The following is a 60,948-nucleotide window of genomic DNA, read 5'->3' as shown; positions in this document are numbered from 1 at the left end:
AAGTAAAAATAGTACAGTCAAGTATTAAGTAAGATACCTAGTAGTACTTTTAAGTCAGTGAAACACTCCTGGACTGACCTGGGGATTGAATATTATTTTGAAAGCAGGCTCAAATTATATAATAAGTAGAAACAGAGTAAAAGTAAGTCTACCTTCTCCTCCATTTAAGTTCCATGTTCACATGCTTGTGAAGTTGTGCTTCCCTAAACTTACAATAACAAGAGAAAGTATAAATTAATCAACAAGTGCTACTAGCCTACTACCCATGCTATATCTCCATACTACATTTAGTATGACTTTAATTGTATGTGTGTCGGCCGTCACCCAACAGGGATTCTTTTCATATGATTTTTAAATATTCAACATCCACGATTGAGTTCGTCTACATCACTATCCTTTGTAGTTTCCTATACACCAAAATAAAATAGATTAAATATACTGAAATAAATATAGTAGTTGGTTTTACATTAATTTTAACTTTCAAAACTAACAATAAATAGATTGATAACTAAACAAAGATCAGTTTTTGCACTTCTTGCTGGTAACATTCATTTCAAAAAGGTTAGGCAAGAGTAATTTATAGAAAAAGCACATTAATGAATAGGCTAAAACTAACGAACGTCCTGAGGGCGTTGGATAAGTTACCTAAAAATAGAAAGATCAAATTAAAATGAACATTAATTACACCGATTGACGCGTGATTTTGTCATGCTTTTCCAAATTAATACCACTTTGGGTATTATTTTAAATGCTTATCCAACGTCCTGCGGGCGTTTGTTAGCAAGATCCTAATGTATATTGAAACCTTGTATTTAAAGCAAAAGTTAGGCAACCTGCCAACCTGTATTGAAGCGTATAACTTCGGTAAGTAAGATTCTAGGCCACATTATTGGAAATCTTTTTAGAGAACTATGAAGAGTATCACAGGGGCAATCACTTGTATGATGATAAGGGAGAATGACTCCAAGAAAAGCATAGCTAGGAATAATTAATCTAACAAAACGATAATAATCAGTATAATATCAGCTTCTAAATTAAATTTAGGATTGTCCCAAAATAATTGTCTCCTCCTAAATATTATTGTAGGAAAAAACATGAATAATTTAGTCAAATCTTTACCTCCTATCAGACCTGACCAAAACATACTACTAGTATAATAAAATCAGTCCAAAACGAACAAGTTGTTAGAATACTTGAAAAATTAAATAGTTTGGCTTCAAGTCCTATTCTAACTCAAGCTCACCTTAAATTAATTATTTAGTTTATCCTATTCACTTCACCTTAAAAAAATAAGGGAAATTCTCACCGGTAACACTTAACTTCTGTTTTTTCTCAATAGTAGAATGCTAAATTTTGGATTATCATTGGTAATCACTAATTAGTAGTACTAATTTACTGGTAACATTAATGAAACTTTTACCTAAGTCCTTAACCATGGTTACCAATTTAAGTGGAAAATTAGCTGCAAAATGACTTAATTGCCCCTATTTATTTCCCTTAACCACTTACGTCTAATCAAAACCTCAAGGCTTCATCTTCTTCTTCATTCCTTATTCGAACTTCACCAGAGATATTCGATCAAATTTCACGGCAAAAACTCTACACAAATTTCTAGGGTTTGCAATCAATAATTTCTGGGATTACATAGGGAGCGATTGTCATCGGTTTTTTTGGGGATTCGCTGGGTTATTGAAGCAAAATTCACATCGGCGAGTTCAAATTCGTGGAAAATTGGTTCGACAATTGTGGCACTATCTTTCAAGTATACTGAATTTGGTGTAATTCTCGACCTTGAATTTCTTAAAGTTACGATCTTTCTGGTGATTCGAAGCCATGTAAGTCTTTATTTGTGTTGATTTTTATTATGCTCTGTTATTTCGAAAATTTGGCTCTGTTTTGTATTAACTAAAATCTTCTACTATGGAACTGATCATATTATGTCTGGCAATGCTAATTAGCTGAATTAATTAATACTGTGAGAAAATTAAAGAATATGATAAGGTGTTAAAATAGTAATTAATATAGTTGGCTGCATTATTTGCTTGATTGATCAGGATTTTGGACTATAATTGATTTTCATATCATCTTGCTCAATGGTTCCTAGAATGAAAAAGGTACATGTCTAATACTGATCTTCATAAATCATTCAAATTTTAGTTTTGAATATATAACCAAGACTTTGAGACGTATAGATTGCCCTCATTTGTAATTGAACTGGTATGACTTATTCTAAATTCGAAATCAATAATTAGCCATATACTATATTATTCACAAATATTGATGGTGAAATTAATAATTAGTCAAACCGAAGTTATTACGTATCACTTCTTTAACATGTTCTTTGTTATGCATACTCTGTAATAAACATAAACTTTTCATCCAATTAATTAATATTAATATCAAAATGGACAGTTTATGTTGAAAAATCTGAATCCCAGTAACTTGAGGATACTTCTGCCGTAGAAAATGGAAAGAAAGACCTTGAAGAAGTCCTGCATAGCAGCATAGCAGTGGAAGGATGCGCAATAATCGTTTATGGTTTAAATAAAGGGGTAATTGATTAAGGAGGGAAGTGATTTTTTAGAAGGATAGGTTTGTAATTTTGTTATTAGTAAACCATGGTTTGTCGATAATTAGGTAAAAATTTCATTAATGTTTCCAGTAAATTAGTACTACTAATTAGTGATTACCAATGATAATCCAAAATTTAGCATTCTACCATTGAGAAAAAACAGAAGTTGAGTGTTACCGGTGAGAATTTCCCAAAAAATAATATTAAGTAAAAATAATTTCATTTCAACAAAAATAATTTCAGTCAGGGGCGGGCTTTGGACAACTTTTTTTGGCCCGGCCTGATTTTTTTAAAATTATGGGTGGGCTTGGGAAATTAATTTTATGCAATTTTAGTTGATTTTTTCGGCCTGTCCTGAAAAGCCCACGTGGCCCGCCTAGTTTGAGCGGGTTTGGGCACTCATTTTCCGACCCAAAGTTTGCCTCAACCCAATCCGATAAATGGGCAAATTTTTTTGACCTTGACCTGGCCCAGCCCGCCCATTGATCACCTCTAAGATTATCATAGAGGCTCAATGGGGCTTGGCCCCTAATAGATTTAGAAAAAAAATACATGTAAATACTTTATACAACAACCCAATAATAAGATAGTAAAGCTTTAAAGGCCCATAAAATACAAAAATCCATTACTTCTTTATTTAACTAGGAAAATCAAATAAATAGGAGTACTATAGCTACCCAATTGGCCAATTCCCAATAATCACTGACAACCCACTACCCGTAAAATATCTCTCTTTCTTTTACTACATAATGTCGTAATGACCATCAATTTGATAAATTAAAGTATGTATAGTTGTACACTTTTTTCCAAGGGAGCACAAATTAAAGGCTAAGGCCTGTTCACTTCATCTTAATTTCAATTCACTTCACTTCAGCTCCTAATTTTCTTATCTCATAAAATATTCATTTCAGCTATATTCGGCTCAGTTCGGTTCATCTCAGCTCAATTCAGTAAATATGAACATGTCCTAACACAAATATTAGTACTTTTCCATTTAATTTTTTTTACTGTTACATTAATGTTTTTTTTCCTCTCTGTATTTTCGCATTATTAAATTTGTAAATAACTTTCATATGTTTATTTTATTATATTCTTATTATAGACGTAAATTAAAATTTTGTAAGAAACTATTGGCCCCTGGAAGAAAAAGTTTCAAGATTCGCCACTGATTTCAATAAAAATAATTTTAGTTCAATAAAAATTAGTACCTTTAAGAAGAAAATATAACAAGAAATTAGTAAAAATAATTTAAGTTCAGCAAAAATAATTTTAGTTTAATAAATTAATTTCAGTTCAGTAAAAATAATTTCAGTTCAGCAAAAATAATTTTAGTTTAATAAATTAATTTCAGTTCAGTAAAAATAATTTCAGTTCAGCAAAAATAAGGTAACGTGGACGGGACTTAATTCTTGTACTGTATTTTTAACTCTTCCACAATTAATTAATTTAATTATTTTTATTTAATTCCGAGTTCAAAAAAAAAAATTAAATAAAATTGACATCTTACCGACAGCTAGACTATATACGAAGTATATAGTATAAAGCATTGACCAGGCGCTAAGCAATACGCACAGAAAATACAGAAGAAAGTTTTCTCTTCACTCTGTTGTTGAATCTAGCATACTCCCATTGAAGCAGCTTTTGAGGTAAGATGTTTTCTTTTTTACAGTATTATTATTAAAATCATCGAATATCAATTTCACAATTAGTGTTAATCCTCAATTTAATTCAATTTAGGGTTCTTCTAAGGTGGATTGATTATTGCCTATATATTGGTTGTAATTTGATTATTTTAAGGATGCATCTACATTGTTACATATTCGATTCCGTACGTTTATTCTAACTCGTAAGTTGTTTTACCTGATTCATCCACTCAATTAGATCAGAATTTAGAGAAGGGAAATTCCCTGGAAACGAAATTTGTTCTTGTTGGGGTATTGTCATGAATAAATCCCAATGATTAAATAAAATTGTTGGTTTATTTACGAAAATATCACGTGAGAGCTATGAGAATTAGGGCATCCTCGAGAAACATTGATGGCAGTCTTAGAGTCTGTTTTGATTTACTGGACTCAGGTGAACTGAATTGAATATTTTATGAGAGGAGGATATTAGGAACTGAACTGAGCTGAAAATAATCCGAAGAGATTAAGCCTTTATTATATATCTGGGTTTTTTCTAATGAAAATTTGTTCAAAAGGACCAAGAAAGGTGACTCTTTTGTTCAAAAAGACCAATTAAGCCAAAAGTTGTTCAAAAGGACCACAAAACACACTTCGGGTTGCTGAGGGGGATCATGTCACATTTTCAGGCAAGTCAACGCCGGACTCCGGCGTTGACCAACATGTACTAGTCACGTGACTCATTAAGTAGGGTAAATTTTTATTTTTTTTCTTTTTTCCCATTAATCCTCACTAATTCCCCCCAAAAATCACCTTTTCACCCAAATTTTCTATTTCTTCTTCTATCTCTCTCCTTGAAGTGATTGAACATGGCATTTAGTTTGCTCTGCCATTGTTGGTGAGATTAGAGGAGCAATTTAATAGGGTATTAAAAGGTAAAGTCTTTTTGTTTTCTCTCTCCTGTCATTTTCTCAGCCTTATTTGGGTTGTTTTCTCACCATTTTCTTGATTTTTTTTTGTTTTTCGACCATAACAATGGCGACAGGAAAGGGAAAGCAGAAGGGGAAGCGAAAAAGGCGCACAATTTTTAATGACTTGATATTCAGCTACACTAAAATCCAGAAGTCCTCTTCAGTTTTCCCATATTCATGTTCCTGTAAATCCAATTTTGAAATACAAAAAACGAACAACATCAAGCAAAATTCCCTCAATTCGACAAATTGCAACCAAATTCATAGTACTAACCTTGTTCCGCTTTTCCTCAATTGCAATCTCGATCAATTTGTCAACAAAAAGAGGTGCAATTGCAGATTTGCCATTCTATGGTTCAGTCAATTCAAGGAGAGAGAAAGAAGAAGAAATAGAAAATTTGGGTGAAAAGGTGATTTTTTGGGGGGGGGGGGAATTAGTGAGGATTAATGGGAAAAAAAGAAAAAAAAATAAAAATTTACCCAACTTAATGAGTCACGTGACTAGCACGTGTTGGTCAACACCGGATTCCGGCTTGTCTGAAAATGTGACATGGTCCCCCTCAACAACCCAAAGTGTGTTTTGTGGTCCTTTTGAACAACTTTTGGTTTAATTGGTCCTTCCAAACAAAAGAGCCACCTTTCTTGGTCATTTTGAACAAATTTTCCTTTTTCTAACTGTATTCTCTAATTAATTATTTATTTATCTAGAGCAGCAATTGCTTGGTATAGGAGCTTGAAACCATGCACTGCAATACAACTTATACTAGTGTATGGGATGTTCAAAATCACCACGTTAGTCAAGTGTTGGTAGATAGGCTCACCAGTTTGCCCGATGAATTGTTAATTCGGATCCTTTCTTTGCTTCCCACCAAGGATGCCGCCGCTACTTCCGTCTTGTCTAGGAGATTGATGCGTGTTTTCCCTTTGCTTACGAGCCTTGACTTGGATATTTCACCTATATCTCTTTGTTTGGAACATCCCTATGCAATTGAACGTTTCCCACTTTCGTGAGCTTTGTCGATACTCTACTCCAAGCACATCAATCTCAGTATCTCACCAAGTTTAGACTTCATGTTAACAGTGCGGACTTTCATACAACCTACTTTTATGGTTGCACTGTTATTGGGTGTAAGCAAGGTTGTCGCCCTCACTTGAAATCTCCGGGACTTTATGCGTGGATCTCTTATCCATTGAATCTTTGTGGCCTTAGGGAGCTTGACCTCCGTATTCTGGTGAGGGAACCAGGTGATTCTCAGCTGCCCCCAGCTATTTTCACATGTGAAACGTTGGAGGTGTTGAAGCTCGAGGTCAATCTTGGTCTTGATCAAGTTTTTACCATGCCATCTTATTGTCTTCCAAACTTGAAACTGCTTCTCTTGTCTGCGCCTTTCATTTCTGAGGATGGCTTTCTGCCGAGGCTAGTTTCAAGTTGTCCTGTACTTGAAGACCTTACATTCGAACCCTTTACCAACCATGTCAACATCACAGCTATAACATCGACATCCCTTCGAAGATTGTGTTTAAGAATGCTTAAATGGGCTGATTTTCAAGAAGATAACAGTGACTTTGTGCTTATCAATACTCCCAATTTGGAGTACCTTGAATACCGTGATAATTTAGCTGAATGTTACTCAATCCCGGCAATGCATTGTCTTGTTAAAGCAGTTTTTCGGATAGAAAGGCTCTTAAAATCTGATGAAGTTGTACCAATGATTGAGGTAATGCTTAGCCTCATTAGACCCTTGTCTTATGCTCAACATTTATCGTTGTGCAGCCTTATACTGGAGGTATGTCTCATACTCTAATTTTGTTTTAAGCTGAATTATCCTTTTTTCTGTACATTATGAATTTTGAAATTCACCAATTGGTTAACCTGTGGTTGTAGGAGTTCGACTATGTTGATGAAAAGGTCTTAAAGGATCAACTGCCTGTGTTTCCTAATCTGAAACATCTAGAGCTGGGTGGCGGCGGTACTAATAATTACTGGAATAAACTGTTGGTGCCCCTTCTCAACTGCTCACCTGTCTTAGAAACACTTGTTTTTGCAGAGGTTGGTGTGTGATTTTAGTATCATTATTTTTTTTCAGTGTTCCACCCGGTTCACCCTTTGGGTTAATCCAAATTCGAGGATTAGTTGTGGGTGGTTGGGTTCCAGTCTTATCCCAATTGTTGTTGCGGGGGATAGAACACGGGTCTTTCCTTCGGGAGGTTATATATACCCGGATATACTGTATACCCATGTATTTGTTCTCATTTTGATGATTGTGTTTTCATTTTATTATCAAATAAATAGCAAAAATCAACCTTTAAACTAGTTGGGTGTACGGTACACCTGGGTGTATGTAACAAAATTTTACCTCCTAGCAAGTGTTGTTCCAATCACCACTACACCAACAACCAATTGGTTTTAGTATCATTATATGTTCACAGAATTGATCACATATGGGCAATGTTGTAAATCTAAGTTTTTCTTACAAATTTTAAATTTTGATTATTGTTGTTGCTTACTTTGCAGGGACTCACTATGTATTACATTGCCGAACACGCTACGTATGGTGACAATGTCGGACACTGTTCGTATAGGAGAGAAGAACTGGATTTGGAACAAGAATTTTTTAGTACAGATCATGAAATCCCTTTATGTTGCAGGTATCGCCTCAAAAGAGTAGTGATAAAGCAATACTATGGATTAGGACGGGAAGTAGGAATGATCCAGTTTCTCCTAAGACATGCATTAGTGTTGGAGGAACTGGTCATATGCTTATCACAGTATCGAACTTCAAATCAGATGTCACTCGAGAACACATTGAATAATTTACCAGAAGCCTCAGTCGCCTGTTCGATTAAAGTATTATGATTCACCATGGTCCATGGCAGCCCACAAGTTATCATCTATTTATTCTTACCTACAAGTTGTTCTAATTTGTAGTATTTTTATTTAATAACTATTGCTAAATGCTTTTCGTGAAGGTGCATTGGATGTTTTTTTTTCAAGTATCTTATCTCAGAGGTTTGTGTCATTATAATGATAACTAAACAAAGATCAGTTTTTTTACTTCTTGCTGAACATTCATTTCAAAAAGGTTAGACCATATAAAATATTTAAATATTTAAGATCAAACAATTAAAACATACTTCACCGAAATATAGTTTATAATCATTCAAACATGGTTCAAAATCACTTAACATGTACATCGTGTTGCATATAAAATAAAGTCACTTTATAAAAGATCTAACCACGTGTACGTATCCCGATCTTTGCAAAACAAACACGAAACCGGAAATTCCTCCTACGACAAACCAATAATCTTAATAAAAAATTAATTATTTTAACCCTTTTATAAATTTAATATTTGCTCTTATAGTAGTAGTAGTACGTAGTACTAGTGCGGTGATCATTGAAGAATGAAGAAACAAAGAAGGAAAAGGTTTAATTTCTCATAATTCTTGATTAGTTGTCGAAGGATTTGATTTTTTTTTTTTTTTTCTTTTTTTTTTTTTTGATGGGAGAGGTGATGTTGTAGAAGGATTTGATTGAACAAGCAAAAAAAGTGATAAATTAATTTGACAAACTGCATATGGCATACCATTAAAGTCCCAATTTCTTATTTATTCAAACAAAAAAAATCCCAAATTCTTAATGCAACAAATTTAAGATAATGCAGCAATAACTTTATAAACTATTCTAGCACTTAAAAGGCGATGATTAACCACAAAAAAATCTGTGGAGTGAAATAGTCTAGGGCCATTAATGACTAGGGGTGAGCAAAAAATTAGGGTTTCTGAATCGGAATTGGAACCTGTTAGGAATCATAGGTTCCGGAACCGGAACCTGTACAAAAGGTTGCGATTTCGGGTAGTAAAATGGGGAACCTGTTGCAACAGGTTCAGGTTCTCGATTTTTTGGAACCGAAATTTATAGGGTACCCTGTAACCTATTAAAAGTATTATTTAAACCCAAATCATATATCAAATTAAGTCCAAATTTTTATAAATTAATAAATAAATAATAGTCATAAAGATATGTATTATATTTGGTAAATAACTATTTTTAGTTTGATGTATTTGCAAGTTGTAAGAGCTGTAAATTTATGACCTTTCCATTTATTTTGAAATTTTTTTGCAAAAAAATTACGAAATATATTGAAAAATATGGTACCCTGAATTAGAACCGGAACCTGCAAGTTTCGATTTCGGTTCCCACTTTCCAGGAACCTGTTCAACAAGTTCCGGTTCCGATTCTCAATTTGAGGAACCTGTTGCAACAGATCCGATTCCGGTTCTCATTTTGAGGAACCTGTTGCAACAGGTTCTAGTTCCGGTTCCCGAAATTTCAACAGGGTACCTTGTTATGCTCACCCATATTAATGGCCCATCTTCTTTGGCATATGGCCCTAACCCACATTGGCCTTGACCCGACCCTAACCTGCTTAAAATTCTCCTTGATTCGCGAGAGACCCGCCCTGTTAATAATCCGCACTGACCCACCACAACCCGTCTAATAACCAGGCCTAAAGGTCGTAGTGGGTACTTTAAGAATGTTTTCTCCTCTTTAAATGTAATACCCAAATATTTTATGATTTTATATAATACTAGTGTAAGACCCGTGCCATGCATGGATACAATTGAATTATTATTATTATTATTAACAAAAACCTACTAAGTCAATAAATTTACAAGAAATTAGTGGAGAGCTGAGATACAATCTGGGCCCCTACTCCTCTAGCTATAGCGAACCTGATCCTGCTGAAAATGTGAGCAACAGCAAGAGCACCTATATCTTGAGTCCTTGTGAACGCCTGAACCGCTTCAGCAACGAAACAACATCCTTTTCTAATTCCCCCAAAGAAGGAAAGGAGAAAGGAAGAAAATCGTAACCAATAACCCTGCAACGCGCCTCATACTTGTCCCGTTTCCGGTGTGCAGCAACCGACACAACACGACCAGGAACAAAGTCAGACAACCCTTATTATTATTATTATTATTATTATTATTATTATTATTATTATTATTATTATTATTATTATTATTATTATTATTATTATTATTATTATTATTATTAATCATGGTCATTATATAAGACCTTTTTGTAATGGATTTTGTTTTTTTTTTTTTAATGAAGAATTGTTATAGGGCTATATCCATCTATAAGAGATAGGTTTTTTTATTTTAGTGAAAATTACTGGAATAAACTGTTGTTGCCCCTTCTCAACTGCTCACCTGTCTTAGAAACACTTGTTTTTGCAGAGGTTGGTGTGTGATTTTAGTATCATTATTTTTTTTTTTTTAGTGTTTCACCCGGTTCACCCTTTGGGTTAATCTAAATTCGAGAATTAGTTGTGGGTAGTTAGGTTCCAATCTTATCCCAATTGTTGTTGCGGGGGATAGAACACGGGTCTTTCCTTCGGGAGGTTATATACACCCGGTTATACTGTACACCTATGAGTATTTGTTCTCATTTTGATGATTGTTTTTCATTTTATTATCAAATAAAGAGCAAAAACCAACCCTTAAGCTAGTTGGATGTACGGTACACCTGGGTGTATGTAACAAAATTTTACCTCCTAGCAAGTGTTTTTCCAATCACCACTACACCAACAACCAATTGGTTTTAGTATCATTATACGTTCACGGAATTGATCACATATGGGCAATGTTGTAAATCTAAGTTTTTCTTACAAATTTTAAATTTTGATTATTATTGTTGCTTACTTTGCAGGGAATCACTATGTATTACAGTGCCGAACACGCTACTTATGGTGACAGTGTCGAACACTGTTCATATAGGAGAGAAGAACTGGAGTTGGAACAAGAATTTTTTAGTACAGATCATGAAATCCCTTTATGTTGCAGGTATCGCCTCAAAAGAATAGTGATAAAGCAATACTATGGAGTAGGACGGGAAGTAGGAATGATCCAGTTTTTCCTGAGATATGCATTAGTTTTGGAGGAACTGGTCATATGCTTATCACAGTATCGAACTCCAAATCAGATGTCAGTTGAGAACACATTGAATAATTTACCAAAAGTCTCAGTCACCTATTCGATTAAAGTATTATGATCACCTTGGTCCATGGCAGCTCGCATATTTTTAGGAAATCATCTATTTATCTTTACCTACAAGTTGTTCTAATTTGTTGTATTTTTTTTTTTTTCGAAACATGTTGTATTTTTATTTAATAACTATTGCTAAATGCCTTTCGTGAAGGTGCCTTGGATATTTTTTTTATTTCTTAATTTGTTGTATTTTTTTTTTTCGAAACATGTATTTTTATTTAATAACTATTGCTAAATGCTTTTCGTGAAGGTGCCTTTTTTTTTTGTCTCTTCTTCAAGTATCTTATCTCATAGGTTTGTGTAATTATATTGATAACTAAACAAAGATCAGTTTTTTACTTCTTGTTGAACATTCATTTCAAAAAGGTTAGGCAAAGAGTAAACAAAGATCAGTTTATGCACTTGTTGCATAACATTCATTTCAAAAAGGTTAGGCAAGAGTATTTGTTTTTTTAGGTAAGATACACGAAGAAGTTTAGGTACGTCTTCTCACAAGACCATGACCTAAACTATCAAGGAGAAAAAAAATAAGAAAATGTACTATCTTAAAACGGATCAATATTTTGATAAGTCGGAGTAGAATAACTGAGAGAGGCAACATAGTCTGCAGCACAATTTCCTTTTCGATAGATGTGTCTGGCCTGGAGTTCGAAAAAGAATCCAAGATACCCTTGATATCCGCCATAAGAAGCTGAAGTTTTCATGGACAACTGTAATAACCCTGCAAAATATTAATAATAGTAAGATCATTATCTTTAATAAAAATATCAGAAATATATATATATATATATATATATATATATATATATATATATATATATATATATATATATATATATATATATATATATATATATAACATTAATTCATGTATGGTCGGGATAATCAATAATTCCTCCGTTTTTTTTATAGTTGTAACACTTCCCTAAAATGAAAATGTCACAATAGCTGCAACACATCATAAAAAGAAGGTTTTTATAGTGAAAATTGTAGTATTATCTTTAATTAAAGCACATGACCCACTTGATCATACTCCTAACAACCTTTTAACCCATTTTATGTGTATTATAACATGTGAGGTCCACTTTTCTTAAATACCGTGATAAAGTATGTGTTGCAACTATAAAGAAACAGAGGAAGTATATGCTTTGAGATAGCTACCCACCTATGGAAAAAAAAAAAGTTAGGCAACCTGCCAACCTGTATTGAAGAGTATTACTTCGGAAAGAGTATTACAGATTTACAGGGGCAATCACAGGTAGCACCTTACTGCTATGCATGTATTTTCATCCATTGTAGGTCTCCGTAGAGATTTTGCAGTCAATATGGCCGGAAGATCATCAGAAGATTGAAGGGTTTTCTACTGAAGTATTGCTCTGACAAAACCCGAACTTGTATGATGACAAGGGAGAATGGCTCTCCAGGAAAAGCATAGCTAGGAATAATGAATCTAACCCCGCAGATAGCAATCAGCTCCGGTGACTAAGACGATTCTTGTATATTCTACTCCAATACACAGTAAAAGTCTCCTTCCTTTTATCCCATACTCTCCTTCCTTTCACCTCTAGCACAGAGGTCATTATTGCAAAAGGCTAACAGCATGATAGATATAATCCAGTTAAAAAACTTCGAAATCACACATCATTGGGTTGTACTATTGTTCCCAGAATACTAGATTACTTGGAACTAGAAGAAAGAAAAACAAAAAACGATGTACTATCCTAAGCAATTTGGAGGCATATAGGTAAAAAGCCTTCCAAATTGATGAAGATAGTTTTCAAAGATGCCACAGACCATGTCAGACTTAAAACTCAGGACATTACACATGAGATACAGGCTGTGAAGAGACAATAAATTAACCGGCATTTTAATTGTATGCAAGTTCTCTGTATAACAGCATCATAGGTTATAATAAAGATATATCACGTCCTAGTTTGGAGCTAAATTCCTAATACATTGTACAGAATACAGATACATAGCAACTGAACAAAAGCTAAGAAAAGTTTATCATAATTTTAGTATATGGACTGAAAAGAATTGGAATAATATGAAAATCAGAACCGTGGTTAAAGCATGGCCAGGAGATCGAGGAATAAGTGAAACCAGAGAACTCAGAGATCGAGCCACTTACAACATAGCTGATGTATGAATGTATGATGTGATCTTGAATATTCATATATACTTCGTATATTATATATAGACAAATAAAGTCTCAAATGTTTTCAAAAATGCCTTATCAAGAAGGTCTCCCCTGATCAGAAGTTGATCCTTTTGCTCGTGGAGATGATTGAGCTAGTGCTAAATCAGACACGGATAAAGTTCCTGACTGATCAACATCCAATTCTTCAAATTCTTCCATCATAAGAGATATATCGTCCTGAGTGATTTTTCCCAACTCTTTGAGCTTATATAGAACAAATTCAGCAGCACTGAAAGAATTCAGAATACAGAACAAAGTTAATATAAGCACATAATTTACTTAATGCTGGAAAGACTTTACTTTCTCTTGCATAGTTCGAGCAAGCTTGTGAGGAATCAAAAGTATATAAATCCTCAAAAAAAACAGAAAGATGAGGGAGAAAAAAAAAAAAAAAAAAAAAAAAAAAGGAGAAATTGTACAAAGAAACATGATATTTCATTTTTAATTAAAGCTCCATCATCATCACTAATAATTAAATCATAAAGTTTACTTCAGCAACAGAAAATTATGCAATTCAAGGAGAGAATGTACCAAGGCTTTGTTCTTACCACCTATACATATATAAATTAAGGACACAAAACTCCAAATAAGGCCAAGAGGTTCAGAAAAGGTTCAAGAAGTGGTTATAAGTTCTGATTGGGCCACTAGAGTTCATTCTTAAGATCAAATGAGTCAAGATTAGGCCAAAAAGTTCACATATATTAAGACAAGTAAAAATTTGTTCAGATAAGGGCTAATAAAGAAGATAAGATGCATAACTTTCACTTACTTAACAACTCCATCATCATCGATATCAGCAGCCTCAAGATCCACATTGGTCATATGTCGAGTAAGAACACAGTGCACAAGGTACTTTTGTCTCTTTTCAGTGTTTATCTCAGTAAGATAGAGGAAAAACTGAGCTAAGCATATTGTGCTTGTCAGAATCCACACAACTGCAAATAAACGACCTCCCTCAGTTGAGAAACTGCGATCACCATAACCAAGGGTAGTGATGGTACAGCAAACACAATAAAACGCGTCTACAATATCCAATTTCTCAACAAATGTCAAGAAGAGTGTTCCAGTCATGATGAGTATCAAGAGAAATATTAAGGACAAGATGAATTTGTATCTAGATTTGTTTGTTTCAATTTCCTTCATAATATCGCTTGGACCAAGTTTTTGTCTCATATGCAAAGCTTTAACCATCAATGCTTCCTGCTTCTCAACTAGATAATCTGCTCCTCTACTAAGAACCAATCCAACCAAAGCCATGCCTATGAAGACAAAGGCACAAGCAAGGAGCTTTCCAGAGACACTCTGTGGGACCAGGTCCCCATATCCGACTGTAGTCATGGTGACAATGGTGAGATATAGAGCATCAACTACGTCATTTGTTTTTTGACCACTAATGTGATGTCTGACTAAGTAAAAGCAAATGACCCCAACAACCAGGTAAATGAACAAATATGCAGCTACTCCTATTAAACTAGGATGCAGACTCCCAAATACGGATTCAGATATTCTAGCAGAAGCAGCACTGCCATCTACTTCTCCAGGAATGTGCTCAGCAAGAGGTGCACTCTTTACCCGGCGAAACCTTCGCTTCTTGACTGCATCCTTTTGATTTGAGGGTTTTGATATTAGGGACTCCTTTAAGTCATTATTATTGGCCATCAGACCATGTCACACCATTAACTGTTATTTTTCAGTTATAACCTACAAAACGTACTCCAGAAGTTTAGGAATTCATATTCTCACCCAGACAGAAGAAAATAGTCTCATCATGAAAACACAAACAAGGATATACATAGAGGGTATTAATGATATCTTATCATGACTATGCATCAGCATATTTTTTGGAATTAGTGACAGCATCTTTTACCCCAAGAGTTACCAGAGCAACTGTTTTAGCTCATATCAACTTAGAACATGAATAGTTCAGAAAATGTCAGGTTTTTAAAACCAAAATTCATCCAGTTTACTTTGGCAAATATGATGGGTTCCATGTAAATAGCCTCGTATCTAATTTTTTCACGTGGACGCTTCTCTTAGGCATAATTATGAAAATTGTTGTTGGAATAAGAAAATGGTTATTAAATTCAAAAGAGGAAAGGAAAATCCTTAATCCCAATAAAGGAACTTAATTTCTCCTAGGTATATCACCACACACAGTCACACACACACACACTTGACAAATCGATTACAACAATGAACAACTATCTACCGCAAGTTTGACACATCAGAAAATTCAATAATCTCCTCATGTGAGCTAGCTGCAGTTTAGAATTTGATTTAGCACAGATTAGTCCATCTATTATTTTGTCTGAATCTACCTCCTTCCCATCAATGCCTTGCCTTTGCCATTCAATTCAACAAATTGCTAAGGAACTAAACACATTCTTTGCATACTATTTGCTTGACTTTGGGCCAAAATGTAAGCCATTAGGAGGGTATCTGACATCTCTACAGCCCAGCTGCACAGTACCCTTGACTTTCAAATTCCAACCTTCATAATATCACCAAAGACTTTCTTGTTCCATATAACCCTTGACTTTCAAACTTGGTCTGTCAAAACTTGAGTAGACACACTCAATGGCAATCAAGTTACATCAAGATGTATTTCTTTATTATTTTTTTTTTTTTTGAAAGAAATCAAAATGTATTTCTTAACTTAGGATACATGTGAATCAGGGCACCTTAGTAGCAAAAAATTTGAATATCAATTGGAGCCAAACACATTTACTATCATGAGGTTTGTCTAGTGATAAGAAATTAATTGTACCATAATAATCTTCAAGTAAAAAAGAATGCAGCCAGTTGAACTTCTTATTGAAAAAAAAAAAAAAAAGGTTTCTACTACTCTATACTAGATGATGAGGCCTAGCTATTTCAATCTTTTTAATGGAATTTTGCTTGGTATGAATCACTAATCATCGTTGATAAAAAGTATACAAGTGTCTTATCCCCTTTCCAACACAGTGAAGCATGGCATGAATTGCATAATGGACTAACATGAATACGGTGTGCCAAATGAAGACGACTACTGCTAGTCCGCTACTACTATACCACAGCAAACATAGTGCCACGAGCCCACGAAACCCACCCTGGAGGTTGGGGGTATGAAGAGAATTCCTCCCAGGGTATAAAGTTATTTATAAACCACTCTTAACAACTCTGCAATCCTAATGCCATTAACCCACCACCACTACCTTCCACCAAGAGCCACTTAATACCATTACCCCCTCGCTTTATAGTATATAACCCCGAAAAATCATCGTGTATACCACATTACCACCACACACACATACATATCATCACAGTCCCACCATAGCCAATCTACATAGTCTACAAACATGTGATTGCACACATCGTTTATGAACATAGAGTTCCTATTAACATTAATTACAGCTTAACTATCCCAATTCATGCCAATAAATGGGTTGTTCTTGTTTCGTCTAAAAGTTCTTTCGCATTTCAAATTTTTTGTGAGACATTCATAGTCCAAACATGAAGAATTTCTAAAGATGAAGGGAAAACGAAGTAAGCAAAATACAGTAGAAACAACAATAATACTAAAGTCCCAGAAATGGCTCAGTAACTTATAATTTAACACAATTTAATGGGCAATTGGAATTCATGAAGAAAATCAACATAATTGAGTAAAAATCATAGAGTAACAAGCAATTATACTACTCGGGAAGATGGGTTAATCAGGGAAGACAAACAAACGAAGTAATTAAAATGGGGTTTAAAATAACTTACAAAGTAAAACTGGGTAATTTCCAAACTGAAGATCAAAACTTTGATTTTCCTGCAGTTTGGCAAGAGAGAAAATTACAAGGAAGATAACTACTGAAGAAATGAGAAATTGGAGATCCAAAGAAAGAACAGGCCAAATGTAAACTGTAAAGTTAGCCAAATAAAAGGCCAGTTAAGCTGGAAACTAGGAAGTGGTGCTCGTGGGCCGCTTTAACAAATTGGACACCACATGCTACCAAAAAAGTGGAAACTGATTCTGCATGTTTAATTAGAGGCATAAAAAACTCATCCGACCCGACTCGATTAGACCTGATTTGAAGTGGTTCTTGAGGAATTGTAAAGGCTAAAGGGAGCAAACTTATTAGTAGGTGACTACTTGGGGTCTCAGGATGACTTTAGATGATTTCAAGATAAATGTTTAGTGGCCTTGCAATATTTATATAAACATTCACTTTTTTTTTTTTTTTCAAGTGCTATATGCATATATTTACTTAACTTATCCGAACTTATTTAAATTGATTTAGATAGCAAATCAATGGTTAAGAAATTAAGTTTCATTTAGCATTACATTTGTCCACATATGCTGTCATGGTCAAACGGTAATCATCCTCACTCCAGTAACTCCAACAACCAGCACGTTTAACAGAGTTTAACTCTTTATTTAAGATAAGCACAATCACTAAAATTTATCCCATCCATTACAAATCTGCTTTAAAAGCCAAATTTCAAACATACTTGCCAAGAACAACTAAATTTCGTGCTGAGCATATGGTAACTTCCTTCAGCTCCATACTCTAATTCAACCAATATTTTTCTCAACAAAATTTTCATGATGAGCAATACACACGATCAATTTCTCACAGGAGCTGAGCATCAAATGGAGGGAGCAATGTTACACAAAGTCACAAAGTGCAATCCTTAGCTAGTTAAACATAAATATATACAAAATTCAGTCCACTATCTTCCCTCTTCATCGTCAATTCCTCACTGATCTGGTGATTTCTTTGGTGTAGGTTATCTCGCTAAATGGCAGTCCAAATCATTCACCAATAACCAACTTCAAGACTGATCAAAATCTAGATCTTTGAATTCTTTGATTACAACTGATATATCATTTTTGAGTAATCTTCCCCATGTCCTTCAGCTTGTATAATACAAATTCAGCAACTCTGCAAGTCAAAGAATGCGGTATTATATCAAAAATAATTAGATTGAAACCAAAGGTAAGAAATGAGGATACATAATTTTCTTATGAGAAAGCATCAGATATCATCATTCTTGACTCATTGTACTTACTCTACACCTCCATCAATGTCAGTAGCAGCAGCCTCAACTCTCAAGATCTACAATAGTTGCACACCGAGTAATAACCCACCTAACTAGGGCATTTTGCTTCCTTTCAGTACAAAGCTCAGCGAGATGAAGGAAGAATAGCCCCAACCATACACTGGTTGTCAAAATCCACATAATTGCAAAACGGCCTGCCTCAGTAGAAAAGCCATAATCTCCATATCCCAAGGACATGATTGTAGCACAAACACAATAAAAGGCATCAACAGCTTCCAACTTCTCAATCAGCATCAAGAAACATACAGTCCCGCATATCATAAGTAAAAGAAGGGCTAGAACAACCACAGCGCAATTTTGTCGAACTTTGCTTGTTTCCATGATATCCTTCATAATATCACCTGTGCGAATAAGTTGTTTGCGAATTTGCAATATCCTGACAAGCAATAATTCTTTCTTCTCAGCAAGATTATTTGCACCTCAAGTGAAAACCAACCCTAACCCTACCAAAGCCATCCCCCAGAAGACGAAAGCACAAATGAGGAGCTTAGCAAGGGAACTTTGCGGGACCAAGTCACCATATCCAACTGTAGTCATGGTAACCATACAAAAGTAAAGAGCATCTACTATGTCATTAGTAGTCTTTGTACCACTAAATTGATATCTTATTATGTAAAAGGAAAATGCACCAACAGAAGGTAAATAGTCACAAAGATAGTGATTCGATTACAGCTTGGACGGAGTCTCTTCCAGATAACTTTGGGAGTAGGACCAGGCTTGTGACAAGCAGTTAGATTATCTCCAGAGAGGAGGGCTGCTATGGGAGGAGCACTTCTAGACCGGCGAAGTCTAAAATGCACCATAGGAGGGCTGATTAATTGACATGAAAGATCTATGGATTCTTCCAATAGTGGTTTGTTCAGGTTCTTTTGATTCTCCATTTGCAAGTATTTACAAATCTAGTATAATCAGCAAATAACCTACAGAGTATTGAAAGCTCAGAGTTTAGTTTCAAAATTTTCCTCTAAAAGCTAGTATAATAAGTTTTACACAATATGGATTAATTGTTGGATTAATTGTTGAGGGATGACCATCTCAATCTCAAATGGGAAATATCTCACGGGTATATTTGTTTGTTGTTCTTGGCATATGTAGGTTCATGTTTTGACAAAAAGAACTTGAGACTGGACTCTTGTTCCCACATGTGAGATATGGCTTTATCATTATAGTTATTTCACTTCAAGTTCGTAGCTTAAGGAATAGTAAGATTGATAAAATTCCACTCCCTATTCTTAGTTTGTAGCATCTCATGCAAAAACTAATCAATTATTGATAGGAACCAAACATAGTTTATATATTTAGTTGTTTATACACCCCAAACCACCACAAACATCCAGTATAAAACCACGACAATTTTTAAAACACCATAAAACATACTCGTATTCCGCATACCATCACAATTCTTTAAAAAACCATCATGAAGCATGTATCACCACACCAATCCAAAGCATCATATAGCAACATAACCACAGATACCACAAGCTTTTTTTTGCTACCTGATATTGGAATTATTGACAACTCTAGGGAGATTCATATAATAATCCTCGTTACACTTCCTCTAACCTTCTCCCTTCTCTTCCAAAAAAAAAAAATATGATCTATAGTGTAAACAACAAGAAAAAAAGTCCAACCAACCACTGGCTCGCTAAATTCAAGTCTAACACCATATATCGGTATTTAAAAGGGTACAATCAACAAACATAATAGAATCCACAAGTATCATGCACAAAGTATGAAGCATTTGCTACGTACTAAGAAACTTAAGGGCAAAAGAGAATCAAGAAACAAAAATAGAAACACCAGTCCATAAAAGGAAACAGAAATAGGGTAAAAGAAAAATAATCTTACCCAGCAATATTGGGCCTGTGTCCAATGAGATCATATATCTGAACTTGTTGGATTTCCTGGTACATGATGGAAAGAAAAAATTACAGGGAAGAGAAAAAATAAATAAAATAAAAAAAAAAAACATATTCCCTGCTGAAATAAGCACTTACTGCTTGCTTGAATAAATAATCATGCTCCCCATTATTTGATTTTCATGTGTACAGCTATGATAATTTATTAATTGCTTGAATAATCAATACTTTAATGGTCACCTTATTATTAAATTTTCATGTCTACAGACTACAGCTATGCTAAATAGACTACTATTCTTATTTTAAAACAGAAAGATACATGAACTCTATATTTTATTTGGTGACGTCATATTGTATTCCTACCTGAATCTACCAAGTAATACCCACACTAACAAATGTACAAGTGATTGTATATCAATATATTTTCAATCTCGTTTACAAGATGGCAAAAAGTTTTCAATGATGTTCACTACATACCCATCGTTGTTAAGAGAGGATTGTTACGTCTGAAAGTAGTGAGTAGTGACATACCCAAACTACCAACAAGTCAAAAGATGAAAAACAGGCATATACATGCACACTTACAAAATCATGCCACACAAGAAATACCAAAAATCACAATCCTTTCTCATAGCTCTACTCATCCACAATTCTCTTTATCGCACTGCTTTGGTGATCACTATGGATGTAGGTTATGAGGCTAATTGTTGCAAATCATACACCGACAAAGTTCCCGACTGATCAACATCTAGTTCTTCAAAACCTTTCATTACAAGTGATATATCATTCTGTGTAATCTTCCCCATCTCCTTCAGCTTATACAATACAAATTCAGCAGCACTGCAAGGTTAAATAATGTAGTAATAAGCTACAAGGAGCTATGATTCTATTAAAAAAAAAAAGAAAGAAAAAAGAAGATAAACGAAGAGTTTATACTCAGTAATAAGAAGTTGTAAGGTAATTGTGCACCAGTTTATGATTCAAGGTTTGATTTCATGACATCAAAATCAATCATATAATCATATAAAAGCCTTAATTGATCCCATCATTACACCAAAATACATCTTTTACATGATTAGTTGGGCTTTAACACTATTAATTCATCACTTAAATTCATCTGGTAGTACTATGTATTACGTAATAGATTTTGTTACATCCATTCAGAAAAAGTAAATTGTAAGAGCTGAACTAACCTGATTTAATTTGTGTAATGAGGTTCTTTTAGGATATCCAGTTAAACTTAATTATTCTTTTTGCCATTTAAAAAAGTGATATCTATTCAAACATCCAAAAAAAAAATTACATTATTTGGAATGGAAAGGGAAATTTTTAGTTCAGAAAAAATAAGGCAATAAATTGCATTATGTGCAGCTATTATTTCTCTGAAATGTAAAAATGTAAAAATGCTATATTTAACACTTACTCCACAACTCCATCGTTGTCCATATCAGCAGCCTCTAGATCTACAATAGTCACACGTCGAGTAAGAACCCACTTGATAAGGGCATTTTGCCTACTTTCTGTGTTAAGCTCAGCAAGATAGAGGAAGAATTGCCCCAAGCAAATAGTGCTCATTAATATCCACAAAACTGCAAAAGCGCGACCTCCTTCTGTTGAAAAGCTAAAATCTCCATAACCCAAGGATGTCATTGTAACACAAACACAGTAAAGAGCATCCAGAGCATCTAACTTCTCTACAAAAATCAAGAAAACAATCCCACTGACAATAAGTACAAAAAGGATTAGTGCAACCACAACACACTTATATCGAACTTTCCCTGATTCAATCTCCTTCATAACGTCACTTGGTTGAAATCTTTTGCGCATTTGCAATGCTCTAATGAGCAATACCTGTTGCTTCTCAACGAGATAATCTGCCCCATGGCTAAGAACTAACCCTACCAAAGCCATCCCCAAGAAGACAAAAGCACAAGCAAGGACCTTAGCAAGGGCACTTTGAGGGACTAAATCACCATATCCGACTGTAGTCATGGTAACCATACAAAAGTAAAGAGAATCAATGATGCTATTACTAGTCTTTTTACCACTTACCTGATCTCTTACTATATAAAAACAAACACCACCAGTAAGAAGGTAAAAAGACAAGTACATAGTTATTTTTTTAAAGCTAGGATGGAGTCTCTTAAAGAGGGATTCAGGTGTGGGATCAGGCTCGTGATCAACAGTTGGAAAATCTCCAGGGAGGGACACGATGAGAGGAGCACTTCTAGACCGATGAAGTTTCTTCTTCTTCTTTGCTACATCCCTCTGATGGCATGAGGAAGGATCAACTGATTCTGATAGCAGGGGTTTCTTTAAGTTGTTTTGATTCTCCATTTGGACAACCTTACAGGCTTTCAGCTAGCAGAATTCCTAAATATCCAGCACAACATGGGAAGTTCAATTCAGTTTCATATATGTCCCTAATTCCTTAAATAACATGGTATCAGCTTTGTGATACACTTTTACCATTTTTTCATTATCAATTATTAATAACATTTACGGAGGCAATTTACTTTGTTCCCTGATAAAATCTTGTAGAAAAGCATCATCAACAGAGTGAAAGCTCAAAAGAACGCCATAGGAACATGAAGAAATAAATCTAGTTAATCATTATATCATACAAATTCCGCTTTTCCACTTTAATTTCTTTTTCCAACTATTTGAGATTCTAGGTCAGATAATACAGAAACACAGTCAATAAAACTATGTTTTATAAATGAAACAATTGAACTTTAATTCAGATATACCCCCTCTATTCCAAATTACTAGTCATGTTGACAATGTAATTTGAATAAGTGTGTGACAAGACTAACAACTAAATCGAAAAAAGGGGCAAATATAGCAAATAATACTCCATAAATCCATATCAAGCATGCACTTGGTAATCAACAATTTAACATTAATCATGAACTTTGATACCAAAAACAATATATAACTAGAAATCATTGTGATAAACTGGATTCAAAAGAACAGAAAATTACCAAAAGAAAAAAGGATCTTACCAAGGAGAAGACAGAGTACAACAAGAAATATGAACTTGTAAATTCTATGGAGGACGAAAATAGGATGACAAAAAACATGAATGAATCCTTTTCGAAGGCAGACCGAGTCCGGTATAGATGAGTTAAACGACAGGGACGCATTAAACTTGCACAATATCCACTGGCCGGCCATATCTCACCTCAACTCTAAGAATTCTGCTATTAATTTTGATATGATCAACCAAACATTAATTCAAATAAACTGCATTATATTTTACCCAAAAAAATAATAATAATAACATCAGCTTATATGCAATTCCACTCTAAATTTCATGTGTATAACATCAATATCCACAATTAAAAGTATTGAATCACAGAATAATAATAATTCAATACTGCTGTACTAAATTGAAGTTCAAATTAAGCAAAATTCTATCAGCATTTTAAAAAAAAAAAAGTTGCATAATGTCAAAATTACTTGAATCAAAGCATAATCTTTAACCTAACAAATTATGTATATAATGTGAATTTCTGAAATTGAAGTAGTAATTAGCATAAGAATAAGATTGAAATATTGAAAATTGTTGAAACCTAAATTGAAATTTGTTACAAAAAAATTGAAATCGAACCATATTTAAGCAGAATTTGTGGCTTCGTGTAGTTATTTCTGTTGGTATTAATCACCCGCGAATGGAAGCAAGCACTGATTTCTGAAAAAATAGGTTGCTTTGGAGTTTAACGTTCCCTCCATTTTCTCGCACTCCAGCAAACTTTGCAAATTTTTTTTTTTTATTTATTCAATCAATTAACATTTCATTGTTTGATGGTAGTCTTTCTAGCGTCATCTTGTCAACGGGAGTTAAAAGAGCTTAGGTAGACTCGGCTCGAGCTCAAATTTCATCAAGCCTCTAAATATTGAGCTCGACTCGAGCTTGCGATGACAAGACTCATAAAGGTGAGCTCAGCTCATCTTAGCTAAAAGCTTATGGCTCAATCTAGGTTTGTTAAGCCTAAAATCAAAAAAGGTCTAAATGGTGCCAATAGTCATTGTTTCAAAAACAATTAAATTTTATTTTTATAACTTTACATTCTATCACTTGCTAGTTCATGAACTTTTAGGCTTGGCTCGTGAAGATCTTGAGCCGAATCCAAATTCAAGTCAAGCCTACTTGAGCCGAGCCTCTATCGAGCTTTGACCAAGACGAGCCATAAATAGGCTCGACTAATCAATTGTTGTGAACACCCCCTCATACCAAGTTGAAATGTTGGATACACAGGCCTCGTGCTTAGAATGGGTTATGAAACAATGGGTAAGGCTGTGTACAAATTTGATTTTGTCATAATGTAGTGTCTAAGAGATTTTTATGTACATTCGGGGGTTCTTTATTCTAAATCCAAGAATATTAGGTCAAATTACTCCACTAACATTTGTGTTACATGTCAATTATACTAGACAATGGAACATGTTCTTATCACCTTATATTTTTAATCGGTAAAAATAATTTTTTTATAAATAAATATAATAGTTTCGCTCATTTATAATGTTTATCAAGATGTAAATCTAATAGTCAATATCTTTATACTTAGGGCTTGTTCACATTTATTGAGCTGACCTGAACTGATTGGAGTTGAACTGAACTAAACTGAGCTGAAATGAATATTTTATGAGAGAGGGAATTTTTTTTTGAACTGAAATGAACTGATTGGAGCTGAACTGAACTAAACTGAAATTAAATAAATGTGAACATACCCTTAATAAGAAAAAAAGTTAAAAATAAATATTGTGATAGCATCTTCATTAGATAATTCAAATAAGATTCAACACGTTTATATTTTTGTTATGTATAAATCACAAAAGATGATCGAATGTGAGTATAAAAGTCAAAATAAGGATATATTCTCTCTACCTTATTTTTGCTGACCTAAAATTATTTATACTAAACTATTATTTTTACTGATTCTCTATTATATTTGTTCCTTTATGTTATAAAAATATATCGATTAAATTTATTTTTATTAAGCTAAAATTATTGTGGCGTTACAATATATACCAAATGGCAAAATAACATGTCTTGCCATGAGTTTTAATAATATATACACGTATATTGATATTGATTTAAAGGTTTTTTTTTTTTTTTTTTTTTTTTTTTTTTTTTTTTTTTTTTTGACGAAGATATTGATTTAAAGTTAATAAAATTAATTTCACGAAAACGTGGAGTGAACCTTGCCAACATAAATGACCTAAAGCCCTAAACTGTAAACCCTTCAGAAACCTCAGCTCTCAGCCTCCTTCACTCAGCTCTTCAACCAAATTCAGAGCTTCGAATTGCTCTTCAAACATTGTTCCAGTTCTAGGTCAATTTTCATTTCCCTTTTTATTTTCTTACCATCACATCTTCCTGTTTAAACGATTTTTCATGCGAATTAATGGTACAATTGATTGAATGAATACGTTTTTTGAAAAATTTGCAGAAAAAAAAATGGCGGAAAAAGAGGAGCAGGCATTGAATTACATAGAAGAGACGGTGTTGAAGAAGAGGAAGCATAGTGAGGATTGGGCGATTAGAAGGAGGCAACAATTGTTGGAAAGACAATGGAAAATCAAACAAGACAAGAAGCTTGCTTTTAAGAAACCTGAGGATTTTATCAAGGAGTACAGAAGTAAAGTAATCTTCTTTCCTTCATTCTTTATTTTCGGATTTTTTTTAGACAGATTTTTCAGTTTTGCTTGGAATTTTAATGTTGGGTTCAATTTTTGTTGGTTATGATTTTGATGGGTATACTTTGATTGGGTTTTTTGTGTGTATTAATTTTGTAATAGATGTGATTGGTTTATGCGAAAGTCATAATTACAATGTTGGATTTGTTATATTGTGGGATTTTAGGGTTTTCTTCACAGTATGCAAGTAGGATTTGTGGGTGTGATTTGTTATAATGTTTGATGTTATGGTAGGGTGAACAAGAGTTGTAGAAATTAACATGAAATTGCTTTTTTTGGTTTTTGGGATGAACAAGCTTTGAAGATAGTTTAATAGGTATTATTTCTGTCCGGTGACTTGTAGAATTTGTAATTCTGTTTACAATTTTAGGAGCATTTTTATTGTGGGATTTTAGAGTTAATGTGGTGATGTTATGATAGAGTTATTGAATTTTATTTTGGAGTTGCATCCTTTGGCTTCGGGTAGCATATTGGCGAAGAATTATATATGGGATAAATTGGTGTTGAAGATAGTTGCTTAGGTGTATTTTTCTAGGGAGAGTTTAATAGATAGTAGTTTTGTCTTTCAGGGAGTGGGTTAATCAGGAGCAGCCTTTTGTCTTGTTATGACATCCCAGCTAGATATCTACTTATATTGACCCTTTTTGTAGTGTGCCCATGTGTGATTTGGTCAATGTAACTTTGATTATTATGTTTGGTGTCGAGCCTTAGAATGTGAGGTCATTGAGTATATGATGCACCTTTTGAAAGAGAGAGTTATGATCACAGTGTCTTTCTTGCTCATGAGTCATTAGTCTCATGACATGTAGAAATATATAGGTTCTCTGTTGAGCCTACTAATGACAACAATGCTGCCTATGCTGGTTCTATCCTGCTTGTTGAAATTAGCCAAATGGGAATTAGACTAAAAAGTAAAAAAGATGAGGTTTAGCTTGGTTGGTACTTGGTATATTTTTGGAATAAGATTTTAAATATCTAACATTTATCCCCTATGGGACTTCTAATCTGAACAATAGCATAGTGACATTTTTGCTAGTGTAATTTAGGTTTTTTAGCTAGTTCTGTTAAAAGTGGTGAGCAAGGAGCTGACACAGGAAGTACGAATGCTGTATGAGCTGGGGTAGAAAAGGTTTTAGCTTGTCTGGTTTAAGAAATATTTCACTGCTGCTGTAGATTTCCTATGAGTTTTAACTATTGATGAGACAAGGGTTCTGCTTGTACAGAATGGCAAAATTCATTTGCCATAAGAGAGTTGATTAATTTGGATCTCTTATCCTTTTCAGAAAATATTGGTGTAAGTTGCTGTAAATTATCACTGGATAGTAGTTCATTATACTTGGGCAGATGTGGCACAGGATGAACCTAATATTTACATTTGTCCCATCATCCATAGTGCGTAACGGGTACAATTCCCCACCTCTGCGGCTCCGCCCCACTACCTTCCAAATTTAACTCGATCCCTGCCTCATTGGAGTAGGTCTTTTGTAGTTTTGTTATACCTGCTCGATCGACATTCACATCCGGACATCCCTTGTAATAGAATCAAAATCTTTATTATATCTTGCAGTATTTTTATGTGCCTCTGGTCAGATAATTACTCTTTGGGATCCCTTTCTTCTTATGATTGTTTCTGTGGATCTTGTATTTGTCGATTCTTGAGCTGTCCTAACACCGTTGGAGATAAGGTTTTGTGAATATGGGTTTTAGGGATTTTTCTCAGCTTGGATGGTAGCCATAGTACATGCTAGTTTTAATTGTATCAGATATGGAAAATCATATTCGTGATTGTCTGGTAAAATATTCTGTATCACAGTAGTTTGAAAGTATAATACAGGTGTCTTATGTCTGCAATTATCGTTTTGTCACATGTATCAGCAAGCTATCTTATAATTCTGCCTTCCAAATTCTTTTCTATTTTGCTCTTTTAAGTTGCATACATGGTTTCTGAATTGTTGAGTTACATTCTCTATATGATTAGGGCTTTTTTATTTTTTAATTTTGTTCATTATTATGTATCAGTGTATCACTGTTTACTTGCTACTTATTTTTTATTTTATCTGAAATTCCATTTTAGCAAATGGATTTGGTCAAGATGAAGCAGAGAGTAAAGAGGCAGAAAACTTCCACTGCATCATCATCAAAGCTTCTCTTTGTCATCCGAATTCAGGGGTGAGCTGAGACTTGAGAGCTTGTATCATTGTTTTTTGGGCTTGAATGCAAATTTACCTTTATAGTTACCATTGGCATTACCTTCTCATTAAATGTGATTTATTATTTTTCAGTAATGCACCTGTTCATCCACAAATTCAGAAGATTTTGAGGTCATTTGGATTGAAGAAAATATACAGTGGTGTTTTCTTAAAAGCAACTGAAGGGACTCTAGCAATGTTGAACAAGGTGGAGCCATATGTAACTTATGGGTAAGGATATAACCTTATTGTGTGCTGGTTGTATAGAACTATAGACTATGGCTAATTATATACTTTATTTGATGCTCTTTTGAATTTATCTATTGTCATAATTCTCATTAAGTCTTGGAATATCAATAAACATTATGGTCGTTCCTGCTGCACGTTTTGTCTACTACAGAAGTACAAAGTGATGAGTCCTTTTGCCTATGTTGATCTTGTATATCTTCTTGAAGTACTGCATGGTTTTCTATCTTTAGTTTCTTTTGAAAAGAGAAAGTTATACTTTGTATTAGGGAGTGTCGGTTGGGTGTAAAATGTTTTCCATGAAAACGAATTTTCCATTTCCCATAATTATTTTTGTTTGGTTTGTAAACAATTTTCCTTTATAAAGGAAGGGAAACTATATCGTCCTCCCTCCTTCCTATCTCCCTTATACTCCTCCCATTTATCCTCTCCCTTACTTTGCCATTTCCCTTCTCCATTACTTTTCTTGCATAGAACCAAAGAAAGGAAGACCTAATGTTGCAATAGTATTTTCCATGTTAAATTGTTTTACATTAAATATATTTTATGTCAAACCAAATTGAGCCTTAGTCGTTCATTCTTTTGCCTGGATGCTTTAACCTGTGGGGATGGGAGCTAGGAGGAGCTAACATGCTAGTATCATACAGCCAACCTTGTGTATGACTGGCTTTTCTGAATTGTCCAAGCAGTAAGCAGTCTGGGGCGGTACTAGCCACATAAAATTATCCTCTCCCTTACTTTGCCATTTCCCTTCTCCATAACTTCTTGCATAGAGCCAAAGAATGGAAGACCTATTGTTGCAATAGTATTTTCCATGTAAATTGTTTTACACTAAATTTATTTTATGTCAAACCAAATTGAACCTTAGTCGTTCATTCTTTTGCCTGGATGCTTTAACCTGTGGGGATGGGAGCTAGCCAGCTAGGAGAAGCTAACATGCGAGTATCCTACAGTCCTCCTCATGTATGACTGGCTTTTCTGAATTGTCTAAGCAGTAAGCAGTCTGTGGGGTACTAGCCACATAAAATTTTTATTGCTTCTTGGCTTTGTTTTGTTAGTCAGTTTTCTGACCTCTTGTTTTGTGTGATTCGGTTTGTACGTTGGTGTGTGCTCTTAGATGATTGTTTTGTGCTGTAAAAGTAATACAATGACAAGTATTCATTGATCAAGTTTACAATCTAGGATTATTACAGTATTTGGTGGCATTTCTATTTTTATTCTGTCCATCATCAATTTTCATCTAAGTTTAAAAATCAGTGCTTGATAAAACACTTTAATGCATATAAAGTCATTAAGTTTTAACGAAGGATATTAGCATTGCTTGTTTGTTTTATTTCTCTCTCATTAGAGCTGTCCTAACTAACTGTAGGTATCCAAATCTTAAAAATGTGAGGGACCTCATCTTTAAGAAGGGTCTAGCAAAGGTGGAGAAGGAGAGGGTTCCTCTAACAGACAATAATGTCATCGAGCAGGTATGATAATCTAGAAATTGCTACAGTTACTAATTTCTGATGAGCTGCCATTAAATTTCTTCATTCCTAAAGCATTTATAGCAAGACATGATGAATGTGAATTGTTTCTGTCCAGGCATTGGGGCAGCATGGTATTTTATGTCTTGAGGATGTGGTCCACGAAATTCATTCTGTTGGCCGACACTTTAAGGAGGTAACTCATTTTCTATGGCCCTTCTCCCTTGCCAAGCCTCAAGATGGATTCTCAGGCAAGAAAAATCTATTCAAGAATGGTGGAGACTCTGGAAATCGCGAGGAAAATATAAACGAGCTGATTGCTAAGATGACTTAGGGCTTGCATAATATGCATAGGTGCATTATGTATCTGAGAATGCTTATAAAAACAAGCATATGTAGTTTGTATTCTATAGTGGACAACTTTTTTCAAGTGGTATCCAATGGTTGCAATTTTGCTTATATGTTCATTCACGCCCTCGTCTTTTGGTGATCGTGACTTTTTGATTTTCATCACTTCGATTATAAGTGACGATCTAATTTTTGGAAACAAGCCAAGATGAGCAAGGTTTTTGGGACAAATTGACAAGTTGGCAACTACAGTTGCCCTATTTTAGTATTTCTTTTCTTTGAACCAAAATTTTTGAGTTTGATTTTAATACATTAACAAACGCTCAATAATCGTTGTTCTATATAATAAATCGGTGTTCGAGCAAAATACTTGGCATCTAATATTTGAACAAAACACAAAAAAAGATACAAGGCAACAGAGTGTTAATAGAACAACAAAAAGTTTCTTTGCTTCATAAGGTCATGTTTGAGAGGAGATCGAGGTTATCTGAATCAATAATTGTTCTTGTCTTCAATGATAATAACAAAGTCTCGTTGGTATTTTAAGATTTCATGTTGGTATAATTACTATACCAATATACGGTCTAAATATATCAAGAAGATTGTTGGTATTTTTAGACTTTATGTTGGTACAATTACTGCACCAATATGACCTATTTTTAGACTTTATGTTGGTATAATTACTACACCAACATGAAGTACAAATGTACCAAACCAAAAATTTCAGGGTCACCAATGAAAAACTTAAAAGAGTTGGGAGTTTCATTGAGAATGTTTATGGGAGGTTTCAATTTGCGAAAATGGATAGGTCTCGATAGAGTCAGGTTAGGTCTATTTTAAATGCGAGTCAGGTTAAATCATTGTAACCATATAATGATTTAAGTCAAAATTTGAATCGGATTGTTATCATGTCGTCTGATCAAATCGAATTGGGTCTGTTTTTACACCTTTATCACGTCGTCGTGGTCATAAACGCTGCTAGTTTGACATATTGCAACTCCCTACTCAATCCACATCTAGTGCCAAACAACACCACAACAATGGAGGAAGGGCAAGACTCATGGACATCAGCAGACAAGCTATACCACATCATCTTCTGCTGCTCCCTCACACTCCTCTTCTCTCTCCTCATCTCTCTCACTCATTCCTCCTTCCTCCGAAGTCGCTCTCTCTTCTTCGCCGCTTCTCTCTCTCTCCTCGCCGGCGCCGCCAAAGAAGCCGCCGATCACCTCGGCTTCTTCCGCTCCTCCGGCGCCTCCGCCAAAGACGCCGTCGCTGACGTCATCGGCGTCGTCATTGCTTGCTTCCTGCTTTCTCTCTCCAAATTCTTCAAGCGGAAGTCCAAAATTGATGATGATGATCCGATTGCCGGTGTTGCGCTTGTTTGAATCGAGTATCACTTTCTCAGGTTATTGCTTTTTTCTCTCTCAATTATTATGAGAATTCTCGCTGATTTTTGTGTTGATTAGGTTTATTTGAATTTCAAATGTAATCTACACTGTTAGTTTATCAAGGTTTATTGTGAAATTGAGCAATGTTGCTATTTGATTTTTGTATTTTGTGTTGATGAGTTGCATTATTGCCTGAATCAGTGTTATGAATTCAATTATAAATGCAATCGTAGTGATAGATAATGTGTGTAGAGAATTGTCTTGAAATCAGAAGATTTTATGGCATGATGTTACATTCTCTACTGCTTATGTGTTTTAGGTTTGTCATAGCATTTATTGCATTCGTATTATGGAATATGTGTTGATGAAATGCAATTTAGGTCAATGTTATGAATTTGAGTAAGAAATGTGTTCAATGTGATAGGCTTTTATGTCTTGTAATCGTATTGTTCAGTGTTCATGAACAAATATTGCTCGATGTTGCATGTAATAGCGCCTGTGCATTTTATATCATACTTACTCTGTTCTTTTTTACTTGACATGTTTCTTTTATCACGCTTGTCAATGCAAAACTTTAGCGATCAATAACTTTAATTTCTCATAAGTAAAAAATATATAAGTTATATGTTATGATAATACTTATTGAGAAGAATTCAAAAACATCCTACATGAATATTTTTTTGTTATATATTATTCACAAAAGATGGTCAAAGGAGGGGTGGTGAATAGTGTAAAAGTCAAAGCGGGTCAAGTAATAAAGAACGGAGGAAGTAGCATATTGCATTTGTAATATCAAGTACTTGTATATGTTGATAAGGTGCATTAGAGGTTAATGTTATGACTTATGAATTTAAATTGTTACCACGGTGATAGGCACTTTGAGTAGAGAATTAATTTTAAATCACACTGTTTATGAAGGTCTATTGCCCAATATGTGTTTTGCATTTTGGGTATCCGTTTTAGGTTGTTATAACATATTGCTCCTGTGTAAGATGATGTATGTTGATTTTTTTTACTTGATTGAAATGCTAATACATTGTCCTTAGTTGTATTACTTTGTAATAAAGAATGGATAGTTCCATGTGAGTTAGAATGAGCTGAATCTATGTTTCATTTTGTTGTTTGAGAATATGATATTGGAGAAATCACGAGTAATACTCAGGGTAACCGGTGAAACAGTAGAGTTGACTGACTGGTCTACTGTTTCTAAATTGTTCTTTAAAAGTTGAAAATGTAACATTTTAGAAATTTAGTTTGACGATTATGACGGGTTGCTGAAGTCTTTGATGGTGCCTAATTTCTAACCTTTTCCATTCTGTGAAGGGGTTGGAAACTTGGAATATAGAGGTAAAAATGGATACCAGTGAAGATTAAATTTTGTAAGTTCTGAACTATTTTCTTAGACAATTGTAGCTGTTGATAAGATAACTCAGATGATGGCAAGACCTCAAGAAGCAAAATCTGTCACCCCGATCAGCTAGTATGTATTGTTAAGTGGCCAAGTGGGACAGGTTAAGATTCAAACTATTACCGATATAGACTATTGGAGAAAAAGTACACAACAAAAAGAAGATAGTCAAGCATTCAGCCACTAGATGAATTAGGGGGAGAAAGAGGGTATGAGAAGAGGTAGTGAGAGGGGAGGAGGGTAGAGGACACATACTTCTCATGGAAACGTATATGGTTAGAATTATGGTGAGAAGAGGAGGAAATAGTGAAGATTTGGGCTTGAATTTGTCTTCCTAGTTATGTTTTGTTGTAAGAAGAAGGAAAATTGAGCCCTCCAATTTCTTCCCTTCCCCTTTCCCTTTCCTCTCTCATTTCATATCAGATGATTGAAAACTGATCCCTTACTCTCTCACGGCCTCGCCCTTCCATTCCCTTCTTAGTCTTAACCCATCGTTGTCTTAACAGAAAAGTGTATAATACAGGAATATCCTGAACAGCAAAGTGTAGGTGTGTGTTATAACTTAAGATAGCTGGCGGTTTTATATGCTTGTAACTGTTGCTAATATGTGCCTATTGCTGTGATAATCTTTTGTTATCGATTCTTGTCTCTTAGTTGTGTCTCACCTAATTTTTGCAAACAAGCATTTATGTGTAGTTGTTCAGCAAAACAATTTAGCAAGCTTAACTATTGGCATATCCTTGAGATACTTTATCAATTATTGAAATGGGTGCTTTTTGAAGGCTGCTTTAAAGTATGATCTACTGCTCAAATCAGTAATGCAACCAAGTGTTTAGCTTATTCAATTGCATTTTGCATATTTCTGAATTACAAACACAGTGGTTTTTAAGCACTTTTAGTGATCTCCTTTTTTAAGTGGTGGTAATTATCCTTATGATGACAAGTAAATTTACTTTTGAGTGGTTTTGTTCAATTTTTCTCGTTCATTCTCTATTGCTACTATTTGACAGACTTCTTTGAGTTGTAATTTTCTTTCATCGTTGTCGCTGTAGTAATTGGTACTTTATAGTTTCTACTACTGGTTTATTTTGATTCACACTTGTACTTTCTGCTTGTGGTGTCTCTAATTGATTGATCGACATTCATGCTCAGGTACTGTGGATGGAAGTTACGTAACCGGTATGGATGTCAATACAATGACTTTTGGTCTGCTGAAGAGGTGCAATTGGCCACCGTCTTTTAAGATTTTCCCATCATGCAGGTTAGTTTGAACTATTTCTTATTTTCACTTGTTTTGTAAACCGTCAAATGTTGCTTTTAGGATATTCACTTGCCTGTTAGGAGTATTGCCTTTGTTGTTTTATATTTTCTTCCCTTTTTATGTGTGTGTGTTTGTGTGTTTTGTTAAATTTCTATTGGGTCCTTGTTCTTTGTAGTTAGTTGTATAGAGAGTTTTTTTTTTTTTTTCCTCCCTGTATTATTGTTTTGGGGATTGATTAGTTGGTTAATGCATTGTTATATATCCTTTGGGATGGGGTTGACATGGATGCATCATTCTTGTGCGGATGTTTTGAAGGGGGTCATGGTTGATATTGGCCAGTGTCAATCTTTAATCCTATAATTAATAGCTGACATTGCAAGAGAAATGATGTGGTGTGATAAGGATCAGTTGTGCATAAGAGAGGTGTTCATTGCTTGACAGTCATTAATGATCATGACATTGTACCAAGAGAAATGTATAACTTCCAATGAACTGTAGAAAACTCAACTCGCAGTTTTTACATAGGTCACATTCTTTTGCGATTGACATTACACCATTTACAATGAACACATCAACTAGATACTAGTTGTCATTTTGCTCACAGAAAGCACCATCATTCATTCTGAATAATTCACCTTCTGAAGCTTGCTGCTGCTGAGGGCTGCTTGAGGGCATCTTCATCTTCCTCTGGCAGCTTGATGGCAGAATAGACACCTGCCCCACAGAGTGCCCCAAGAAATGGGGCGGTTAAGTAGATCCATATCCCTTTATAGTTATTTGCAGCTATGGCTGGCCCCAATGTCCTCACTGGGTTCATTGATCCTCCTGTAGTAGGCCTGTGGAAGAAAGAGAAATAGAATTTCATAATTTGCATTGCTATGCTACGGCCATGGGGATTGATTAATGGGACTGGGAATATTGTGGTACATTAATATTGTGTTTGCATGACATGTATTGTTTTGAGTCAACCCATACTAAACATAAACTTCCCTTTTAACAATGGGATCCAAATTTTATGACAGATGATCTTGGGTAATGGCGCATTAGTGACGCACTGAGATGGTTTCATCGTGAAACGGATAAGCTACTCTGTGAATGAATGTAAATGATTGAATCTGACGGTGAAAATAAACTTTTTTGTCGCGTTCTCCCCTTAATTAAACAGTTAAATAACCTGAATTCCTCTTTTGAATGAGTGGTTTTGTTCCCTTCTTGAAACTTTCCCATTTGTTAATCCCAGAGAATAATTCATCAAATATGAATATAATACCTTTTCCGCTTAGATCTGTCACAACACGTATTATGTCTTATTTTTCTTCAAGTTTTTTCTTGATGTGATGTAAGCAATATAAGTTGGGAACTCATTATGAGACTAAAGTCTGTTTTCTCAAACCAAAAACAAAAATAATAGAAGTAAGATTAAAGTTTGTTACTTTATGTCTATATATATTCTGGTTTATGTATGTTATACCAATCATGCCCATTTTCTGAATCATGTATTTTTGGACTATTGCGTTACCTTGTTTAATCAAATAACATAGACGTATTATAAATGTCTTCTTTTGTCTTGGTTTATGATATGACACTATTAGAAATTAGCAATTTTCATTTGTCAATATCATAAAGCTATCACAAGTATTATAACCTTCTCAACCATTTATTAAGACTTTCATTAAATCTTAAAAGTGCGTGTCAATTTCAAATTAAGAAGTTTTTGTTATCTCAAGTATTTTTATGCTTTTATCTTTCTTCTTACTTCCTACATACGAAGTATTATTAAATTTAAAACACGAGCTTTCAAAATTATACTTGACCCTTTTTTGATGTGGAAATCTGACTTATTAATTTGTTCAATTATTTCTTGCTATATATGCCAACATTCTGAATTTGACCACCCGATGGGTGGAGCATTAGTAAATTTCCAGAATTGGATTATGATTTAGAGGGGGTGAGGCGTACTTACCCTGCTATAAGTATGTTGAGCATGACAGTTGCCCCCACTGCAATTCCAGCCAGTTCTCCCACCTGCAGAACATTACAAATGAGATCCTTCATGTTAATAGATTCCTTGTATCACTTTGTCTTTCTTTATAAAATAGTGTAGTGTGAGGAAAGGACCTTGTAGACACCCTTTTTCCTTATGGTTTACCAACATTTATAATAAAATAAGTCATTTACAATATACTTTAATTTATAATTAGATCTATTTAAAATATACTAGTCTGTGTTTACTTGCTGCAGTGGTGGGTAATTTTTAATTGCTAAGTAGAATCCAACAATTAATGCTAGTCTCTAGTAGGCTGTGCATATTAAGTCTTATCCATGTACTACGCCTTTTGCTCCAAACAATTTTTTATTTTTATTTTTATAGTTTTAAATGTGAGGATTGAAGTGCAAAGTTATATGACTTTCTTGAAACTATTTCATTATGGTAATTTTGTTATTTTCTTATTAACGTTGCCAACCCTCACCGAAGCCAAGAATTTCTATTTAGTATCTTGAAGCTTGAATTTTTCTGATGTGAGATTCTATGCGTTTACTTTTTTGGATTTGTTTAATTCTGAAGAATTATCTCTCTCTTTCTTCTTTTTAAATTGTCGTGAATATTTAAATATCAGAAGAGAAAGCTTGATTAAAAGGAGACATTCTTAAAGAAGTATATTTTTTGGTAGAGGCATTAAAATACACGGGGTTAAAAGAAAACTTTGATGCTTACAGCTCTTGTGTCGGTGGCTACTGCAGTGACGACAAACATGAGATTGAAGGCGATGATGAACTCTAATGCAAAAGCCTGACCATAATTCACTGAAGGAACAGTTACACCTCCACCCATGATAGGGTGGAAAATTGCTTTGAGAATAAATGCAGCGCATAGAGATGCTAACATTTGTGCTCCTATGTATATTGGAACCTACATAATTAAATAAAGAAAAACGTATCTGTGTTAAGTATTTGTAAATCCTATCAGTGTATTAATAAAAGGTAGGTTGAAGATCATAGTTTTGGTTTCTTACTTGAGTCCATGGAAAATGTCTCAGTGCCGCAAAGGCGATGGTGACAGATGGATTCAGATGGGCACCGGAAATATGGCCTGTAGAGAGAATGATGATCATGACTGCAAGGCCACTGGAGGCAGCAAGGCCGATTAGCGTCTCTGATCCATCTGTCTTCTGATTCACAATAGCAGTAGCTGCCCCCGCACAGATTAGTATAAGAGTACCGACGAACTCTGCCACCACCTGATATGATTGAGCAATTATCAGTCAGATGCAAAGACAATCAAGTTCAGTCAGATGAAGGTTCTTTCTGCTTTCTTGCCCTTTTATTTGATTATATACAAAGTATAATTTTTTATTGTTTGATGTACGACAATGGAAAAATTTTCTGAATAACATAATTTCCCCGAATTTCGGAATACTGATCAAAGTTAGAAAATTACCTTCTTTGTTAGAGGAACAGGGGGAGGTGGCATTGTAATGCTGCAGGTCACAGCAGGCAAGCCACCTTCCTCATTAGGCCAAGTATCTACAGTGAAACAATTGGATCTCCTACTGAGAAGTGACTTCTTTTTAGGCCTATCGACAGAAAAGCCTCCGAAGAGGGGAGCCCCAGGAGTACCTGGGGTTGCCGGGGTCGAAGGCATAGAAGGAGGATCCTCAGAATCCATTTTTTCCATAATGGCTGAGCTAATCTAAGGTTTGTGAGTGCTTGGTTACTGGCTAATGTTTATCCAAATTTCAGTATAGCAGTATTTATATATTAGTTACACTGTTAAAGGTTGACTTAAGGGGGGGGGGGGGGGGGGGAATCTCTAGACTATGAAAAGAGAGAAAAGAGGTTAGTGGATGAAATGGAAGGAGCCAAAAGAGAGTTGGCTTTCATTTGGTGCAATGTACAAAATGGTGGTGGGACATTACAGGCCTGTTTTTCCTGCTTGAGATTTCTTTATAAAGGAGCTTTAAGCGTTGGAGAGATTAATCATGATGTTTATTGCCACTTAAAAATTCCCAATGTGTATGATTGCCCCCCTATAATTATGGAGAAGACCACTCGTTTAGCTTGATTAGTTGTCACTGTAACACTGTCAGATCGAGTTTGGGTTTGGAATTTGTCATAAAGAAATAAGAAAGGCGGTCGTCTTCCTAAAAAACAAAGCAGGAAGGTGGAAGAGGCAGGGGAAAGGTCAAGATTCTGATTGTTGTTTCTCCCTAGTTACCCTCACCGTTTTTGAGTCTATAGATTTCTCCAATACAAAGTATGCATAACTCTATGTGAAATCAGTCTCACCACAACATCATTCTCACTATAGTATAGCTAGTTTTAGGGTTTCTTATTTTCCTTTTGTTGAGAAGTAACTATTAATACCCTTCCTACCTGAATTAATAGTTACAGTACATATACAATATAGGGTGTTTGGAAGAACTTATCGCATCTCTTGCAATAGAAATGATCTATAAACTCAAACAAGTTACGAGTACTTTTTTTATGGGAAGCTGAAAAGGATAGAAATTATACTAATGCGAGCAAGTCTAATGTCTTGTGTGCCATATCTTATATGTAAACAATGCAAGTATGTAGCAACTAGCAAGTAAGTTTGAGCGAGTCTGTGAGGGTGTTTTATACTTTTATGCCATGGCACCACCCTGTATTATCGAGGAAGTAACTATATATATGGTGATTTAGGAGTGAATTGACATACTTAGGTGCTAAGTAGCTATTAGCAACTGAGAAAAATTCAAATTAATTGAAAAAGGAAAAGAAAAGACAAAAGGTGAGTAAAAACATGAAGTGGGTTGTTGAGTTGATTTGTGGAGCTCAAAGGAATATGAACCTCAAGTGTATTTGATAAATCCTACTTTTAGGCCGAGATCAATTTCAATAGTGCTGTTCGTTGGCATAAAGCATAATGTAATTACTTTTTCTTTTATCTTTTGTGTTACTGTTGTTGATCATCAGATGTGTGAAATTTGGACTTGTTGGTGAAGCTAGCTATAATTACTACTACTTTTGATTTTTTGAATTGTAAAATCATATAATGTCACTAACCATTGATATAAAAGTCCCCAAAATTGGTTAAAGTTACTCTGAAACGGGTTAACGTTACCTCAAGTTGACCGTTTCACAATAACCTTTATATAAGCCGATCTCACATAATGCTTTTTATTTTAATATGAAATATAAGGCAAATAAATTACATTGTCAATTTGACATATCCTTAAAAAGATATAGAATTATACTATAATTTATGTAATAATGTGATCTGGGTATAGCTGTGGACTTGTGGTGCTTGGGAAGTGAAGATACTTGTAGAAGCTATCTTTGCGTCACATGGTATGACTGTATGAGCTTCCGTGCTATCACCATTATTATATTAAACTAATATACTAGTACAAATATATACTTGTATATGTCTGAGGAATCATTGTGACTTTAAATAACAAAATTATTCACTTTGTCATGGAAGTGCTGATACAGTTCATCCCTGTGTAGTGTTTAAGAATTTTTTTTTTTTTTTCTTTTTGGTAGGTAAGATGAAGGGCTCTACCGGGCTGGTTTGTATGTTGTGGCAAGTAAACTAAAGCATCAGAGCCCATGATGGAAGGGTCCTTGCAACTGCAAGAGTTCATTGAGTGTCTGTCGAGTACAGATACATGGCATCGGATGCCCCATAATTTTATTCGAGCAACGCTTAACAATGGAACTGCTAATATTTGCTGCAATAAACTGTAATTTCAAGGGATATTTGTATATCTAATGTAATATGTGCTAATCTGCTCAGATGCTAAACAAGCAGTGCTGGAAGTTAACTCCATTGATTGTGTATCTAATGCTCCTTCCATACTAACTCATTGCAGGGACCTCAGAATGGAGCTCCATCAGGATATGCTCTTTGAAAGTAGGAGCAGCAACTGTCTGGCTGATGAACTAGCAAAGGATGCAAGAGCCAACTTGGAAAGATTGAATGAAATTTGTATTTTGAATCAACCACCAGTTGTTTGTAATGCTACTTATGTGAAAGACTTTAACTTTTGTGCTGAGAACTCATCTCATTTGACTGGTGATATATCACCAAGTTTGGCTTGTAACTTAACTATTACTTAATGAATGCATCCTTTTTTTCAAAAAAAAAAAGGGATATTTGTATATCGCATTTCCCAAAGATAGGAAACCCCTACTTATTTGCCAAGGTGATGCACTGGTGCTAGTGTATTGTTGCTCATTCTCATCATTCATACACAGTTCTAAATTTGTTATGCTCCATTTATATTGGATTCTTTCTTCCTTCCTTTTATCTTTGATGTATTTATTTTACTACCTCCGTTTCATATTTTTTGCAACTTTGGGGTATTATTTGTGAGATATAAAATATTCCAAAGTTGCAAAAAACATGAAACGGGGGTAGTAAATACTATTACAGAGTACGGATTAAAATTATGTTTTCACAGTAGGTTCGAGAACACGTTGTCTTCAAATATAACAAGTTTGAAGTTTCCATTTTCATGGGGTGAAAGTTTTAGGAATGTTGATGAGTTAATGTCTAAGCAATCGCCACAACGAACTCAATTTTAACTATTGACTGTAACTTCCTGCTGGTAATGACAATGTCTCATATTAGTTCCATACTTCCATTTTACAGGGCTTAACATTGAAGGGTTGGCGTAGTCCTTTCTCATTACGGATGATACCTCTGGGTGAACTGTGAAGAGACGGATTAAGTTTAAGCAAAGTCTAAATATCTTTTAGAAAATTGAGTACTGCATATACTACGTAGTTTTACATTATACAGCATGTAACAAAAAATTGACTTTTGAGAATCCTCAAATGAGAGAAGAAAGATTTTGACGTACTGCCAGTGAAATATACGAAGTATATTCATTGTACTCTATGTTTAATTGTTTATTACTCCGTAATTATTTGCTAGAAATTGCCTAAGACAATGCCGATTAGACTAGAACAGGAATATAAGAGGCAGAATCAGAGAAAAGAGACAAAAACTGATGACACAGAAAACTCAAAAAAAAGGGGTAAAATTATGGATGGCTATGATTTCACCAATCTATGATTTGGAGATTTTGGGTGTTAAAGACTTAAAGTCATAGTGTTTGTTTGTGTATAAGTATGAAATAATTGTTTGCACCTAAAAAAAAAATGGTTAAAAGTATGTATTGTGAAACATAATTGAAATGTTATAAAGAAACAATTGTTACACCTAAACATTTCAATGTAGACAAAGAATTCATTGTAAATTACTTTGGCGAAGACTAGCATTAATCGACCTGACTAAAAAGGGTATCGTACAAGACTGGACTCAAATTCAATAAGACAGACACACATCCAACCCGGACAAATCGACCAACATCGCTAGTGGTGAGGTGATCAATATTTATGAGAAGTCACCAGAGAAAGAATTAACCAAACCAAACAACTCGTTTAGTATATTTTCGAACATTTTATGTTGGAGTAATTGCGATTCTAGTAATGCAAATCGGAGACTTACCAAGTGAGTGTACGAGGAGTTAACGAGGGAGTGATATGTGCAAGCTAAAGATCTAGCGAAGGAGCTATAGCTCTAGCAAGGATAGATAGCTTTGGCAAGGCCGAGCTATAGCTCGGGTAATAGAGAGCTATAGCTCGCTGCTGCTCGTGGTCGCTGCAAGGCCGAGCTATAGCTCGGATACGAGAGAGCTATAGCTCGCTGGCCATGTGCTTGCGACAGGGGCGAGCGAGAGCTCGAGCGATAGCTCGCACACTAGCTCGCTGCCGTAGTTGCTCTCTGCTAGGCCGAGCGATAGCTCGCTCGACTGCGAGCGAGAGCTCGGTCGATCAGTTTGCTTTTGGGCGGTGGGCTTGCGTGGGCTAAAAGACCTAATTTCTTGGCTTGTTCTTTACTCCATTATATTCATATAAATACCCTCATACCCCAAAATCAATATACGTTAATTTCATTATTGAAAATAACCAAAACACAGAAACACAAACCCACCCTTTGAGATCTGAACAGTTCTTGAGCAATTCCAACCTTTGATTCGGGTACACGAATTGCAAAGGTCGTTGTGTAAAACTTGGGGGGCGTGCGTCATCGGAAAACCTGTACCGGTGGTGGCGTATTTCGCTTCTAAGTCAGTGGGTTCCAAACCACGGCACAACAGAAGGAGGACAGGTCTATGTTTCGAGTATGGCGATCGAATTTGCTCCAAGGGAAGTTCTTGATTTGTCTATTATTATTCATGGAATCAACAGGTATTTTTTCCAACAATTTAGAAGCGAAATAGTATTTAATTATACTGTTGATTTCTTGAATTTGAAGATTGTCTATATTTGACGATATTCAAGAACCCTAATTCATGAAGACTATAAAATTTGGTCAACGGAATATTATTTGTGTATCTCCGGTATCGTGATGGAATTTATAATGGAAGTCCGATTCTATTTGTATAAAATTAGTTTTAATTAGAGACTCTTGCGATTAAGATCAAGACGGGTCATGCGTTTCTCAAAGTTTTGATCTTGTGTTTGTCAGCATGAATTAATGGAAGTTTAATTCTTTATCATCTGAGACTACCAATCTAGTGGACTTTATGTCAGCATGAATTAAAAGGGAAAAACCGGAAATTTCCATTGAAGGGTCGGTGGAAGCGGTGCAATTCAAGGAGCTTATTATTTATTTGGTATTACCTAAAGTACGGTTGGAGTATCAAATCAAATGGCATTACATATGGCTTCGCTATTTAATTATAGCAAGGAATAAAATGGACTAGTGTCAGACATGTTATGATTGAAGAAATTTGTGAGTTCATGTGCTAATCAACAGATGCAATGGGTAATCTTGAGGAAGTCTGCGGGTAGCTTGTGCCAAGTTTGGTAGAGTGTGTAACAAGAAGTTTAAGATGTGTGGCCATGCGAGTAGCGGACACCAGTCAAGAGTGATCAATGTCACATAGATGTCGTAGGCCGTAAGGGTTGAACAAGCTAAGTTCCTTCTCAACTTATTTGATTACCTCATGTTAAGTTTCTAACTTTATATAATATGTTTATTATATGTGCCCCAAGTATGCATAATTTAATTATTATGATGTATTGTGTAGCAATGTGGGGGTGATTTGAGTTAGATTTTGTGACTAACTAGTAAGTTGGTTATACTCATGTGTGTGAGTATTTTTTAGGAGGAAGATTTCCATGAGTGATTCTTTTATCAATGGCTATTTGTTAGTTTTATGAGTTGCAAGTACCTTTCCTCAACTGTTTGTTTTATGCCTTGTTTTAATCATGTATGGTTATGGGCATTGTTATTTTCCTAGTTGATCAGGGATGTTATTTGTTCAATCTCTTGATAGTATCATGTTGAATTGTTTCCCTAATCTTGAAAAAAAAAAAAAATTTATTTATTGAGCATGGAGTATGTTGTGATAAGCTTGTGAGGTTCCTTGTTGGGATTTAGAATTATCCTTGTTAATTCTTGTGGTTATAGTTTAGCTTATCTTTTGATCTTGAAATGTCTATAACTCCTAGAGAACTAGCATTTGACTTTTCTTGTTGAAGGTCTAGAAGTGACCGGGTTTTCTCCATGCTTGATAGCAGAAGTGAAAGGTATGATTTGACAAGGACTAGTAAAGTTATACTAGTCTAAATGTTATGAACTCCACATGAGGTAAGAATAGAAAGTAAGTTTCTTTGTCTTAATTATAGCTTATATATTCTGTGATTTTGCTATGTGGGGTTAGCCTTATAGTTGTGTTGTTCACCCAAGTTGTAGCTGTCTTCCCTGAAACGTTGACAGGGTCAAGTTTTATTTTCACAAGGTGTATGATGTGAGGGTTTTCTAGCTATGAAGTTTATTCAGTAAAGTACATTTCATATGGCATGTGTGACCAGTATGTATATGTGTGGGTGACGTATAAGTTGAACTATGAGCTATGTATGTAAGTCTCTATGACTTTAATTTAACGGTTGATGTATGTGAAGTTTCTCAAGTACAATGTATATCATGTATTAACTTATTAACCTTGGTTGATCATGTCGATGCTTTTGTCTCTAAGCTTTAGTCTGGCCAAGTAGTTGAAGTGTGGATCAACTCAGGTTAGCATAATGGTTAAGACTTGAACTAGTTGAGTTCCGTCTTATGTTTACTTTCTTCTTGAAAGGTTTAGATGGATTGAATTCTTGGTATTCTAGTAATGGTGGATAGGAATCCGGAACCATGTAAATAGACCATGTTAAATGCTACCTGAACTAGTTTTGAAGAGAAGAAGCATGTTAGTTTGAAAGTAAGCTCTTGTTGAGTTTTATGTGCTTGAGGTTTATGTCTTGCCTTGCCATGATATGTCTTTCAGTAGTAAGTTTCTTTCAAAGAAATTGAAGGGTGTTTGTTTACATTGAAAGGAGGTTGAAGGTAAGATATTGTATTTTAACAATATACATGTAAGTTTGGTATTGACCCAATTTTGTTACTCACCTGTGTTATGAGTTTGTCTGTTTTGCAGTAAGGTTGTGTAAGCTTCCTAGCATGATTGACTAATGATCATAGGGTTTGTTGTTGATACAATCATATGAGACAACTCAAGGTATGAGGAATAACCTTCATATATTAAATTAACTTTTGTGGTTAATGTGGTGAGTGGACTAGACAAGTCATGTGGGGGTCAAGTGTCTTAATTTAATCTATGCCAAGATGAAAGTACGAAATGATGAGATGAGTGGTGAGATTCTGGATGGTAAGATCATTGAATCGACCAAGGTATGTATCGAACTCATTCTCACTATGTAGAGAATTTAATATGATGAATATGTTGATCATGTTAAAAACCAGATTTATTGGGTGTGAATTAGCTTTGATGTTTGATTCAATATGCTAATGATTTGCAAATATTTTGGTTTAAGATTTTATTCTTGACATGATGTAGCTTTGCAGAAAGGAATTTGTTCGTTCACTTAATTTGTCTAGATAGCATTGTCCAATCGTTGTTGGAGTTGGAGTGATGCAGTGGACAAAGGTTAAGTAAATAACAAAGCTTATGATTACCCTGCCAGTGTATGTTTTACAGGTTGATGGGTTGTACTTTGTTTGAGTTAATTGCAAAGCAAGTGTGACGCACTATCCGGTAGGAAGCAAAGATCATTGCTATTTAGGGATGATAAGTGTCAAGAATATAAGTTATTGCAAAGTGAACTATGGAAGTTTGTCCGTTGTGGGGGCAAGTTGATCCTCAAGTTCTCTACATTATTTTCTCAAGTGTCTTTGTGTGTGTTGATAGGAACTACGAAGGTAGTTACCTAGTAAGACAGAGCTTGTGGAAATGGTATTCTGGTGAGAGTATGTAAAAGCAGGAAGAGTCAAGCAGTTCCTTAAAAAAGATGGAGCACAAGTAAGTGCTTGGTCGTCTAAGGAAATGGTGTTTTAAAACTCCCATGTGGTTTTTCATTCCAGTGACGAAGTGTCAGATAATGAGTCTACGCAATTGAGGTATCTGGTTCGGTAACCCTCTAATTTTTATGGTTATGAGATGCCTTGCTAGACCTATTGCTTGATATTAACAGGTTGAGTTTTAGTGTCCATGACCCAGGTTGGGTGGTCAGATAAGACAGTTTACATGGATGCACCGATGTGCTTTTAACTTGAACTTTTGTTCTAATTGAGTCTGGAGCCTAGTTTGGTTGACTCATTGTTGTTTTACACTGTTGGTGTATGTTGAATCTAACTCTTTTGAGTGGTTTTTTTGACCAGGTGATTCAGAGACAGGCTGAGTGTGGCTCTTAATGTCATTTGTCCAGATATTCTTTGAATAGGACTGATAATGACGCCGACGTAGAGGTTGAGCATACTCTTAATACCTTTATCCCGGTAATCAAGAGTGAGGAGTGATGGTGGTCTTAAGTGACCTGGACTGTCAGCTCTAAAACTGCTTGAGTAGGGAATGTGCAATGAAAGGTACTGAAGAGATAGGTTGAGCGTAGCTCTTAATGCCTCTAGCCCAGTCGCTCAAGAGTAGGGAGTTATAGTGATCTTAAGTGATCAGGAACTATTAGCCCAGATACTACTTGAGCAGGGACCGATAGAGACACCGAAGTGTTGAGTGCATCTTGCCCGAAAGCTCGTTGAGCTGCGGCTAGATGGTGCACTGTTGAGTGCATCTTGCCTGAAAGCTCGTTGAGCTGCGGCTAGATGGTGCACTATTGACTGATGGAGGTTGAACTTAAATGTTCTTAATGTTTAGTTCCATTGCATAAATAGTCCTTGGATTTGCAAGGTGCATGTGAAGGTTCACATGTCTGCATGAATAGTCCTTGGATTTGCTGGGAATGCTGAGAACACCTACGTGGGTACGAAGAGTGGCGCTCTTCAAGGGAGGATTGGGCGTGATCCTTCTGAAGTACTCATGAGATCCCAAGTGTAGCCAAGATTTGCGGAATTGCTTAAGCTCTAAAGTCAAGGTATGTGTTTACAAGGTCCCTTCTTCGCTCCTAGGAATTCAAATCTTAGGATATTCACTACGGAAGTGTTGAAAACCTTGTGCACTAATGTGTTAGTTCAAATCTTCGGATACTAGCATTTAAGTACTAAGACTTTCATTTACTGTTCAGATTTCATGATCTCCTGTCCGTTTTGCATTAGTGGGGGATTGTTGGAGTAATTGCGATTCTAGTAATGCAAATCGGAGACTTACCAAGTGAGTGTACGAGGAGTTAACGAGGGAGTGATATGTGCAAGCTAAAGATCTAGCGAAGGAGCTATAGCTCTAGCAAGGATAGATAGCTTTGGCAAGGCCGAGCTATAGCTCGGGTAATAGAGAGCTATAGCTCGCTGCTGCTCGTGGTCGCTGCAAGGCCGAGCTATAGCTCGGATACGAGAGAGCTATAGCTCGCTGGCCATGTGCTTGCGACAGGGGCGAGCGAGAGCTCGAGCGATAGCTCGCACACTAGCTCGCTGCCGTAGTTGCTCTCTGCTAGGCCGAGCGATAGCTCGCTCGACTGCGAGCGAGAGCTCGGTCGATCAGTTTGCTTTTGGGCGGTGGGCTTGCGTGGGCTAAAAGACCTAATTTCTTGGCTTGTTCTTTACTCCATTATATTCATATAAATACCCTCATACCCCAAAATCAATATACGTTAATTTCATTATTGAAAATAACCAAAACACAGAAACACAAACCCACCCTTTGAGATCTGAACAGTTCTTGAGCAATTCCAACCTTTGATTCGGGTACACGAATTGCAAAGGTCGTTGTGTAAAACTTGGGGGGCGTGCGTCATCGGAAAACCTGTACCGGTGGTGGCGTATTTCGCTTCTAAGTCAGTGGGTTCCAAACCACGGCACAACAGAAGGAGGACAGGTCTATGTTTCGAGTATGGCGATCGAATTTGCTCCAAGGGAAGTTCTTGATTTGTCTATTATTATTCATGGAATCAACAGGTATTTTTTCCAACATTTTAAAACACTGGGAGTCAATGAAACCAATAAGCTCTCTTAGTAAAACCTTTAATACAAATTCTATTTGAAAGCTCACTTTGCCGATTGAAATATGGTAGTGGAAACCTTAATCCAAGTTCTTTTTTAATTTTATTTTTTATTTTTTTTTATGTTGGTTGTGACTATTATTGAAAAATTTAAGAAGAAGCCTTTTATTAGCAGCTTGTTACCACAATCCAATTACACACACAACAAAAGATCCATTAATTAAAACCGGTAGCTATAAATTATCAGAAAAATCGGAGATTAGCAAGTTATTTGATTCTAATTTCATTGATTCTTCAAGCTATATTCAGGTGCACACAATTCAACATTATCAATCAAGTAACAACCAGCAAAGTTTCTGCACTACTTTAACTACAACATGCATTAAAATTTAGAATGATACATGTAGTTAATTCTTTTTCGATTCAAAATAACATAATGTATAAAAACCACCAAGTAACAAATCGATATTGATTTATCGGACAAATCAGAAAGATTCAATTGAAAGGTCATTAGGAAACCCATGGGCGGATCTATGTTCAAGGAAATGGGGTCAATTGACCAAACTTATTTTTGTAAAACAAATACTTGTTATAAATATTTGAAAATAAAATAAAGAAATAATAATTTATTTAACATTGAATTATTGTATTTAATATGAGAATAGTGATATAAAATTATGGTTCATTTATCAATATCAATAACTACATCTGTCAATAATTTCCAATATAATACGGAGTATATATGTAGTTTCATGTAATTTGTTAATTTATAAATCATTATAATTTAATTTTTATTTAATTTGAACCCACTTGTATAAAATGCTAGATTCGCCACTGAGAAATCGTGATTTATACAAGAATGACATACAAATATATAGCTCTGTTTTAATCAATGAATGATTTCAGAATGTACAAAGCTCTTTTATATGTCGGTTCAAGTAAAAACTTGAACGTCACATACATTTTAATTAAGAAAATATGGTTGAAAACTCTTAAATACAATATAAAAATTGTAACCAAAACACCAACAATCTTTAGAGATTCTAGTTGATAATGGCATCATTTGGTATTTATTTTATTAGCTTTAATTATTTTACTGCTTTAATATTCTCAATCCCTTCTTTTCTTACATTTTTTCATGTTTTTTTGAAAATGGGTTATAATTTTTAAACTTGTAAAAGAGAACATGTCCAACAAAATTACTAATAATGCACAAAAAAAAAAAAAGTTTAAGATGAAACAACAATAAAACATTTATCAATATTAAAACTTAGGTATCAATATATGAAAAGGAAAGATATTAGTAATATTTAAAATAATTAATAATAAAACAAATTAGCAAAGCAGACCCATTGAAAAAATGGCCAAGGTGGAGAACTCTAAGGAAAAACTTTCTTTCCACAAAGACATCCAAGAAGGTGGAGTATGCAGGATGATCATGGATATCAGACAATTCTCTAGAAATCATCTTATAGATGAGTTGTTGAGAAGACGGAATATCTTAGCATAGAAAAACGATACAAGTAGTACTTGACAAGTATTCTAATGACATTTTCTTATATCGACTTCAAATTAATAAGCACATTCCTAAGCATTGATGGATAAGGATAAGTAAAAATGTCTTTAAACATAACATGATACAAAGATTGTCTTGCATAAACGGTTCCATCGATGGCGGCTAGGTACGCACAGGGCTCAATGAGAAGACTAATGCCAACATACAGTTGTCTACCATGCTCGTCGAGTTCGAAACTGGGCAGACCCGATGGTATATTCATAGGGAGAATATTGATTAAATGAGAGGTCATGTTGTTCGAACAATACCATTATTTATTTAATGTATCAAGACAAAAACATTTTTTAGATGTTTTAACTGCAAAACAATGACCAAATACACCATGTGCATAAATAACAGTACCCGAACCAGCAACGAAGAAAGGAGGAACTGGAAAGGTTCTCCATTCACCAATTTTTGAATAAAAAACCTCAAAAGGAATTTCAGGTTGTGTAGTGAAACCTCTGTGTACAAAGCGAGAGTGAAGGACATATAGATTACCTCAAATCACTTCAACAATAGGACACGCTTTACCAGATTTCATCCTCGGAATAGTAGCATCAGCTAATTTAATTTTGATATTCTTAGTATCACCATCAGGACCACTAACTACTTCTAGTTCTGGAATTAGCTTATACACCTCTCTCGAGGCATGCTTAGAACAATATGGTGACAAAGGATCGATCCTGTAATTCCCCACTAATTAGAAGTATATCTGAATCAGAAGTCATAAAACACGGAAGTAAAATCGTAGAAGAAGGAGAAGAGACAGTCTTGAAATTAAATCTGGTTGAAGCCATACCTAAAGGCAGGAAATCAGAGGAGGCGTGAATGTTAGTACTCCACGCCACCTCCACCAGTGGTGGGTCATATGATAATTCAGAGCACTTCCCACCGTATTTCTCCTCCGTCTTTTTCAAATCGATACAAAATAGATTGAACTCAGAACTCAGAAATAAAACCTCTCTTCTTCGATTTCTCCCTCCATCATGCGCCTTCTCTTATGGCTCTCCATCTCCATCTCCATGGTTGTGTTGTATCCATTGTTATCAATAACATAATACTAAAACAGACACTAACAATGACACATGTTACTTTCTGGTATCGGTTTTTCCCTCCAAAAACCTCTTTCCAAAAATAATTATTGTAACTTTATATTAGCCGTGCATTATGTAATACTCTCACGATTTTCTGTAGTATGACATAATTTTATTTTTATTATTATAATTATGAATTTTTCGTCTTATTTTGCATGAAATTAGATTATTTTTATAATGAAATATAGTGTTAAACTAATAATAGATAGTGAAAATTTAACGTGCATGGCACGGGACCTAATCTAGTCAATAAATAAATACCTCACGTTTAACAACTAATTAAATTAGTTTTTTTTTATTATGATTTATGATGATTTTCTTAATTATACTTTTAAATAAGGTAAGCTTACCATAATTTTTTTTTTTTTTTTTGAGAAAATGTGTGATAGATAAAATCAGTGGGGGATTTAGGATTTTTCGGGTGCTGGGTCACTACCGTATACTAATCAATAATGCAAGAATATTAAAAAAAGTTAATAATTTGTGGTGGAGGAGGTGGATAAGGATTTTGTGGTGAAAGAGGTGGATCTCGTAGAGGAAGAGGTGGAGGAGAAGGATTTTGTGAAAGAGGAGGATTTTTCATACCAAAGAAACTAGTGATATCAGACATTTTTTCCCTTTTCATTCTGAAAATTAAATTACATTATCAATTAGATTAAGAAAATCACGTACAATTGCTTCAAAAATCCAAGTTAATTATACACACTAACTTGATAATAAAGTATAGCTAAAATCCTAAAACACTAATAGTGAGCTTACCGCTGAACATATACAAATTAAAGGCAATTATTCAAAATCACTAATCACTATATCAAAAAGTTTGTTATAGCTAATGGCGAAAGGGCTAATTTAAGGACGTATAAGATAAGGTGGTAATTTGTGTTTTTAAATAATTGCTATTATTTTCATAAGTGTTCTTTCTATTTCTTAAGCATTTTAGTAAACCTTTTCCAAAGCTGATTGTCCGACCGATTTTTCTTAAGTGGTCTTCCTCTCTCCAAAGCTAATTACCCTAATTTTCTTAAGTGGTCTTTCTTAAGTAGTCTCTCGTTTCCTCTAAATTAATTGAATTGATTTTCTTAATTAAGCGATCTTTCTTAATTAAGTAATCTATCTCTCTCTTTACTAAGTGATATTTCTCTCTTTTTGAATGATCGATCTTTCTTAAGTGGCCTCTCTCTCTCTCTCTCTCTTTCTCTCTTTCCCTCTTTCTCTAAAGCTTTTAATAACTCTTTCTCCTAAGCTAATAGCTCTTATTTTCTTAAGTGGTCTATCTCAAATGATCTATGTTTCTTAAGTAGTCTCTCTTTCTCAAGTGATTTTTGGTAAGTGCAGTCTCTATCTCTGTAATCCCCCGTATTTTTAAATATATTATTAATGAAATTATATTTTATTCATAATATTTATTTGTATTTTTTTTCGGATTTAATTTCAAAAGTTTCAAATTATTTTTGGGTTTGATGAACGATTTTATTACAAAGAACTTTTTATGAACCTTTCTTCACTAATTTATATCCAGCAAACAAACCAAACCCACTTTCTTTTCTTAATTGGCCCATTAATTTTATGAGGCCCAATCTTAAAACTAACCCTACACCACTCTCTCTCCTATAAATACCCCATACATCCCCAAAATTTCCCACACAAAAAGGTTAGTCTTATTTTCATCCTCCTTTGTTTCATTATTTTGCTTAATGTTATTTTAATTGTTTTGGGTTTTGATTTTAGTATAAAGATTATATTTTTAGTATTAAATTATATTTTAATGGTATAAAGATTATAAATTTCAGATTATATTTATGTTATAAATTTCATATTTTATGAATTATAAACCTAGGGTTTCAATTTATTGAAAATCATGATTTTAGGGTTTTTATGAACAATTGATTTAGGGCTTTTATAGTAATGATGTTTTGAAATTTTGGTGATTATACTACTAATTAGTTTCCAGATTATTTTGAACACGTAAATTCGTATTTTAATGTTTAGATTTCGGTTCGTTAATATTAATCCCGTTTTAATCCCGATCAGGTTCTGAACTCATCCGATTTTGACAAAAAAGTAGTGTTTTCCATGTGGAAACGATGTTTTAAGAAAGACTCACTACCTTTGGTAGTGAGCACCACCCTCTCGTGGCCAAATTCTGCCTCTAAATATGATTTTCGGGCAGTTTTTCATTTTTAACGAAGTTTTTTATTTTTAAAATTTTATCCTTGAGTTTGATTAATAAAATTAATTATTTTTAAAGTTAATTAAGCATATAAATATATGTTTTATTTATTTTAATAAGTTTTTCATCATATTATATTGTTGGAAATTACTTGGGATAGTAATATTAATTGTTGGTTGTTTTCTAGGAAGTGATTATTCCCTAGGAGAATTTTAAGTGATTAAAAGTGGCTCAAAAGGATTGTTTGTATGAGGTACGTACATGTCTACTTCGTTATAAGTAGTATCATGTTTAGGTACCAAAAGGAAAGAACTTAGTTTCATGATTAGGGAACACTTGGATGGAAATTGTTTGGTTACACATTGATTTAATTCATGTGCTTATGTTTATGAAACATGTTTTGGTGAATTGATTATGTTTGTATGGAATTATGGATGCAAACATGTTGAATTATATTGGATAAAATGTTTGTATGGAATGTGATAGAGCGTCGCCAACCTATCAAATAATAGACCTAACTCGATCCTGCTAAACTAGTAGCAAGGGCAAGAAAGGGTCGAACCCATGAGAGGCGTTGAATCAACCACCAAATGTTAGTGTTTAAACAAGCTAGATTAAGTCGGGTTTTTGGAATTGGTATTATGTCACACCGATCTAATTCAAATCAATTAATTCTAAGAGGTGATTAACGATATTAAGAAGATCTAGGATATGGGTTACACCGCTCAACTTCATCACAAATAACGATTAGCATACATAGCAATGGTAAAATGGGAGATAAATTAGGGGAAGTTACCTAAGGCACCCTACTACTCTCTCAAGCTAGAGGGATTACTTGACATCAAGAACATAACCTACTCTCGTGATTATGGGCAAGAAACAAGTGTTAAAGCATTATCACGGTAACATACAATTCCCTTGACTAGAAGTTCCTATTCTCATGGCAAATCAAGTCAATTAAGCATAAGGAGCCCTCTCAAGTTCATCTCTCGATCCTTCGTTGAAAAAGCTAGATAAATAATTCAAGCAATGGCCAATTACAAGAATTAACAATTAATTCACTTAAACTCAACTAATTAACATCCCACAATTACCAAATTAATACATGCAACAAGCTATTGGTGACTACATTGAGGGTTCACCCAAACCCCAGAAATTAGACTACTCACAATCCATGGAGATTAAAGCAATTAAGTGTTTCAAGTAATTCATGACCAAATTAAAACTAGGAATTAAGTAGAAATTAACAATCTAAGCATGCAAATAACAATTAACAATGAAGAATAATAAGTATTAAAGCAAGAAAGAGGGAAGAGAAAGAGTAAGAAATGGTTACTAGAAGCTTCAACTTGAATAACAATGGTGGAACTTGTTCTACAAAGATTTGGATTGAAATTTCCAAGCAAATAACTAAAATCTACAATTACAAGCTAGTGTTTTTTGGAGTATTTTTGAGCTACCAACTAAGAGAAATAGATTTCTGGAATAATAATGGTCACCCCCTTCAAAAACGTCCAAAGGGGCTATTTAAAGGACCCCCAAAAAGAAAGGACGGAGAAAACAAGAGAAGTCGCAAAACTGACTCTGCACGGACGTGCCAAATTCTGCACGTCCGTGCAGAGGGTGGCAGTAGCTCGATTTCAGACTCAGGCCAGTCTGCACGGCCGTGCAACATCTGCACGTCCGTGCCAAACTATGCACGACCGTGCAGAATGCTGCACGTCTGTGCTGTCTGGGGCAGAAACTCTCCTTCAGTTTTGGCCGTGCTGCACGGCCGTGCTAAGGCATGCACGACCGTGCAGCCCTCCCTCGGGGCTCTAACGACTCCAAAACGCTTCCTCCTTGCCTCGTGGGTCCCGCATGATGCTCCCCTTGCCTTGCACTCGTCGCTCCATCACCAAAGGTGCTCGGATCATCGTCATTTTCACCTGAAAAGTGCATCAAAAACACGAACACCTCGTGAAGCACGTAATACACAAAATTACATAAAAATAAGGTAAGATAGAGCAAGTAAGTGGATAAAGACACGGAAACAAGCCCTAAAAGTACCCTAAAATCATGTTTGATAACAAGTTATCAAATCCCCCCAAGCTAAGCTCTTGCTCGTCCTCGAGCAAACTAACAATAATAAATAGGAGAGGGACTAAATTGTAGCGAAGAGTGAGAGCAAGGACTATGCCAAAATCGGGAAGCAAAAGCACACTAATCCAAACAATCACTTTTAGCAAAAGTGAGAAGCCGTTTAAACCTATAAGTCGCCTAATAGGACGAGTTCATCTCTCGTGAGGGTTTCCAAAGAGAAACACCCACAACTCCAACAACCAAAATATCTATTTACAATCAAAACATGCTTCCAAAGAAAACAAAAGTTTTTAGCCCAAGTCAACCTATCGGGATGTGAACACAAGCAAGAAAAGAGAGCAATTTGCGGAAATCAAATCATACTAGTGTACACATGAGTTAGAGACCAAGAAGCAACTAAACAAGATTGCAAAGGGACGCTAACTTAAACTTTTTACTAGTTCATTAGAACACACTTAGTCACTCCCAAGTCGTGGCACATTTTTATTTTCGGTTATAAAATAGTGGAGTACAAGTCCACCTCCCAAGATACACCAACAAACTCCTTCCACTAAACTCCACTATGAGATTTTTACAAGATGAACTAAAATATATACATAATGTGGGAGGCGTCCACAAATTGACCTCAAAAGAAAAAGAATTTTTATGGTTTTTTTTTGATAAAGTTCTTGAATTTTGAACTTTATTTATTGCTCCGCCTTTTTTGACTGTTGAGCGGCATTTTTTTTTTTTTTTTTTTTTTTTTTTTTTTTTTTTTTTTTTTTTTTTTTTAATAATTAATAATTACTAGAGGATAAAAGAGTGGTTTATTTTACCACTTATTTAACAAGCAATAACCTACTAAATCTCAAGTGAAGCTTCGCTTTGGGAAGAGTGGAGGCAAATCAAGGGCACAAGGGACCGCAAACCAACTGAAACATATCCTACTTCAAGTGTGCTTAGACAAGTTCATGAACTAACCGTGCAATTGAACATTCATCGACTTAATTACAAGCATGCACCTAAGCAATCAAGTTTAATAAACTCCTAAATGTACCGAACCCTTGCATACACTTTCTTTTAAGGAAATCTTACTCATCACTCAACGATCAAGCAAGTAATTCACATAGGTATCGTCATATAGGAATCATTCTTGGGCATTTTTTTTCTTTTTCATCATTTTTTTTATTTATTTATTTATTTATTTATTATTATTTTTTAGCATATATACAAAATTAGAGTAAGAGTTAAATTAAACTAAAAGAGGAGAAGATAGAAACTAAATTAAACTAAAAAAAAGGAGAAGAAAAATTTGGATTTATGGGAAGATTGGATTTTTGGGTTTGGATTAACGGGAAACAAGCAAGGGAACAAATCAAACAAAAACAACACAACCAAATCACAACCAACACAACAAGTTCCAATGAGCACAACCAACTCACAAGATATCCAAATCACAACCCCCCCCCAAGCTATCACTAACATTGTCCCCAATGTTAAGCATGAAAATCATAAGGAGGGGCAAAGAAGGAGTACCTCATTGGTTGGGATCGTGGGGGCTTGAGCCTCCCGGGTAGAATTGCCGATAGGCGTTCCGGAACTCTCCGAGGTCCCCACGAAGACCTTCAAAACTCTCCCTCATTTGGGTGAAGGCCGTAGTCATTGTTTCATTCGACCTCCTCACCTCCCCGAACTCGGTTTGGAGATTTTGAAAGTTTGTGTTCATCATTTGGAAGTTGGTGTTCATTTGGTGGAAATATTGCTCGTAGGAGAACGAGCTTGTACCAACTTCCGGTTCTCCAAATTGGAATCCTTGTTGTTGTTGGAAAGCCCCTTGGAAGGATTGCTCTCCTTGGAAATGGTGAGGATGTGGTTGCTCCTCTTGATGTTGTCCATGTGGTTGATGGGGGTGTTCTTGATGATGTTGGGCTTGAGGTTGCTCCTCCCCTTCCTCTTCTTCCTCCTCGTCATCTACTCCACCCGGTTGCCAATTGTAATCCGACTCAAAGATCCAGTTGGATGCGTCGTAGATGACGGTGTTCATTGGATTTGGGAGGTCGGCGTATCGGGCACCACTCACGTACCAAATGAGTGTGTTTCCTCTACCCTGCTCCACCCATTGCATGTTTTTGATTGTGGCTAAATCGATCCTTGTTGAACCTGGGAGAGCCTCAAGACCTGAAAAATCAACCTCAAGAAAAGTAGCAATAAAAGTAATCATGCCTCCTATAGCTATCCCTCCCTTCCCCTTGGCCACGTCCTCTAAGTGATCAACCAACCATGCGCCAAGGTCTAGTCTATCATCCCCCTCGCAAAGATGCCATAGAAAAAGCAACTCGCGATTAGACACAACTCCCGCGCTATCTCCTCTAGCGAAGATAGTGTTAGCAATGAGCCTATGGGCGAGTCTAAAGGCGGGGTGAATGATGGCTGTGGCCTTGTCCGATCTAGGGTCTCTTACAAAAAGTCCGGTAATTTTTCTCCAAAAACTACCGGCTTGGTAATTCCTAGATGGCTTGTCTTTAGGGCCAAACCTTTTTCCTACGGGCCACCTAAAGCAACGGTTTACTTGTTCTATTGTCATGCGGTGCTCATGGTCCATAAGCTGGAAGGTCATGTACCTAGGTGCATTGTTGTTATCCCGATGAACGTATAGGGATGAGAGAAATTCTACGGTGAGCCTTTTATAAGTTAATGCATGCATTTCAAGCCAATAAGGGATACCGGTAGAGTAGAAAATTTGTTTCACATCGTTCTCAACCCCTAATCTTTCCGCAATTCCTTCGTCATAGAACTTAGTTGGTTTTAACTTCCTAGTTACTATTGACTCATGTTTAATGCGGTGTTCATTTTTTTGGTAATGGATTCCAAGGGAAGTTGTCATGGGTGGGACATTGCTAGGTTGTCCAACTTCTAATTGCCTAGGTTGCCTAGGTTGCCTAGTTGAGGTGTTTCGGGTAGGGTTTCTCCTAGACATGATTGATTAAATTATCCAAACAAAGTCCACAAAGCACACAATAATCACAACTTACACAACCAAGGCTCTAAGTCACACCTCCTAAAATCAACCAAACAATAGTCCACAACAATTAATACCAACAAGGTCAATTAGTCTCAACCACCAAACAAGAACAACCAAAACCAATCAACAAAATTTTTTTTTTTTTTTTTTTTTTTTTTTTTTTTTTTTTTTTTTTTGCTCAAAATCACAAATCAACACACCAAATCAACAATTTCAACCAAAAACAACAAAAAACATCAACTAAAATCAACTAAGAACAAGTAGTAAAGAGTGAGAGTTGGAGAGATTATACCCAATGAATCGTGGGTGTAAAACCCGCAAATGAACTCCACTAACGTTCCTTGTTGTTGATTGAAGCTCCTAGAACACCCAATTTGCCCAAAATTTGAAGATTCAAGAAACCCCCAATTTGATTTTTAAGTTAGGGTTTATGGGGTTTTGATGAATTTGTGGGAGTTTTAGGTAGAAAAGGTTAGTAATTTGTTGTTGTTGTTGTTAGAAAGTGAAGGATTTTCAATTTTTGTGGAAATATTTGAAGATTTGATGGAGTTTTGAGGAGATTAGAGAAGGTTTGAAGGGAGGAAGAAGAAGAGTTAGAGAGAGAGAGAGGCGAGAGGAGAGAGAGTGATTTTTTTTTTTTTTTTTTTTGTTTTGAGCCGTGCAAAACTGCACGTAAATGCCTCTTCCTCGACGTGCACGGACGTGCAGAAACAGGCACGGACGTGCAAGACTAAGCACGGACGTGCCAAATTCTGCACGTCCGTGCAAAGGGAGGCAGAAACTTTCCTCGATTTTTCCAGTTCTGCACGGACGTGCCAACTTCCGCACGCCCGTGCAGTCTTCCAGACCTGCACTTCACGATTTTTTTTTTTTTTTTTTTTTTTTTTTTTTTTTTTTTTTTTTTTTTTTTGAAGAGAAAATAATAGGGATATTGTTATGAGTTCATAATTGGTGAATATGCGTCATAACAAATCCCATTAATTTATTTCTTACTTCTCTCATTCATCAATTTTTCTCAAAAATGCGCGGGTTGCCTCCCGGAAGCGCTCTTTTATTGTCACTAGCTTGACCATATTTCAAAATCAACCATGAGGGACATCAAATTCATCCAAATGAATTACCTTTGTTTCTTCTTGAACAAAACCATCAAAGTATGCCTTCAACCTTTGGCCATTAACCTTGAATGGTTCTCCTCTCTCATTGGAAATCTCAATGGCACCATAGGGGAAAACCTTTGTGACGGTAAAAGGGCCACTCCATCTTGATTTTAACTTACCCGGAAACAACTTCAACCGGGAGTTAAACAACAAGACCTTGTCACCCTCCTTGAACTCTCTTTTGTTGATGTGCTTGTCATGCCATGCTTTGGTTTTCTCCTTGTAAATCTTTGCACTCTTATATGCATCTAACCTCAATTCTTCCAAGGCATGAAGGTCGAGCATCCTTTTTTCACCCGCGGCTTGGATATCAAAATTTAAGGTTTTGATAGCCCAATGAGCACGATGTTCAAGTTCCACCGGTAAATGGCAAGACTTCCCATAGACAAGCTTGTAAGGGGTGGTGCCAATGGGAGTTTTGAAGGCGGTGCGGTAGGCCCATAAAGCATCATCCAATTTTGATGACCAATCCTTCCTTGACCTATCTACCGTCTTCTCTAAGATCACTTTGATCTCCCTATTTGAAATCTCGGCTTGACCACTTGTTTGAGGGTGGTAAGCCAATGACACCTTGTGCCTAACACCGTACTTTTCAAGAAGAGCCTTGAAAGACCGCTTTGCAAAATGCGATCCCCCATCACTTATGACGGCGCGGGGCACTCCAAACCTTGGGAAAATGACTTTTTTGAACAACTTGACCACTACCTTAGCATCATTTGTAGGAGATGCAACCGCTTCCACCCACTTTGACACATAATCAACGGCCACTAAAATGTATTTATTCCCAAAAGAAGAAGGGAAAGGTCCCATAAAGTCAATTCCCCATACATCAAAAATTTCCAACTCAAGAATATTGTTCAATGGCATTTCACTTCTCTTTGTCAAATTACCGGTTCTTTGACACCGGTCACAAGCTTTAACGAACCCCCAAACATCTTTGAACATTGAGGGCCAAAAGAATCCACATTGCAAAATTTTCGCCAATGTCTTGTTACTACTCATATGCCCTCCACAAGGTGAGGAGTGACACATAGCAATAACATCATGAATCTCATCATCGGGGACACACCTTCTAAAAAGGCCATCAACACCTTGTTTGAAGAGCAAGGGGTCATCCCAAAAATATTGATGAACATCATGTAAGAACTTCCTCTTTTGTTGATAGGTGAGGTCGGGAGGGAGTATAGAGCAAGACAAATAGTTTGCGATATCCGCAAACCAAGGAGCCGGAGCTTGAATGATTGCAAACAATTGATCATCCGGGAATGAATCATCAATTGGCAAACCCCCAAGTTCTTCATCAAAGACCGGTAGCCGTGAAAGATGATCGGCTACTACATTTTCGGCACCCTTCTTGTCCCGAATCTCAATATCATAGTCTTGTAAGAGCAAGACCCACCTTATCAACCTTGGCTTGGCATCTTTCTTGGACAATAGGTACTTCAAAGCCGAATGGTCGGTGAAGACTATGACTTTGGAACCCACCAAATAAGATCTAAACTTCTCAATAGCATGGACAATGGCTAGAAACTCTTTCTCGGTTGTTGTGTAGTTCCTTTGTGCTTCATCTAATGTTTTGCTAGTGTAGTAGATGGCATGAAGCTTCTTGTCCTTTCTTTGCCCAAGGACGGCTCCAACGGCATAATCCGAAGCATCACACATGAGCTCAAAAGGGAGCTCCCAATTCGGTGGTTGAATGATAGGAGCCGTGATCAAAGCTTCCTTCAACCTATCAAAAGCTAGCAAACAATCGTTAGTAAACACAAAAGGGGCATCTTTTACCAACAATCGAGTGAGCGGCTTAGCGATTTTAGAAAAATCTTTTATGAACCGGCGGTAAAAACCCGCGTGTCCAAGAAAGCTCCTTACCCCCTTCACATTAGTGGGGGGAGGGAGGCGCTCAATGACCTCAATTTTGGCACGATCAACCTCAATGCCCCTACAAGAAACAACATGACCCAACACAATACCTTCTTCTACCATAAAATGACATTTTTCCCAATTAAGCACAAGGTTCACCTCTTGACATCTTTTCAGCACTTTCACCAAG

General features: G+C 35.4%; 6 protein-coding genes and 1 pseudogene across 13 annotated transcripts in view; 3 read left to right on the top strand and 4 right to left on the bottom strand.

Annotated features, from left to right (window-relative positions):
- Nucleotides 1-5,624: 5,624 nt before the first annotated feature.
- Nucleotides 5,625-8,060, top strand: LOC145576971 (F-box/LRR-repeat protein At4g14103-like; annotated as a pseudogene). The gene is made up of 3 exons (XR_014098582.1): nt 5,625-6,952; nt 7,051-7,215; nt 7,681-8,060. The product of XR_014098582.1 is annotated as an F-box/LRR-repeat protein At4g14103-like (transcript).
- A 5,017-nt stretch (nt 8,061-13,077) lies between these two features.
- On the bottom strand, nt 13,078-17,361 carry LOC145576970 (two-pore potassium channel 1-like). The gene is made up of 3 exons (XM_081634676.1): nt 17,170-17,361; nt 14,192-15,123; nt 13,078-13,651 (listed from the first exon to the last, which is right to left on the bottom strand). The coding sequence occupies exons 2-3, from the start codon at nt 15,079-15,081 to the stop codon at nt 13,459-13,461; spliced, it is 1,083 nt and encodes a 360-aa protein (XP_081490802.1). The 5' UTR covers nt 15,082-15,123; nt 17,170-17,361; the 3' UTR covers nt 13,078-13,458.
- Nucleotides 17,362-17,810: 449 nt separating this feature from the next.
- LOC145575005 (two-pore potassium channel 1-like) lies at nt 17,811-24,270 on the bottom strand. 4 transcript variants are annotated; one of them, XM_081632915.1, is made up of 6 exons: nt 23,986-24,270; nt 21,796-23,572; nt 20,958-21,212; nt 20,362-20,417; nt 18,463-19,433; nt 17,811-18,335 (listed from the first exon to the last, which is right to left on the bottom strand). In XM_081632915.1, exons 2-3 carry the CDS (start codon nt 22,707-22,709, stop codon nt 21,065-21,067), a joined length of 1,062 nt encoding a protein of 353 aa, XP_081489041.1. In that variant the 5' UTR covers nt 22,710-23,572; nt 23,986-24,270; the 3' UTR covers nt 17,811-18,335; nt 18,463-19,433; nt 20,362-20,417; nt 20,958-21,064. The 4 variants fall into 4 exon arrangements, with proteins under 4 accessions (XP_081489041.1, XP_081489043.1, XP_081489040.1 ...); XM_081632917.1 differs by having other exon boundaries at nt 18,463-18,889; XM_081632914.1 differs by having other exon boundaries at nt 20,362-21,212; nt 21,796-22,745; nt 23,378-23,572.
- A 1,301-nt stretch (nt 24,271-25,571) lies between these two features.
- LOC145575004 (large ribosomal subunit protein uL30z-like) lies at nt 25,572-30,450 on the top strand. The gene is made up of 6 exons (XM_081632913.1): nt 25,572-25,711; nt 25,829-26,022; nt 28,150-28,244; nt 28,358-28,495; nt 29,880-29,982; nt 30,098-30,450. Exons 2-6 carry the CDS (start codon nt 25,837-25,839, stop codon nt 30,311-30,313), a joined length of 738 nt encoding a protein of 245 aa, XP_081489039.1. The 5' UTR covers nt 25,572-25,711; nt 25,829-25,836; the 3' UTR covers nt 30,314-30,450.
- Nucleotides 30,451-31,336: 886 nt separating this feature from the next.
- Nucleotides 31,337-40,555, top strand: LOC145575003 (uncharacterized). Of its 4 annotated transcripts, none has more exons than XR_014098240.1 (5): nt 31,337-31,735; nt 34,279-34,387; nt 37,426-37,686; nt 39,914-40,113; nt 40,243-40,555. XR_014098240.1 is itself a non-coding variant. In XM_081632911.1 (3 exons), the coding sequence occupies exons 1-3, from the start codon at nt 31,678-31,680 to the stop codon at nt 40,487-40,489; spliced, it is 414 nt and encodes a 137-aa protein (XP_081489037.1). In that variant the 5' UTR covers nt 31,337-31,677; the 3' UTR covers nt 40,490-40,555. The 4 variants fall into 4 exon arrangements, 1 of the variants encoding a protein (XP_081489037.1); XR_014098239.1 differs by having other exon boundaries at nt 39,914-40,143; XR_014098241.1 differs by lacking the exon at nt 37,426-37,686 and having other exon boundaries at nt 39,914-40,555.
- On the bottom strand, nt 34,866-38,130 carry LOC145575002 (aquaporin NIP6-1-like). Its single transcript, XM_081632910.1, has 5 exons — nt 37,827-38,130; nt 37,402-37,626; nt 37,104-37,298; nt 36,351-36,412; nt 34,866-35,223 (listed from the first exon to the last, which is right to left on the bottom strand). The coding sequence occupies exons 1-5, from the start codon at nt 38,061-38,063 to the stop codon at nt 35,019-35,021; spliced, it is 924 nt and encodes a 307-aa protein (XP_081489036.1). The 5' UTR covers nt 38,064-38,130; the 3' UTR covers nt 34,866-35,018.
- A 13,435-nt stretch (nt 40,556-53,990) lies between the features above and the next one.
- The window catches only part of LOC145575001 (uncharacterized), a 12,065-nt gene continuing 5,107 nt past the window's right edge, over nt 53,991-60,948 (bottom strand). The window contains exon 1 of the mRNA XM_081632909.1: nt 53,991-60,948. This exon is cut by the window's right edge and continues 5,107 nt beyond it. Coding sequence (XP_081489035.1) covers nt 58,824-60,948 — 2,125 coding nt within the window. The 3' untranslated portion in view covers nt 53,991-58,823.

This window comes from Chenopodium album, chromosome 13 (genome assembly GCF_948465745.1).
Source record: "Chenopodium album chromosome 13, dcCheAlbu1.1, whole genome shotgun sequence".
In the NCBI taxonomy this organism is placed as follows: Eukaryota; Viridiplantae; Streptophyta; class Magnoliopsida; order Caryophyllales; family Amaranthaceae; genus Chenopodium; species Chenopodium album.
This window is presented reverse-complemented; position numbering and strand designations above follow the sequence as displayed.

Coding starts and splice junctions, on each gene's coding strand:
- LOC145575005 (XM_081632916.1), bottom strand. CDS start 22,709: ATGGAGAATCAAAACAACTTAAAGAAACCCCTGCTATCAGAATCAGTT. Junction 21,213..21,795: donor GACAACGATGGAGTTGTGGA/GTAAGTGTTAAA, acceptor TTAACCTTGCAG/TGCTGCTGAATTTGTATTGT.
- LOC145575002 (XM_081632910.1), bottom strand. CDS start 38,063: ATGGAAAAAATGGATTCTGAGGATCCTCCTTCTATGCCTTCGACCCCG. Junction 37,627..37,826: donor CTGTTCCTCTAACAAAGAAG/GTAATTTTCTAA, acceptor CAATCATATCAG/GTGGTGGCAGAGTTCGTCGG. Junction 37,299..37,401: donor GACATTTTCCATGGACTCAA/GTAAGAAACCAA, acceptor TTAATTATGTAG/GTTCCAATATACATAGGAGC.
- LOC145575004 (XM_081632913.1), top strand. CDS start 25,837: ATGGCGGAAAAAGAGGAGCAGGCATTGAATTACATAGAAGAGACGGTG. Junction 28,245..28,357: donor TTTGTCATCCGAATTCAGGG/GTGAGCTGAGAC, acceptor ATTATTTTTCAG/TAATGCACCTGTTCATCCAC. Junction 29,983..30,097: donor ACAATAATGTCATCGAGCAG/GTATGATAATCT, acceptor GTTTCTGTCCAG/GCATTGGGGCAGCATGGTAT.
- LOC145575003 (XM_081632911.1), top strand. CDS start 31,678: ATGATGATGATCCGATTGCCGGTGTTGCGCTTGTTTGAATCGAGTATC. Junction 31,736..34,278: donor ATCGAGTATCACTTTCTCAG/GTTATTGCTTTT, acceptor ATTCATGCTCAG/GTACTGTGGATGGAAGTTAC. Junction 34,388..40,242: donor AAGATTTTCCCATCATGCAG/GTTAGTTTGAAC, acceptor AACTCATTGCAG/GGACCTCAGAATGGAGCTCC.
- LOC145576970 (XM_081634676.1), bottom strand. CDS start 15,081: ATGGCCAATAATAATGACTTAAAGGAGTCCCTAATATCAAAACCCTCA. Junction 13,652..14,191: donor GATGATGATGGAGTTGTTAA/GTAAGTGAAAGT, acceptor GAATTCTTTCAG/TGCTGCTGAATTTGTTCTAT.